A 72089-nucleotide genomic window follows, 5' to 3' on the forward strand; every position below is an offset into this window, starting at 1 on the left:
TAGTACAGATTTCAACAGCTTGTGATTTTGTATAATATGTAGGCATACTTTAACCTAGGTTATGTTTATTTTTAACCTATAGCTGATCGGAATGGTGTTCGTATGGAGCCAGGAGTTCATGAGCGATCAAACATATATATCGATAGCTTAAATTTTCAATATTACAGCCATAACGAAACTGCAAACAGAAGGTTAAATTTAATCATAAAATATAAAATAACACATTGGGATAATTTAAAGTATGTAATTATTGATATTTTATTATTACCAGACAATTGAGATGCACAAATTATTTTAATTCGCAATTTCGAGGCAGAGGCAGCATAAGACTAGATAATAGTGATTTTAAATTAACAAGACCTCATACATGTGTTCCACAGAGACTTGTAGAAAATAATAATGACAACCAAACGGCTTTTATTCGTTCATTAAGACAGAGAGCTGTGAGAGAACAAATAAATATACGTTCCGTAAAATGGCGTTACTTGGGACACTTTTGAACTTCAGATGAATGCTGATCGATAAGTATTCAAAATATGATAATAATAGTAAGGACCAAAAATGCAGGTCTTGGCTTAGGCTTTAAGACCCATATGTTGTTTTGTTTTTTATTCCCCCCTTGCCATTTTTTTAAAAAAATATGCTTGTCCCAAGTTACCCTCAATTTTGGCAAACTTGGGACAACTATTGTTTTATATGGAAAAATAATGTTACACTACACATATTTTAACTTGGGACAGATATATAGTTTTAAAAAAAAAACAGCTTTTAAAATATTACAATTTTTAATTTTTAAAATTTTTATAACACAATTTGTTAACCTATTTTTGATTAAATAATGAAACTAATTTTTTTTTTCTTTTTAAGATTAATTAGTCACTTTTTTTATTTAAAATTACATTAAAAATAAAATGAACACAACTTGGTCAGTTTAAATTACTTTATAATATCACATAGGTAGTTTAACTTTAAGGTAATTTATAAGTACATATTTTAGATAAAACAATAAAATAAATATTATTCTTTTTCTTTAACAAATTAGTCACTTTTTTCACTTATAATAATTACAATATCTAGGTAACAATTAAAACACTCCTTGGTTTTAGTTGCCTACTTAATAATATCACATGGTTTAATTTTAAGGTACCTAGGTATAACATTAATAATAAGTACATCTTTTAGATAAAATTATAAAATAAATATTTTTCTCTTTTTTTAACATTAATCATTTTTTTTCACTTAAATAAAAATTAAAATTAGAACACTCTTTGGTTTTAGGTAGATACCTGCTTTAGAAAATAACATTGTTTAGGAACATAAAATATAAACAATTTAAGTAACAATTGTCATGGGGAACTTGAACCGATTTCTTTTTAATACGACAGGATAAACAATATCTGCAATTTGATCAGCTGTAACACAACCAATATCTTCAACGTCAGGGAATATATATATTTCTTTTGACCCAACAGACTGTTTAAGATATTTAACTGTTAATTTGATAGGTTCAGTAGTATCAGTCACATTTTCATGTATATCTAGTACTTGTGCATAAAATGTTTTCATTTTATCTTTTGAAGAGTTTGATTTGTATAATAAATTAACAGTTACAAAATCATCCTTAGAAAAACCAGAAATAGTAACTTCTTCAAGTTCTACACTTACTTTTTTATGCTGTTTTTTTGGCTATGACTTGCTGTATTTATCTTAGGATTTGGAATATTACATTTAATTGTAGATGGCTGATCAATATCATCATATTCTTCATCGCTTTGGTCTGCCTTGGAAGCAATACTCTTACCAGGTTGTGCACATACTTTTTTACGTTTATTTTTTCTTAAGTTATTTGTTTCATTTGATCTTGAGTCTGATAAAAACTGCTCAAAAGTTTTACACCATTTTGACCCATTAATTTCACTAGTCGATTCGTCAAGATTTGTTTGGATGGTAGGCAATTTACTAATTACCTTATTTTTGTCAATAGGGTAAATTCCTGTAGCTTTAAATCCAGCTATTAAATTTTTTGATGCCATATTTTCAATTTGTAGTTTATCTAATGCATTTTTAAAAATTCTTGGAAATTCAGTTTTTGGAATACAACCTCGGTTTTTATTTTTGTGAGTAAATAAAGATTTTCGCCATTGGATTTTTAGCGGCCTAAAGAACGCCACGTCTAAAGGTTGGCACAGATGTGTGCTATTTGGTGGTAATAAAATAAATCTAATGTTATACTTTTTACATTCATCAATAACAGATAATGATATGTGGCTCGCTAAGTTGTCGCCTATCATAGCTTTTGGGATGTCCACTGGAAATTTTCGAAAATACGGTAGTACTATCTTATTAAACCAGTCTTCAAAAATGACTCCGTCAAACCATCCAGACTTTGAGCGATTGTATCTTGTTCCTCTCGGCCCTCCATCTATCCAACTATCATACAGGTGCTCTGCTTTGTAAACCACATACGGTGGTAGTAAGAAACCCGAAGCTGTTCCTGCAAACATGACGGACACGCTTGACTTAGATGAATCCAGTATACGTTCAGGGTGCTTACATCCTCGTCTTGTAATAACTTTACATTTTCCAGGATCATCAGTCATATTTGTTTCGTCATAATTAATTATTAATTATGGTAAAACTCCAGCCAATGAATTTTCAAGGTTGTCAAAATATTGCGTTATTATATGTGGATTTATTTCTGCCCTTGACCTTTTAATATTTTCAGCTAATCTCTCGCTCAGAACAGACTTGTGACGGTTTATAAAATTTTTAGCCCAAGTGTATCCAGGTAAATTACCATTAAATCTTGGATCTTTGACACCATTATTATTTAAAAAACTCTGCACTAATAGCCTTATGTCGAGAGAAGTGAACGGAAAACCCCACTTGCTTGATAAAATTATCCCATTGACTAAACTTTCCTCGTCAACATTTGAAAGGGCATTAGGCCTACCAACTTTCAACGTATTTTTTTCATTCACTTTTCTTTGAATGGTTGATTTTGAAACCCCGTACTTCATTGCTGCATCACGATATGTAAGTTTTTTGGATCTAACATCATTAATAGCTTTTTGTAACGACTGAGTGGAATAATTTTGATATGCTCTACCTCCAATTTTTTTTTGTAGTTTCCCATTGTATGTCTAAATAAAAAAAAATATTTATATGTCATAGATACCTAATCAAGTTTTATATCAATAGTTTTATATTTTATATCAAGAAAAATAAAATGATGTTACATCAAAATTACATAACTTGGGACACTAATTCTAACTTGGGACGTTGTCCCAAGTTACCATAAAAACTATTAATTTTCAAAATTTCACAATAACAGCAAAAATTACATATAATTGATAACAATGAAATATTGTATATTATTCACGTGTAGTTGCTGCAACTAATGATGAAACCCACATTTACATTCAACTAATAGCAAGCCGTGTATACACTAAGTTTTAACATGGTTTTATAACATATAATAATCTACATATCTATTTATATTTAAATAATAAGTACTTACAATGTGAGAACGTCTGCGCATCAAGACGATCGTTGTGAAAGTGATGATAAACAAATGTGTGATTATACAGAGGTTATAACAACATTTCTAGTGCTCAAATCTTATCATTGATAATACTATATAATTTGTATTCAAGTTACCCACATGTCCCAAGTAAGGCCATTTTACGGTTCAATTTATAACGAAGAGATTCAGAGGTATCTGCTCTAAAGAAATTTTAAATTATTACATGTATCTTATTTATTATTAGAAACTAGGTTTTATCAAGGTGAATTAGTTACTGAAGGTTTGTTTTATAGCATCATATTCTTCAATACTGAAATAGTGACAACACTGCGGCAAAATGGTATAAATGTATCAAATGTAGCAGTAGATGGTACTTTTCAATGTCTACCCAATCATCCTACTGATTTACGTCAACTACTTACTGTACATATTATATTTAATGACATGGTAATAATACATTTTGTTTCACATATTTTTGTAGACTCACTTCAAATTAACATACTTGGAAAATGTATAATTATGTTTAGAGTTTCCCAGTGGCTTATGCTTGTTTAACTCGTCACACACAAGCAGTATATGTATGTGTTATGCGGTACATTTTTAGTCTTGAACTGCCCTATTCCCATGAAGTTCAAGTTATTACCGATTTTGAAACTGGTCTTCGTAACGCCATAAGAACAGTATTCCCTGAATGGCATCAAGTGGGTTGTTCTTTTCACTTCAATCAGGTAATGGTCTGAAATATTTTCATTGTATTATTTGTGCTCGCAAACAAGATAGGATTCTATACTATTTTTGTACAGGCTGTATTAAGACATATACATCAAATTGGATTGAGAAATATTATAAGAACAAATGTTACTAGTAGAAATATAGTTCGCTTGGTAATGAAATTATTATAAGAAATGTAATATGGTTAAATTATATATTATATTATATTTTTGTTTAGTTAATAAATCTCCCACATCTACCTGCAAATGGAAACGCATATCCCAATGTCAGAGGCTTTACAATATCTGATGGGCTGATGATGATAAGGGCGATTGCAATACAGCAACAAGTCTTTGAAGAATTACGACCAGTCTTCAATTATTTTGATCGGTATTGGATGGGTGTGGTAGGTCCAGAAAGATTTTCTGTTCTCGGATCAGATCACCGGACAAATAACTTTGTTGAGTCATTCCACGCATCTTTACTTGGGTACTTGGGAGTTCATCAACCATTATGGACATTTTATGGTAAATCCTTTTAAAGTACATATACAAAATTCATAAATAATATTGGTATATACTATAAATGTTAGATCTAATCCGAGGTGTGGAGAATATAACAAGGTTGGAGCTGAGCCAAACACTAAATGGCCAACAAGTAAGTTCAAAACATGGTTATAAATATATTTTACTAAGATCAAATAAAATGTATTATAATCATAATAATAATAAACAGGGCAGAGGACTTGTAGCATTTGCATATTTATGTTTTGTTCTATCAAAAATATAGCAGAATACAAAACCAATACATTATTATTATATTTTATTTTCCATATAAATGCATATTTTAAATAAATTATCATTTTTCTACCGACATTTTAATTTCATCTAATATAGTAATTTGAGTTAAAAATTATTTTAAATTTTCATCATATAATTTGGTTGTTGACTGTCTGCAGATACATGGTTTTCGTAGAAATACGTCTCGAGGATCGCCGATTAGATTAATTTTATTTACAACCAGTTTTTACTAAAATGCTAGGAATTTAATATTTTAGGGTCAAAAGAAGATTTTTCAAGAAAAATTTTATTTTATTGCTTATAGGGTTTTTAAGTCCATAAATGCTTGCATATTTAGTGCTTTTTAGAGCTACAAGCCCTCTGCTCTAATATTAAACTAATAAAGTACTGCTAAATGTCTAGTGTACCTTATCATTAAATTTGTCAATGCAATGAATATGTAAAATTTTAATTCAATGATAAATATATACTATGAAAAAAAATTCTGAGTAGAAAGTGTCTGGAATTTGGTTTTTCCCAATGAATTTAAAAAGTATTGGAAAAATTCTACTTTTGATAAAAAAATATCCATCATTGTTAAGTCAATACATGTATTGCTTATTCAGAATTTAAAATAATAACAATCAAAATAAAATAGAACCTATAAATAAAAATTAGAACAAATCAGTATATTTATCTAAATTTTTACAGGTACGAAGAAGATTTGTTTCTTCAAGAAACAGAAACAATATTACCATACATAATGCATTGCAAGATGTTTTAAATGGAGGTGATACTATGATGTTTATAAGAAGGGTTGCATCAGTGAACGAGACATATATAAACAACACCTTGGGCCATGATGTTGATATGGATTACCCACCAATAGGTATCAATATTATATAGGTTTTTTAACATGTATTTTTAGTTATTTTGACATCTACCTATTGTGACAGTCTAAACCAAGACCGTACCTGGTGGTTAGGGGTTCACCCCCTCCCAAATTTTCTCACATTAAAAACGCAAACTTGGAAATTTAATATCAGTTTTGTTTAATATTGTTAAACTTATTAAAACCAATAACAAATAATTAAGAATGTAATTAACATCAAGTTTTAATGTAAAAATTAAAATATTTTTCATATTGTATGTATAAAACTTATAAAATAATGATGATAGTTGTACCTATAGATGCTCCAGTTCCTCCAGAGCCAACAATAGACACTCCAGTCTTTATACAACCTGCTGTTGAGGATCCTATAGGTAAAACAGTATTTTTAAAATTAAATTAAGTATGATAGGCATAAGTTTCATCTTGAAACTAACTCTTAAAGTAATTAAGCTATTGAAATCAAGTTATGATAATTGTTTTTGTTTTTCAAAATATGATACAGGAAATAAAAATATAATACAATTAATTTATTTCTAATTTTTATGTATTAAACTCTGAAAATAATTATAATACTTGACCCTATAGATGCTCCAGTTCCTCCAGAGCCAACAATAAATGCTCCAGTATTTATAGAACCACGAGTAATTCTAGAACCTGCAGTTGGGGAAAATATATAACTAAGGTCTGGATTTATACAGTGGAGAGAAAGATGGAGAGAATTTTCACCAAGATTTTGAAAATGAGGATGGTATAGCAGTGTTTAACTAGATTATACAATAAAAATGAATTTTATTTTTATCTATATTTAAATTTTAGATGTTCAAGAACCACCAGTACATCCTGTTACTACTCGTACAGCTGCACCAACACCTGCAAACGATGACAACGAAAGTAAAAAAATAATCTTGATTGGAAATATTAATCTTTAGTTGGATGTAATAGATTCAAGACACAAAATAGACTTGTCTTAGAAACTATATTATTCACTATTCAGATATAAAACTCATACCTACAAACTTAGTATTTGAAAGTATTAGGTATATAATATACGAGGAAGTTGTGTCTACATTTTTGTCTTACTAATGCATAATATAACAAATTGTATGTTCAGGAGAATCCATTTTACTTAGTTATTTTTAACATTAGAGACTAGAGTGATTGACCTATATTATACAATTTAAAGTTAAGAATTTTATTCGGCTCACATAATTTATATTATGATATTTTAATTTCAAGTGACCTATGATCATTTCATACTTAATATGCTCAACACTTTATACTAAAAAATTATAAAATGCTTATACAGTGAGCTGGATAAAATGTTTACCTTTAAATTTGGTAGCATAGGTAAATTCACTATAATATTGAGAATAAAGTAAAATAGATTCTAAACATTAAATTTGCCATGTTCTGTGTTAGTAAGAATAAAACAATAGAGCATAAGACAGAGATGGGTACAACATCATAAAAATCATCTTTTTTTTAAAAATTTTTTTATTACTATGTATAACTTTGAACAAGATGATATATTGTTGACACAGTTTTTATTACTAAAATAAATTCTGTCTAATATAAGTTCTTAGAGATGTTATTATATACTTTTGATTTATATATTTATAATGTAGGCATTAAATTAAAAGTGGGGGACGGAGTGGCCGAGCGGTCTAAGGCCTCGGTTGCGATGCAGCCAACACCGGCTGAATTCCTTGGCCATGGGTGGCATTTTTTTCATCGGGCAAGTCACGGTGTCCGGAGAACAAATGCCGCCATCCCCCACCCGGGCATGGCAGATACCTGCGGGTGCCCAATCAAAAATTCTGCCAAACCCAACACACACGTGTTCCTCCCCCCTACCGACATTAACAACGTGCAAAAACAATATAGCTAATGGCCATAGATGGCTTAAGATAAAAAAAAAAAAAAATTAAAGTATCAATGTGGTGAAGAAGGGAATTTATTATTGTTCTATATTATTAGTTATCAATAATGCCAATTTGAATATAATATACAAACAATTGAAATATAATTATTTTATTTTTCAGATATTATTGTAGAATTGTGCATAATATGTTTTAATGATGAGACATCTGTCATATTAAGACCTTGTGGGCACACGTTTTGTAATATTTGCACTCTTCGATTAATCCAAGAAAATATGAATAATTGCCCATTGTGCAGAACATTTACTATCGAATATGAAGGCATAGTAATATAGTATAAATATTAGAACATAGTAAAATATTTATTTTAAATTTTTGTATTTTACTATCATGTTTAGCAATTAAATATACTTTTTTTTTTTAAATTACGTTAGGTACCTATGTATATATTTTTTTATATCCACCATTATTTGTTGTATTTATATTTTTTTTAATATTACGCATGCCAGTTGAAAATTGTTTATAGCCTTTACATTTTTTATTGTAAATGTTTAAATGTTATTACTTATTAGGTATATATAGGTATATACATATTATTATTAAATCAGTTGCTTAGCCATAAGATTTATTGGCAGGATAATTACTTTTTTTTCTTTAAAAATTATAAATTGTTTAACAATATTATCAGCTGATATAGGTAGTTGTTTTTTGTACTATTATATAAAAATATTATATATTTATTATAATTCACATTACAATGTTATGCAATTTAATATTATAATTATATTTTTTTTTGTAAATATTTAAATACTTGGTATACACTATTATTATAATTATACCTATGTAGTTAATATTATAATATACACCTATTGTTTTAAAACTATACTAATATCATATTAGTTATATGAGTGTTATGATTTATCTGGAAATATCTTATTGAATAAATTATTTAAATGGTCAAATACCTAAAAACAACTATTTATAACTTTTGTAATTACTTAAATTATCTTTAGGAATATTACTTATAGGCTCTCTAGATACATGAATTTCTGCTGAATTTTCGTAGACCAGCAGCGTTCTGTAATACTTTGATGTTTATTGTATCACAGAATACTGAATAGTAGAATAGTTGAAGATGAACATTTACATTTCACTACCTAAACACCACGATGTATAATACCACGTCAATAGTATTATAATATTATTATAATATAATATAATCTACATCGTGTTATACACTAATTATCGTATTTGACGGTATAGAGTCGATAGTTATTTTAAAATAGTACAAGTTAGAGTAGTAAAATTACGCTATTACCTTCCTCCAGGTGTTCGGAGGGCTCTCGAGATCGTGTATTCGAGAATTAGATCAAATACACCGTACAATATAATTTTATGGAAAAAAGCACATAGAATGTATTGACTGCAATCAACATAAAATATTATATCATATGCCTTACCTGATTCGCAGTTGTTCGTAGACAATATTGTGAGAGTTTTAGGTTTTAGATAAAATAAAGTACTACTTCAAATACACAAATTGAATTAACGAACGATTGAATGCCGCTCGTTGAAATCGGTTTCTTTGGTACTTGAGAGGTTGTTACTGCGGTGGTTGGTACTCATGCACTGATTTAAGGGACAGACGCGAGGATGCTGACCAGAAAGTGGTGGGTGGCTTTGTTACTAAATTATCGTGGGCCTGGGAACTAGATTATTCTTTGGCGTCAGCATAAAATAAAGTCACACACATCCTACGTAATATTGTTATGAGTGCGTGTCAATATCTTAGTTGTCGTTATCAATGGTTTTATTTGATGCGACCGATTTCTACAAGCGACAGTCTGGCCGTTGTTTATTATTCTGTAAAATTTTAGTTTATTATAAGGGTGTGTGAGCATATCATTACATCCACCCTGCACTTTTTTGTGTTGTGCCCTCACAACACCACTCGTGGGCGAGAGTGAGAGCAATACAAATATTTATAGGACTGAAGCTGAAAGTTCGTACTCCCCGCATTCCATTGATGTGTTTCTATTCCTATATATTTTATATTTTAAGTTCCCTATCTGGTGTTGTAATGATAGCTATACAGTTTTTTTTTTTAAATTTAATATTTGTGTACAATATATTGTCATGTTGACATGTTATGAATTTTTACATATTTTGGTTTTTTTATCCTATATATTCTACATAGTTTTAACTTTTAACTAATCTAATTATACATTTTTCATATTTACTTTGCTTATAATTTATTTAGTTCAGGGGTCGGCAACCCGCGGGCCGCATGCGGCCCGCAAAGCAATTTTTGATGGCCCGCACATGGTGGTTAATTTTTGTGTTTTATTTTTGTTCAATAAAATTCTATATAGTTATATAGCCAGTTTAATCTATAAAATTATTATTATCTATTCGGACTTGAAGATAATGATGGCTGCACTACTCAGTCATATAATTACTTTGCGTTTGTAGCGACTAGCGATTAGTATTACACCGTACGTTTGACTGTTTGTGTTTGTAATAGTTTCATTTTAAAAGTAAATTCAAACATTATGGCAACTAAAAAAAGAAAAATTTGTGATGAACATCGTTTTTTTAATAATTCTTGGGTTGATTTATATTTTTTCGTCGAACACAAAGGTAAGCCATTATGTTTAATTTGTCAAAAAACAGTAGCAGTAATGAAAGAATATAACATAAAACGGCATTATGATAGTGAACATAAATCAACTTTTGAAAATATCATTGGTGATTTAAGAAAAATAAAAGTTAATCATTTAAAATCTTTGTTAAATAGTCAACAAAATATTTTTAAAAAACAAATTAGTCAAAATAAATCAATAGTGCGGGCTAGTTATGTAGTTTCACAAATGATATCGAAGAATAATCGTCCCTTCACTGATGCTGAATTCATTAAAAAATGTATGCTTGCTGTTGTTGACGAAATCTGTCCAGATAAAAAAAAAGACTTTGAAGACATTAGCCTTTCTGCTCGAACTTGCGTAAGAAGAACTGAAGAATTGGGAAATAATTTAATGCAGCAACTTAAAGAAAAAATTAAATCGTTCAATTTTTTTTCCCTCGCGATGGATGAAAGTACAGATGTATGTGACACAGCTCAACTTTTAATTTTTATTCGAGGGATTGATGATAATTTTAATGTTTACGAAGAACTTGCCGATCTTTGTAGTTTAAAAGGGACTACCACAGGAGACGATCTGTTCGAAAGTATTGATAAATCACTAAACAATTTAGGATTAGAATGGAAAAAATTAGTGAGTGTAACAACAGATGGTGGGAAAAACATGAGTGGTTCAAATAAAGGTGTGGTAGGAAGAATAAAGAAAAAAATGTTACAAAACGATTATGAAATTCCTATGAATTTTCACTGTATAATTCACCAAGAAGCATTGTGTTGTAAAGTACTTGCGTGTCAAGAAGTTATGAGTGTTGTTATTTCCTCAATCAATTTTATTCGAAAAAATGGTTTGGGTCATCGTCAATTTCAAAATTTTCTGGATGAAATTGAATCAGAATATGGCGACGTTATATATTTTACAGAAGTCAGATGGTTGAGTAGAGGTGCGGCACTTAAACGATTTTTTGATCTACGAATAGAAATAGAAATTTTTATGAATGAAAAAAATAAAATCGTTTCTGAACTATCAGATGAATCATGGATTCTCGAATTAGCATTTTTAACAGATATAACAACATTTTTGAATGAATTGAATATAAAATTACAAGGCAAAGGAAAATTACTCTCAGATATGTACACTGATATTAAATCGTTTCAAGTAAAATTAAAACTATTGTACAATAATTTCGATCAACAAATATTATATCATTTTTCGTGTTGTAAATCTGCGATTGAATCTTTTGTAATACCATTGCAGTGGGATTTAATTAAACCTAAATTTCTCAATATCATTGAACAATTGCAAAACGAATTTTCAACAAGATTTGAAGATTTTTATAAATACGATAAAGAAATTAAATTATTCCAGAATCCTTTTCAAGTGGACATAAATAATGTCAAGAATAATTTACAAATGGAAGTCATTGAACTTCAAAATGACGAGGTTCTAAAAAATTATTTTCGGGAAGCAACTAGTTTGCCTCAATTTTATAGTTGTCTTCCATTATCTACCTTCCCTGGAATCAGACAATTCGCACAAAAATTTATAGCGGCGTTTGCAAGCACATATATATGTGAGCAGACATTTTCCATTGTGAAATATAGAAAAAGTAAGCATTCTTCACGTCTTAGTGATGAAAATTTACGAGCTGTATTACGAGTCTCAACAACAAGTCTGCAAGCTGATATCGAAAATTTAACTAATAAACTGCAGGCACAGAAATCGCATTAATTTACAATTTTAAAATTTTTTATACAATTTTTTCCAGTAACATTTTCGTTTTTTTACTCTCATATTTCTATGTAAAATAATCAAATATAATAGCAATACAATTATAAGTATTATATCATAATATGTATTTTTTTTTTTAATGTGGCCCTTGATGATCAATTGAAAAAAAAATATGGCCCTCGTGGTTAAAAAGGTTGCCGACCCCTGATTTAGTTCATAGACATTTTTTTTTTTTTGTTTTTATGATAACTTAAAAGTTAAACAAAGTTAATTTTTTTTTATATATATTTTTTTTTTGGGGATTTCTTATGCTTAACATTTATTTTCTTATTAGTACTAGCTTAAAATTAAGTTAATCATTTTACATTTTTTTTTTTACATTTGTTTTCAAGCTTATGCTGACTCAAATAAGTTAGAAAAAATTTTACACATTCTTTGTACTTGACTTGCTTTAACATTTTTTTTTATATCTTATACTAACTTAAATTAGGTTAATCATTTTAGATTTTTTTTTTTTAACTTTTTTTTTACATTTGTTTTCAAGCTTATGCTGACTTAAATTAGGTTTTAGTGCTTATGTAAGTAACTTAAGGTATGTTATTTGTATTTGTTAACATTATTCTGTAATTCTTGTACAATAGTTATATAATAGTTATATAGGTAGTCTTAATAATTCATGATTTTTTTTTTTTTTAAAGTTATGTTAGTAAAACAAAACATTTATTTGGGGTTTTTATTATTAGTCCTGTAGGAGGTTGATAGTATGATTGAGTATCCCATAAGATTTGGTATTAATATTTTTTTTGTTTTCATAATATATAGTTTGGATACTTGTCAGGGTAGTATTTTTATTGTTAATTGATTTATTTTACAAGTGTTGTGTGATTTGTGAATTAAAGATTAATGTTTTTTGTATTTTTAAGAGTGTTGGTTTGTTTGACCTTTTATTATTTATTTTTTTTTGTTTGTATATCAATTGGTTTGTTAGGGTATTTTCTTAATTATTTATTTCTTTTTGTATGATTTTCGATCGAAGTTATTTGTATTTTGTTTATTTTAATCGTTGTGTTTTTACCATCGTGTATCGTATCTTTAAGTTGTATATTGTGTATCAATAAATCGAGTGTCTGTATTTATTGTATGTGAATTTGATTATATTGTTGGGAATTTTATTGGACATTTTTGTTTTAACGGTATACAATCCACGATTCCCATCGTCGAGGACGTTTTCTCCTGGTTTGAATATAGGACATATATTATTGGCTTGATTTTTAGGTTGTACCATGAGTTTTATTTTTATTATTGTCATTAAAAAATGTATGAATGTTATTTATTATGTTAATGTATTCTTTTGATTTCCAATTGTGTGTTATTTTTTGTTCATCTTTATAGTATATTTGTATTTTAATGTTAGTATTTTGAAATTCGGAGTATATTAATTGTCTTATTATAGACCAATTTAATTTGTCTATTCGTGAAACTAAGGTGCAGGGTATTGCAATTTTTGAAATATTTAGTTTTGTAGCTTCAAGTTTTAGATTGTGAATTGAAGATTTTAGATCCTTATATTTGGGCTTGTGATAGTGTACATTTTTTGTTATTAAGTGAAATATAGTTTTATAGTTATTGATTATAGGTATTGTGTCCCCCACATTTATTTCTTGTAATGCAAGTTGTGGTTTAGTATCACCGTATACTTTGGATAATAAATTTGTTATCCCCTTATTCATTTTGAGATCTGCAGATATACAGTGTGCTATAGCGAAGTTATCTGGGCAATTAAATATGCTACCTGTTAATTCTATAATATTGTTGGTATTATCTATACTATTGAGCGCGTTTATATTATTGTTGATTTTTAATTGGATATTTATATTATTATTTAAAATAATGTGACTGTCTTTGAAATTGATCAGGGCATTATTTTTGATCAAAAAGTCATTTCCAAGTAAGATTGCGCTGCTTAATTTTTTTACTACGTGAGCGTCAATATTGAAATAGTTATTGTCAATTTTGATTTTAATTTTGGTTATACCTACCACGCATAGTAGTTCATTATCTGGTCCTGATAGCTGTAGTGTACTCGGAGTTATTGTATAATTACTGGGTAGTAGTTCTTGTCTAATACAACATATGTTTGCCCCCGTGTCAATTGTTATTGGTAAGGTAATATTATTAAATTGAGCTTCAATATAAATAGCATCGGATGTACAGTTAATTTTATTTATATTTTGTTTCCGTATTTCTGTATTTAAAGATGAGCAATTATCAGAAGAATTTAACCTTGTATTTAATTTTTTTGGCTTGTTGTTAGTTGAACTTGAACGACAAGTGATCGAGGAATGTCCAAATTTATTGCATAATTGACATATTATATTAGTTTTGTTTTTAAAGTAACATTCATATTCAGTGTGGTTATTCTTCGAGCATATCGAGCATTGTTTTGTGTGTGCTGAATTATTATTATTATTGATATAATTACTGTTATTTTCGTTATATCTCAAAAGAAGAATCGTTTTTCTTATACAATGATATTATATCATTGAATTCAAATTTAACACCATCCATTACAGTGACCCACTTGTAACATACTGTACAGCAGAGTGACATCCACTTACTTTGGAACGTATCTTGTCAGTGAACAGACATATAAGATGAGGAGTTAATTTACCTTGTCTAAGTAAATCATTTTTATTAACTATATTCCAACGCCTATATGGAGCTTTGGCATTGACGGTACATAAAAGCCAAGGCGCCACGTATCAATCCGTAGCATTCCATATACCCAAAAAATACTTGAAATGCAATATGCTGTACGTTGGATGTAGTCGAGCAACTTCGGCACAAGGTTTGCGTATAGACCACTTTCCTGCAAAGCCACCAAAACCTTCATCAAAAGTTGAACATGAGATGTCCAGACTTAGGACACCAAAATGTGCACTAAATCCACGGTTTTCTAGAATTATGAAACGAATGAGGCTCAACGAATCAAAATTATAAAGAGTTTAAGGTTTTGCCTATTAGATCGGTTTACAAAAAAATTGTTATATTTTGGTTAGATACAAACAGAAATACATGGTTCAATACAGAGTTATACAATCAAAATTCGAACTTTAAATGCTTATAAAAAAAAAATTGTGCTTATGTTTTGTTAATATTTTTCAACTGCTATTGTGACGATATATCAGGAGCCTTGCATTAAAATTTCACGCTTTTCTACCCAACAAATAAAATTTTATTGATATTTATAGAAAATAAAAACTAAAAAAGTTGAAAACTGTTAATGTCCGTAAACAGCCCAAAAAGAGTCAAATTATTTTCAAAATGTTATCGTGAATTTCAGACGCTCATAAAAATTTAATTTAAGTTTCTTGTAGACATTTTATTTTTGATAAAGGTAGACTAACTTATGAGTGATCACTTATATTACATTTTCAAATCTTAGATTTAAAAATAAAAATTTTTATGAATTCTCAACTCAAATTAATTTGCTAATTTTCGTGATTTTTCCGTATTTTGTCAAAATTTGAACTTTAAATGCTTATAAATAAAAACTGTGACTAAGGATTTTTAATTTTTTTCATCTGCCTTTGAAACAATTCCGGTTTTTCCTTAATTTTTCTTTTTTTTTTCACGTCGCTTTTGAAAACTACTGGGAAATTTTTACTTTTGACCCCCCAAAGTACCAACTAGAGTCACTTTCCTATCAGAAAAGTTACTGTTGAAGAAAATCCAAGCACTTTTACTGTCCTAAAAGGTGATGACAGACACAAAAATTAAAAAAAAAACACTCGTCATTGTAAAATCAATACATTCAACGTATTAAAACAAATAACACAAGAATTATTTTAGACCTAATTCACCAAATTAATATTTAGTCATGCAACCATGATGGTACCATAATATGTCCATAATACCTAGTGACAAGAAATAACTTAAATTTAAATTTACAATTCACATATCATACTAAATTATATTCTTAAAATATCAAATAAACTTTATATCTGCCAACTAGCATATAAATATATCTACTAACTTTTTAGTTAAACATTTTTTTCTTCTTGTATGTACCTTAGGGTGGTCCCTATGTTATAGATGAAGACAATTTTTTTTCAATTTTTGATTGGGCTACCATCAAAAATTGTTCAAAACTACAAAAAAATGTATTTTGTAAAGTTTCGTAGTAATTGTTCAACCCTAAGGTGTGCCTCAAGAGGGTTAAAGTTCAATGAAGGGTGGATTTTCTGATTTTTGTAATTTTAGCCTTAAATATTTAAGATAGGCCAAAAAGTATAAGAACCAAATATTTTTTAAATTTAATATACTATAGTAGTATATATATACCAATCCTGGCGCAGCTCATAATATATCAATAAAAGATCACAAAGAAAACAATGTGCAAAAAGATCAGAAAATCTAATTGCAATAATAATTGAAATATTTTTCTAAAAATCTAAATGCAATAATAATTAAAATATTTTTTGCAAAATCCCTCCAAAATATTTTTTCTCAAAACTTATGTCATTAATAATTAAAATATTTTTCGCAAAAATTATGAAATTAATTAATTAAAATATTTTGCACAAAATACTTATGTTATAAAGACACATTCCTAGTATATGAAATCAAGTCAAAATACACACGATAACAGAGAGTCGTTTTATACCCCCGCGAATCGTGGGGGTTAGATAATCCTAAATCTTCAAGTGATATTTTTTTCATCTTGTTTTTATAGCCTAATATGGTAGCTACATCTTTACCTTTAAACCAAGGATTATCGGAATCTTAACATAATCAAGACTAAACAAAAAATCTTGTTCTAATCTTTTTGGTTTTGATTTCTAATTAATGTATTGAAATGGTTTACAAATTCATTTCTGTCTATTTTTGTTTTATAATGTCCCCAAGCTAATGTGTCAATACCATTTTCTAAAATAAATCTTTTATCATCATAAACACTTCAAGCTTTTTTGTTTTGTTTTACAGTAAAAATATCATGTTTCTTGGTTCTAAATAAATGTTGTTTAACATATTTTGATTTTTTTGTTAGTAAACAAATTTCAAAATCATTAAAACATATTTTATTTTCCACAAATTTTTTTTAACTCCTTTAGCTTTTTTAATTTATTTTTCAGTATCTAAGATTCTATGTGAATATAATTTGGATCTTAAACCTATAAATTCAGACATAATTTCTCCATTTAACTCATCTTTAAATTTACCTAAGACTTTTTTGTTTCTTAAAGGTAAACCATAAATATTCTCTTGTGGGTAATCTGACGTGTCAAAATGGTCTAACATAGTTTTCATATCCTGGTAGAAATCGTCAGTTTTTATTTCTAATATTAGTGAGTCTGTATCTGTATACATCAATCTAACTCTAGTAGTTTCTAAGTCAGCAAAAATTGTAAAAGGGACTCTTAATGAATTATTATATTTTTTAAATTCTAAAGTTTTATTATAAGGTTTTGGTAAATCTATTTTAGCAGCTTTATTTTTAGAACAATAATGTTTACGTTCATTTAATTTTTTTTCTTCATCGAAACTACTTAAACACATTTTACATAAAAATCTTTTATGACCATCTTTTGTCATTCGTCTTCCTACTAGTTTCCATAAATCTTTAATCCAACAATAATGACCTTTATTCTCTTTATTCTCTTTATCCTCACTTAAATACAACAAATCTATATGATTTGTTTTTTCGTTTGGAGTTATTTTTTAATGGTACAATTATATGCTTATCTTCACTTTTTTGTTCTAAACAGTAAATATTAACAGATAAATTGTCAATTAATTTAACAAATTTTGAAACATCTTTGGTACTTACTGGAAATTGTATTTTAGATTTTGTAATTACTTCATCATATTCATGTTCCCATTTTTTATATTTAGTTAGTCTTTGTCCATCTTTTTCAACAGGGTGTAAAGCAGAGAGTATTGCCCAAAGAAAACATTTATCATCTTCTGTATTTTTAACATTTATAACAGCATGTTTATCTTGAAGTCTTTGGGTAATGGAATATATGAAGAACCCTTAAAAGTAACATATTTATTTATATTTATTCCCAAACTTAAAATTTGATGAAGTATCCATTGTGAATTTTTCATTATAAAATTTTCTTCTTCTTTTACAATTTTAATTTTTGTATTTGTATAAAAATCAATTGAGTTAGAATTTTTTGTTAAAATTTTATTTTGTGTTTTAAAATTTTTTTCCTCATATTTCATATTTTCTTCATTAGTACATCTCTTATATATAGCATACAACCAAATATTTACTTTTATATTTGTTTTTTTTAATTCTTGTTTAAGTCGTCCTATTACTGGATTATCTAAACAATTTAAAAATGTTTGTAAATCTTTAATACCCATATTATTTTTAATAATATAAGTTTTTAATCTACTTTGAAATGCTGTTTCTTAATTTTTTAAAATAGGTCGAATCGTGTTGTTTTTTTCAAAAATTTTTTCACTAAAATTGAAAACTCTATGTGGTTTGGGTATTATCTCTCTTGATATTCTTGGTTTTATACCATTATTTTGATGACGAATAGATTGAAACTGTTTAGACCAACTGTTGTATTTAACTGTTAAATTACAAATATCACAAGTTTTATCTGCAGATCTTTGTATTCTCTCTTGTCTTGTTCTTACATTTTGTTGTTGTTGTACCTCTGTATGTTCGTCTAAATCGAGGCATAATTGTTTGATCTGGATCATTGTTTTGATGACGAATAGATTTCAAATGTCTAGACCAATTTTTGTAACTAACTGTTAAGTTACATTTATCACAAGTTTTGTTATCCATTTTATTATTGTTAACATTTCCTTTAACAAAAGGTTCAATTTTATTTATATGTTCCATTTATTATAAAGATTATTATTTTTTTTTACATTAATTTTTTTAATAAAAATAATTTTTATTAAAAATAATATTTAAATAATATTAAGATCCCATACTAAATTCACATATTTTAATATTTCCTAAATCTTGAATAAACTTAATATCATCTAGAAAATGGTGAGTATAATCACTTGTTGTAATAATTTGCTCATTAGCTATTTTACAAAGTTCTAACCAAATTGGTGAATGTAATAGTTTAGAAACATAAGGCTTTCCATTTCCAAAATCAACATCTCCTTGACTAATAATGAAAATATTTCCATCAATTGGAATTTTATTTAGATTATATTTAACATTTTCAGAATTTTCATAGTATTCAAAAGCACAAAATTTCACATAACATTTATTTTTTTTTTATACTTTTTTTTATATTATTTTGCATTAATTTCAAATAATTAAAATTTTTTAGTCTATATTGATTAATTGGTATACCCTTGTATGTTTTATTAAATCTAAAAGGTAAAAGTGTTTGATCTATATCATTTTTTTGATGATTATAAGATTTTAAATGAGCATCCCAATTTTTGGAACCAATTATTAAATTACATTTATCACAAGTTTTAGCAGGATATATTTTTGTATTTAATACATCATTTTCTTTAACTAAAGATTCAATTTTATTTAATCCATCCATTCTTTATTATTTTTTTTTTACATTCAATTTTTTAATAGAATAATTTTTATTAAAAAATATTATTTAAAATTTTGTTTTTTGTAACTCTTCGTTATAAAAACTCCCTATAATCTCATCATTGTTTAAAACTATAATTTTATAAGTAATAGGATTTGTGTTTAAAATTTCATTAACTATAAATATTTCTTTTGTCCAGTTATTACTATATTTATTACCAAACGTTTTTTTAGAAACTGTTATTCTTACTCTTATCACCTACACTAAATTTAATTTTTGGTTTAGGTTTGTTTTTTGTAGAAAATAATTTGTGAAAAACAACATCTTCGAGAATTAAATAAGGTACATGGATGTTGATATGAACTATCTTAATTTTGGAAAGTTTACTTCATCTAGGTACTTATAAATATTGTGGCTATTGCGCAGTGGTGCATCCAGTATTTTTTTAGGGGGGCACACACTATCTAAAAGTCGATTTAAAATAATGGTTTTATTCAAAAATCCCATGAAATAATTGTATTTATTTTGGGCACATCTGATTTTAAATCAAAAAAGTGATTCCTAAAGAGCATAATCTAGAAACATATAAATTCAACCATTTTTTTGAAATTACAATCTAATTTCAGGAAGTATGTTTAATTTACTACCGCTTTTAGTAGTTTTCATAGTAAACAATAATAATATATTTCATTTTTCGCGAAGTATTGTCATGTACGTGCGTGCGTGTCTGAGAATTACATCTGGCGGCGGTTGCCCGACATGGCATTACAGCGATTCTCGGAAACACCCACTAATGCTATAGACATAGCCCAAATGTTAATGTCATGTGAATTGCCTAATTATTACTCCTTAAAACATGATACGCTGGAGCCCCCTTAATGTGAATAGTTTATTTATACTTTCAGTCAGTCATGAAATTAATACATAATAATATGTACATAATAATAAATACCAAGTAATTACGGTGTAAATAACGGTGATAGTGATTAGTGGTATAAGCACAGAATATTCATTGGTATATCTGGTATAAGACATATTTTAGTATGCGTTCATATTGTATACAAATAAAGATTATAAATCTTTAAAAAAAAAAAATAGCAAAGACGGCCAATGTGGGGCATGGCTCCTCCCCAGTGGAGTGGTGAACTAAAAATTTTCCAAAGGCAAGTTACAATTATAACAAGTATTTATGCATAATAATGTATTAATATAATATAACAAATTATATTTCAGATCGTTATTGACAACTTATTGAGAATATCATATTAAATTTACTAAGGGACCCATTGGCTACCACCCACCCCTCTATTTAAGAAAAATTTCAAATTTACATTTTGTATTGATCCTTTTAACTTTGACAATAATAAGATTTAACTTATTTTATGATAATTGAGTTCAAGTATAATATACAATATAAAAAACACAGGTTTTCATATAAAATTAAAATGTGGAAAAAGTGGTAGATAACTTTGGAAATAGTGGTTTTTGGGAATAAGAAAACATAGAAAATATTGAGTCGTGGAAAAACGTTCTTTTGGCAATTGAGTACAATGGTAAAACTGGGAATAACGCTATTGGATAAAATGGTTATTGGTAATAAATTAAATGTAAACTTTTTCCAGTTTCTGTGTAAAATATGTATAATGGATAATTTAGTAAGTGGTAAAACTGGTAGCATTACCATTATACCACTTTTTCCAATGTATATTTTTTCTAAATACCACTATAACCAATGTTTATTTTTTCTAATTGGTAAAAACTGAACATTGGAAAATCTAGTTATTAGGAAAATTTGAACATTGGAAAAAGTTGATCTTGGAAAAATTAAAATGTGGAAAAAGTGGTACAGTCCCTGCAGCTTCATCTAATTTGTTGATTGGTTGTATATTTTGTTCTTCATTTTTCTCTAAATTTGTAAATGGTCCTAAATAATTATATTTAGGATAATGTATTGGAGGTAAAAATTTACAATTCAAAAAATCATTAAAAACACCTGCACCTTTTATAATTTTCTTTGGTAAACTTGAAATAAATGACCATAAATATATTGGACCTTTGTCAGGAATATCAATTATTATTTCCATTTTTTTAATACAAAACTTAAGAATTTCAAGTTTGTCATCATGGTAATAATTATTTCCTTTTCTTTCTTCACTAGAAATATAATATATTTTTTCTCTTAATTGATTTATATTATATTCTTTGTCATTTGTTATTTCATTTGGTAAATTATTAACAAATTGTAGTAAATATTCAATACCTTTATGGTCATCGATTAAATGTTCCATTTTTATTTTAAATAATTTAAGAATACCAAGTTTTTCGTTATGAAAACCATAATTTTCAGCTTTTCCTTCAGCTGCCATTAAATGGCATCTTTCATTTAATTGTTTCATATTATCTAATTAATTATTTTTTTTAACTTTGCTGGTGAATATTCTTTTTCTTGTAATTTTTTTATATTATTTTCATCTTCATCTTCATATTCATCTTTTTTCAAATGATTTAACTTTTTTTCAGAATATAATAAATCTGACTTAAATGAATTTTTTAAATTTTGTTCAAGATGAATTAATTCTTTAATATTTTCAGGTTCGTTTTCTAAATTAGTTCCTTCCTTAAAATTGTTTTGTGTTTCTGGTGGGTCCGAAGATGTGATTTTTTTTAAATTTGTTTTTATTATTTTTCTTAAATTCTTTTGATTTTATTTAACATTTATTTATTATATTACATTTTATTTTTTTATTTGTTTTTCAAGTTTATAGTAGAAACGGTTATTAATCAGATCGATTGTTATAAATCCATAGTCATTTTCCCAACAATCTGAACATAAAGTTTTAAAGTCGTTTAATGAAATAGTATTACTTAAAAAATCATCCCAAACATTTTTTATATATTGTGTTGATTTAAAAGCAATTAAAAGAGTTAAATTATTTCTTATATATTGCTTATTTGCTGAACTATAACATTGATTTAAATAAATAACCGAAATGTCTTTTGGTATTGATCTATTCATATATTCATAAATAGGTTTTTGTTCATCTAAAGGAATGTCATCAAAAACAACTAAACTACCACGTTCACATTCGTCTACAGATATTACATCTGTGTTAGAAATATAAAAATAAATCTCAGGTATACCTTCAAATATTTCTACTAGTTCAATATAAATTGGTTGATCAATACTTTTTGTAAAAATATATAAATTTTCATACTTAGTCCAATGACTTAGAATTATACTCCTCAACACAGTTGTTTTACCATAACCTGATGGACCAAACAACATAAGTCGCATAGGTAAATGAAATAAAGATTTTTTTTTTATTTTTTATTTAATATGGTTTTATTGCAATTAATTCCATTTTTATAATAACAATTTAATTTATTTTTACTAATAAAAATTTATTTTATTTTTACTAATATAAATAATGTATAATATTTTTAAAAAGTATGATCTTTTTATTGAAAGAGTTCAAACTAAAACATGGATACCTACAAATATCATTCATCTTAATACACCTAATGAAGACACAATTTTTAAAATAAATAGTATGGACAGTTTTCTGGACATTAGAAAAACCAAGTTTTTTATGTCTGGTAGGTATTTGCAAAAAGATGGAAAAGAATATCCTTAAGATTCAAAAATAGAACTAGTGGATAATTTTACTCCATTTTTAATTAGTAAATGTATATCTAAAATTTGTGGTAAAACAATAAATGAAATTGAGTATACAGGAAGAGTAAGTACAATTAAAAGTTTTATAAGCTACTCTCTGGATTTAAACGGACCAACTATAAACTCAGGTTTTGTAAGTAAATTTAAAGGTGGAGGTCATTTTAATGTTATGGGTAATTTATCTCAATTTGGCATGCCATTTTTCAAAGACCATCCATATCCTGTTTTCAATTGTGACATGGAATTATGTTTTACTAGAAATACAGACGATGATGCATTATTAAAAAGAGATGTTGCAGGAACAGAAGATGGTAAAATTATTATTGATGAATTTACAATTAAAATTCCAATTGTAGAATACAATCCTTTGCAAAAAGTTTTATTGTTAAAAGAGTTAACTGAACTTTCTCAAGAAAAAAAGTATACTTTTAATTTTAAAACGTGGCGATGTATTGAGGAAAGAAATATTTCTGGAAGAACTATAAAAATTGATTTATCAACACAATATTGAAGTGAAAATTCTCCTGAGTTTTGTGGTTTTGGATTACAAACAAACAAATTAAATACTCAAGATCATGATCCTGGTGAATTTGATCATTGTTGTGTTAGAAACTATTGGTTTGAAATAAATGGAAAACGTTATCCTGAAGAATGTCAAGATGAAGATTTTAAGAATAATAAATTTTGTCAATCTTATGAGAATTTAATGTCTTATAAATTAACTTACCATAAAAATCAACAAGAACTTCCATTGATGTATAATGATCCAAATGATTTTAAATTATTTAGGTCAATATTTCTAATTAAAACAGTTTACCAACCAATTAATATTTCTGCAACTAAAAAAAATATTATTATACATATTGAGTTACATGAAGATTTACCCAAAGACACAATTTGTTTTATTTTTTTCATAAGAGAAGATGAATTTTTGTTTGACATTGAAAAAGGTACAATTGAAGAAACTTTTAGTGGTTAAAATATACATATAAAAATGTGTTTGTATGATTGAGATTGCTGTACTTTTTGACTTTAACCCTTTATAGGGCAGAACAAAAAAAATCACCAGATTGTTCTGAAAATTGGTATACATTCAGTATGGAGTACTCTGATTTTGGGAAAAATATTGGAAAATTTTTAATTTGTTTTGCATGATTGGAAAAGTGGTGGGAAAATAGTTTCCCTTTGCACCTTTACGACCGTGGGATTTACTGAACGGGCAATGGTAATATATTTCCCACTTATGCGGTTACTTAGAAAAATATACAAGCCTCATTCAAACTAATATACCTAAATATAATAAAAAAAAAAAAAGTAAAAAAACATTAAAAACACAACATTTCTGTAATGCACATCCCTATAAAATGTATTTAAAATTCATAAATAATAATAAAAAAAAAACAATTGAACTTATACTTAGTAAAACTAAAATTGATAAAAAATAAATAATAATTATTATATATCTTTAAAATAAAAATCAACAACCTGATACATTTCTAGTAAAATAAAACAATAAACTTCTGGAATTTTCCATATAAATAATAAAAGTAATGAAATAGGGATAAACAATTTTAGGTAGGTTTGTGATATGGTACAAAACATTGTTTGCATAGTGTTATGTCGCATGTAGAACAAATCATATTGGATCTTTTTTCTTTTGCTTTAGTGCTACACATTTTGCATCTTCTATATTTATCTATGAATTTTGTCATATGATTAACTCCAGCTGTAAAATCATGAGCGATGGAAAGTTTTTGTTTTTTTTTATATCTTTGTTCGTGGGGGGAAGATGTATTCTTTTTCCTGCATGAGAAATTCCCAATAAGCTCATCCGTTAATCTCGATCGAAACTCTAAATGTGTAATGTACTTTTTTTTATTCTTGTTGCAACTTTCTTTATATAAAATATAAGAATTAACAATAGCAGTATCAACCATATAATAAAAAAGTTTAATCCACCACTTCCTCGACTTTTGAGAAATTGAGTATGGAGACATATATTGATCAAATTTGTCAACTCCTCCCATGTATTTATTATAATCTGATATTCCAGTAGGGCACTTTACTTGAATCCTTTCCCCTTTACCATTTTTTCTCAGTACTGTAGATGTATCTGAAGAGTTATGCATGTTGCTAACAAGTGTCACTGGTTTACTTCCTCTATCCTTCCATCGCATAATACCAATATCTTCACTTTGGGCATATTCAATGTCACCAGAAGTATATTTACCATCATTTTTCATAAGGTGTTTTGGATAATACTTTTTGTTTACTCTAAATGTTCCACATGCAAATATACCATCACACAAAAGTTTAAAAATTAGAGGTATACTGGTAAAAAAATTATCAAAAAAAACACAGTAAAATAAGTTTTTCAATTTTTTGGTCAAGTATAACACAACGTTTTCTCCTAGTCCATACTCAGGTATTCCATTTGATTTTTTTCCAGTGTATATATCAAGATTCAGTAAAAAACCACTATAAGAATCAGCCAATGCCCATATTTTGAAACCCCTTTTAATAGGTTTCATGGGCATATATTGTTTCATAGTGGAACGTCCTTATATGCTACCATGCTTTCATCGACTGCCAAGTATCTTGATGGGCGATATACAGATTGATAAATATCTTTCAAATGCGTTATCATAGGACGAATTTTATATAATTTATCAAAATCCAAAGAATTTCTTGATGGCATTTGGGAATTATCATTAAGATGAATTAACCGTAGAATTTTCAAAAACCTTTTTACAGGCATGATTTTGGCCACACGTTCACAAAAAAAATTAGGATCATTTGACCAATATAACCTGATGCTAGGTAAGCTATGGTAACCCATAAAAATTAAAATTCCAATAAATGCTTTTATTTCTTCAATGCTTGTGTTGATATTAACATTTTTTTGCTGAGCATATAAATTTGTTTGTTGAACAATAGTTTGAAATATAGGACCAATCATCAATTTAAATATTTCTATTGGCGGCATTTTATAAACGTTTTTGTCTACTGGACCTTGTTCTTCTCTAAATCTAACTTTTTTAAATTTTTTTGGAGGAAATCCTGACTTTACAAAATTAAATTCACCACTCATATTTGGATTAGAAACATTGTCTACGTCTAAATTTATGAGTTCGTTTTCACCACTTATATTTGGATTTGAAATATTGTCTGCTTCTACATTTAGGAGTTCGTTTTCAAGATCATCATTATTTAGAAATATATTTACATCAATAGGTAAGTCATTAACTTCATCTAAATCTACAAGTAGTTGCTGTTGCTGAGTTGGTACATAATCTTTATCTTTATCACTGTCATCCATTTCCTCATCTGAGCTGGACATAATATCTTCTAGCAACTCCAAATCATTATGTATATCTGACAAAATAAAATTATCTATCAATATATTTTACCAACAACTATAATAATTAATTAGAATACTACTTGATATAATTAGATTTAATTAATAGTAATTTTAATTATGTTAAAGATTATATATAACTATTGGTACCAACTATATTAATGTTTTCATCATAGTTTTATTTTTACAGTACAATACATTAGTTATTGCAATGTTGTTTATAAGAACATATTCCATACATTTACATAAATATAGGTAGGTACAAATTTATTTTAGTAAAATAATAAATAATGTTATATAGGTTCTAGGTACATATAATATACTAAATTGTATAATACAATATTTTTGTACCAAATTTTTTTTTATTTTTTATAATATATACAACAAATACAAACAAAAATCTAATTCAAAATATTGAACAATTATAAATTGAAATATACCTTGAGAAGTAGAAGGAATGTTACTATTTGTTTGTTCAATATTTGATACATTAGGCACCTGCACTTCAGCTTCAGCCATACTAGAACCTGTATGTAAAAAAAAACTTTTAATTAAATATAATTATAAATTAAAAAAATAATTATTTGGTTTATTTACCTGATGATCTGGTAGATAAATGCCATACTGGTTGACTTAGAGAGTTATTTGCATTGGTGGTACAGTCTTCTGCATCAGAATCTCCTCCGTCTTCCGAATCGAATGCCATATCATCGGTAATAGCATTCAACTCTTCTAGAATCTCATATTCTGATAGCATCTGGGAAAAAAATTGATAATTATACGTAAATATTTTGTAAGTGGGTCATTTTTGGCCCCAAAAGTGTATATTTATCGAAAGAGTATGAAATAATGATTCAGAATATACTTACTTCAAGATTGTTAGTGAAGTTTGAAAGTATTTTTTATAAGTTCAAAACCACAACTACATATTTGAAAATAATATTCAATTATTTTTATAAATTGATAACACAGAAAATACATTTCAAATAAACCGTAAGATAACACAGAAAAACGCGCTAAAATGTTATCTTTAAATTAATATCACCAAAGACTTTATAAGTTAAGCTGCTTATTTATTAAAATTAAAACAAATAACAATTTTGATAGGAAATTTATTGGAGGGAAAAAAAGTGTATCGCCTGTGGGCAATGGGTAGATAATTTCCCACTTTGGTCGTTATCGATTTATTTCTCTTATTTGAAATGTTATCAAATACATATAATTGACACTGTCGTATACAGAAAAAAATAACGGTTTTTTTCAAACAAGTGGGAAAAATATTACCTGTGACCACACAGTGCTAGAATTTTTTTTCTTGGGTGGGAAATATATATCCCCTTGCCCTATAAAGGGTTAAGGAAATGTTAAAAGTCCTGACATATAAAAATGTGTTTGTTTTCAATGGAATATTTCCATTGAAAAATATTTTAATGTTTATTCTTTAATTAAATCAAGATTAACAATGAAATCATCATCATCAAAATAATATTTTTTACCATTTTGGTCTATAATATGTATTACTATGGTTTGAAAATTTCCTTTAACTGGTATGTACATTATTGGATTAATTTTTATATAAGGATTAACACCATCATAATAAAAATTATACAAAAGATCTTCCTCGATGTGATTAACATTATTAATAGATGAAAAAGATTTTTCAATTATGTTGCAATGTACATCTAATAATCGTTTATTTATATTATTATTTAAGGTTTCCCCAATGTGTTTATATAAATTATTCATATTGTCAATCCCTAAACTTAATTTAAAATTTTTGTCCAATGAAAAATCATCTTTTGTTGTTATCTTAATGTAATTACTAGGGCTCGGAAGTTGTAGGAGTTGCATATTTTTCTGTATGTTCTCAATTTATAGCAGACCAAGCTATAAATCCGTTCTATACAATGACTCTATAAATACAAAAATTAAAAATGCATATTTTGCATATTTTGCCAATTTTAGCTAAAAAGTGCATATTTCATTGATTTTATACACATATTATGCATATTTCATATTTTTCAAAAAAAAATTGATTTTTTTCTTTCTTAACCTGTATATTTCAACTAATATTTAATATAAAACTCAAAATGACTAAGTTATCGTTACTGTCGATTGTACACGATTGATGTTTGACAGTTTCGTTTTAGACGTCGTATTGTTAGTAGGTGAAGTGCGTATATTTGATCAATTTTATATTTAATTATTTATTTCGATTTTATTAAAATGCCAAAAGACATTAATTTACAAAGATATTTAAGAGAATATGGAGACGTGTTTTCAACTGATGGCGATATACTATTTTGTAAAGTATGTTCAGTTAAAGTAAATGCAGAAAAAAAATATACGGTCACGCAGCATTTGAAAACAAATAAACATGAAATGTTAGCAGCTCGTCGAAAGGTCGAAAGTAAGTCCTCAGAATATACTCAGCAATTGTTTACTGCACCCAACAAAAAGTCGGTATTTTCTAAAGATTTGTGCAAAGCACTAATGACAGCAAATATTCCTGTGCACAAAATTTCTAACACCGAATTCCGAAAGTTTCTTGAAAAGTACACACTACACGCTATTAATAATATTTTTTGCATGTTTTACCTTTTTTAGCTCCTACAACTTCCGAGCCCTAGTAATTACCATTATTTTCCAACTTTATAATTGAAGAGAATAAACTATTCAATTGTTCAATTGAATAGTTTCCTTTTAATTCGGTTTTACTATTTTTAGTAGAAATAATACCTTTAATATTTTTTATAAAACCTTGTGTATAAATCAATACTTTCTTTGTACCTATTATTTTATAAAAAAATATCTGGTGCTACTTCGTATGAAGCAGGCCATTTTTTATTTATAGGGTTTGCTTGCGTTATAAAATCTCCAATATAATCAAAACCTAAACATTTTGACAAATATTCATCAAAACATAGACCGAATGAGGCTGAAATATTTATAAAACCATCAATTAATTCAAGTCTTATTTTAGGAATATCGTAACAATTCAATAAATTTTCAATTTCATTTATTGTGTATTTTCACATATTCCTTTAAAAATTGTGTCCATTGGTATTTCACCATTTCTACCTAATCTAAATCTACAATCTTGTTCTATATTTATATAATTTTCATTAGAATTAGGATAATAAATTAATATAATAATAATAATAATATATATATCAACGTTCGACTGATTATTTTTTAACATCCTGTTGTGGAATGTTATCTACTGACTATTATACAGTGTGAATATAATACTTACGAAGTATTATATATTATACTATACAGCGTGATACAATTATACTAGCTTAATACTATTTAAATAGTGTTTGCTATACTATTATACATGCCCGAGTGTCGTGGTGTAGTGGGGAACGCGTTAGGCTTTGTATGCATACATGGTAGGTTCGATACTGGCTGGGGGGAATTTATTTGTGGTATTTACAGCTCTACACGACACTTGGCTTGTTCGATTATATGTTGAGTATAGTCGGATTTAAGACACTAGTGTGACCTGTGTTATCATAGCTAAGGTTCCCCTCACTGGTCACTGGAGTCTACAAATAACGCCTCCTCATTGTGTTGTGATACGATGACGGCTATAAATCTTAGTAGTCCTGTTGTACAGATGTCAACAAAAAAATAAAAAATATAAAAAATATAAAAATAAAAAAATCGATGTCTATCACATGACAATAGGACTACTTTTGCAGATTTTTTGCATTTTTTAATAATTTGACCTCGTTTAATATTATTAGTTCTATAATTAATTTATTATTTGATATTTTCAAGTGAGAACAACACAGATATGTTTTATATGCTTATCTACACTACATATTAAAAGTTTACCCCCCGCTTCATATTTTTCATTTAAGTATAACTTTGTTGCTATTTATGTTAGAATGTTCATTTTTACATTAAACATTTTTGATTTTAATTCTTTATAAGTCCCTCTCTTAATGTCATAGTGTAAAATCGTTTTCAAAGATTTTTGGATTTTTCAAAAAATATTTTAATTATTATTGCATTTAGATTTTTAGAAAAATATTTAAATTATTATTGCAATTAGATTTTCTGATCTTTTTGCACATTGTTTTCTTTGTGATCTTTTATTGATATATTATGAGCTGCGCCATGATTGGTACATATATACTACTCACATAATATAAGATCATTAAAAATATATGAAGATCATATTAATGCGGACAACATTCTTTTGCGATCTCAACTAATGTTTTTCCAAGAAACCGGTTCAAAATCAACAGACACATATAACATTAAGAACCATATTGAATGCTGCATAATAGACAGTATACATGCAAATGCCAAGAGTGGTTCAATTTGTTTTGTTGGAGAATCCAGTGGCGTTATTTATTTTACATTTTCGGTGTTGCAATTTTTTTTAAAAGATCATGTATATGATCATGTATACAGTCGTCACCGGCTTTTGGGTGGTTATGACATTTTTATCTTTACGGACTCAATTCAAAGAAAAGATAATAAGGTGGACTCAATTCAAAATCACCAAGATTATATACGGCTCGGCGGCGGGCGATAAAAAAAAGTTACGTTTTTAAAAAATTTTAAAATATGTGAGTCTTTAATATTTAATAATCTTCACATGGTCACAGGGGAATGACACTGTGTGAATGGACATCGAAATTGGCCAAATCGGGTAACTCATTGAACACCACAGGCGGCTAGGCGAACGCCTCCGAGGCCCCGACCAGTATTTTTCAAGAAATAAATGAAATTATTTACCAACATTTAGCTACTATATATATAGCCTAGCGTTTGGATCCATTAAATAATTTCATAATAATAATATAATATACATTTTATTATTTTAATGATACTAAAATCATAATAGCTTATTCCGTGGTAATAATAATATATCTAATTATATTATAATTTTGGAATCTATGATTATATTCAAATACGTACTGTGATGTTTGATCGATATTATATTACTATATATTATATATATATATCCATCCATTTTATGTGATAAATATCTATAAGACGTTTTTAAATTATTTTTTTGAGATTTGATATTTTTGAGAGGTACTTTGAATAATTTGCCTCCTGGGCCTTTTAGATCCCAGGCCGACACTGGCAGTAACTAAACGTTTCCGTAACTCTGGTGAACAAACGTATACCACAGGTTGGTGTAGGTGAATACAGGTAGTTTCCGTGCATTTTTCGGTGGTTTAAACTTCGGATCACAATCCACAGGACGTAAACAAGTACCCACAGACTACGTGCAAGAATTCGTTCAGCAGTGTCTCCCAAACGCCTACAATTTCTGTGATATTATTAATGGTTGTATTTGAAAAAGTATATTCAAATACATATTGCATTGTATGATATTTGATATTTTTTTTCCCTCGCAATCCTCGCGTCATAATTCATAAGAGTATAATATTTTTATGGTTATCACGTCTATATTATATTATCGGCGTTCGTAGAGCATACAACCTGCCGCGCACCCAATGGTGATGGCTATCAGCTGTAGTTTCATTTACAAACCGTTTTCAAAGACGCGACCTTATCAATTGACCGCGGTTTTAGCCGTTACGTTATCATTAGCTTATGAGTCGGCGTCTCGCCATACAGCCATGGGATAAACAAAATTACCAATTATTATTGGTCGTTCAAAAAAATATATGATGCACATCATCACAATGGCGCCTCGCTGTTCGTAATTCACTACTTCACTCGCTGGTCGTCTGGTCGTCACTCGTCTGCGTACTAGTATTTTACCATAACCTGAACATTTTTTGGTGGTTAATTTCCTCTAAGATACTTTAGTTGTTTCGGTATAGTGTTATTGATATTTTCTTTAAACTATTGATTCATTGGTTTTATTTCTTATAGGTACTGATTTCAATATCATTGAAGATCATGGAGAGGCATATGAATGTTCATGAAGTCTGCCGCATCTGTCTTCGTGAGGTGCCCCTCGTTGATATTCTAAAGCTTGGAGCGAAAACTTCTATGTGGTTGAGCGATATCAATTCATACTTCAAGGTCCAAGTAAGTACATTTAACTTTTAATTGTTGGTATGTTTTGTATATACCTTCCATGGTACACCTTGATCTCTTCACATACTTTTATTATAAGAAAAATAGGTCCCGTTGTACTTATGGTTATCTCAACAATCTATACGATACATGGTAAAACTCAAATGCTTCATTGTGACTATCACAGGTTAACACTGCGTTATATTATTTTAAGATGGTTTTGTAATGTTCAAGACAAAACAATATTCAATAAAACTTCGGTAAGAATGTAATCCTAGTAACACAGACAATTTATTTAATCCCAACCACATAATTAGTGTGAACCCCATAAAGTCAATAACTCTGTCAAGACAGAAAAATTGGACGGCTCCAAGCGATCCGTCTTAGCAAAGTGTTACTGTTAATAGGTCTGCCTAACAAAATTTAATGTTTAGGTATATACTTAACCATCCGGGCAAACCAATTCCCTGCAACAAACACACATAGGTTACCTGCTTACTTTTTTTACAGGGTTTTAATTCTGAAATAGGTACTATGGCCCATATGGAAAAGTCACAGCAATTTTCTCAAATTTTTGTTGGGAAAATTTACTAATATTATTTTGTCTTGTAGAATAAAGATAAACAATTTTCTTAAATTAATATAACACTGTTAACCAGTGGTAGACTATAACTGTGGTTTAGTATTGTAGATAATATATAAGTACTGAAAAATATATATCGTTTTCGTAATCCAACCTTGATGACTTAAGATCTATATTGAATTATAATTTAATTTAAAACAATCATAATAAATAAAAGAGTAATCATATTAAATTTAAATTGGAAAAATTGTAAAGTAAGTATTAAACTTACTTATATTGAGATAAATAATATCAATAATTTCAACAAAAAAATTAAACTTTTAATTAAATTATTTTCAACTTCTTTTAATAGGTATGCACATATTTTTTTTTTTTTATTATAAGCTGTCATAGAAATTAAACATTATTAAATATATACTATTTAATTTAATCTTAATTTAAACTTCAGTTATACAATTTCATTATAGTTGTCGTGAGGTGAAGAAATTAGTAGGCATAATATTCTAGAAGTTATGCTATTTAGTGTCATAAACCTCAGACATTATTTTACGAGTATGAAAATATATTTAATAATTGGCACAAATATACCGAATTAATACTTGTCTTATTATATAAAAATAGCAAGGCTGGGCAAGTAATGATTTTTTTTTTTACTCAGTTAAATTAAATTAATATGCACTAATAACAAAAAGTTAAAAGTTAATTTAACTGTAGGTTAACTCAGTTAAGCTTAAAAGTTAATCACACTTTTTGTAAACTTTTTATTAAGTTCAAAATAAGTTAAATTTTTTACACAGCGCTAGCATACTTTTAATTTTTTTCCGACTCAAAACTAAATCATAGGTTGCAGTGTTAAAACTTTATACAGTATTTCCATATAAGTTAAATTTGAACGGTATGAATTTTTAACTTTTAACATTTCACGGTAAATATTTTTTGACATAAAAATAAAATAGTCTGAAATAGTGAAATATAATTAAATTAAAAACAAAATAAATTAAGTTTACAGTTAAGTTAATGAAAAGCCAAAGTAACTAGTTAAGTTAAAAAGTTTAAATTAAATTAACTTTTTAACTTAACTTTAACTTTTTAACTTGTTAATGCCCAGCCTTGAAAAATAGTATACTCACAAATAATTCAAATACAAATTCACCAATAGCAAAAGTTGCTAATTTTTATATATTTGTTTATTAACTATTATATGTTGATTTTACATGAGATGGCTCAAGGCTCAAGGCCTATCTAGTAGTTTTGATTAAATGTATGCCTATTCCTCTATTATACATTTGTACCAATATGCGGTCTACCACCATTTTGTGAACTACCTAACTATAAAATATATGAGTATAGGTAGTATACGGTAAACCAATGTTTTTTTTTTATATATAGCTGGGCTATCTACATCATTATGTAATTAAATTTGTAACAACTTGAAACAAATGTCTGTCTTACATGGCAATTTATTGGACTATTCAATAAAAATGTGCAAATTCAATAAGTCCAGAGTCCTAATTATGATTATTGTAGGAAGAGGTGGCTTGGAAGATAGGTGCCTATGTAGACTGGGAAAAATTTTATAGGTAGGATACATACAGACCGCTGTATACTTACATACCCAAAATAATGAACTTAACTTCAATTCATTTTTTTAAGATTCTTCAATTCAAATTATTTATTTTATTCTGTTTTTATCGGGTATTTATTTAATTACAATATATTATTTATAGTAGTTAACCTTGATATATTGTGATAAGTTATGGCAGATAATATCCAATGCATGGTAGCACATTATCGTTTCAAAAATTACAAGGCACGAGCCGCCTCTGATTGTAGGTATTATTCATTATTTTAAACCACATTATAGTCGTTGCCGTTTTTGAATGGACTCTAATCTGAAACCTATTAATTTATGGTTACTTAGTCTAAAATCTAATGTGACACCATTGACTCAAATGTCAATGTTTTTTACTTTGGCTTTTAGAATGTGTTTAATTACTAATTTGATAAATAATATTGTACATTATGTAATAATATTAATTTTATATATTTAGTTAACAGTTGACGATGATAAATCTATATGCTTATGCAGGAGATGTATGGGCAAAATCAAGACCTGGCGCAAACACGTGGAACGTGCCGGACGCTGCCAATATATTGTAGATTATCTCGATACAGTGGTATGTAGACCAATTTTTATAAGTCTGTTTATATTAATGTTAACCCTTTCACTACTCCAGATGTACCATTATGTTCCTGTATTTTTTAATTTTGCCATTTTCAGTAACCATACAATTTTAAGAAACCCTTTCTCAAATTATTTTAAACTTAAATAATTAAATCATATACCTAGATCTAGAAATTGAAATTAAAAAAATGAAAAAGGTTAATTATAATAAGATGGTATTTCTTACATATTTCATTAGATCAACATTGATATATTTTGGATAAGGCAATGAGTGACTGTTCTTTGACATAAAAATATGTTATACCATTTTAACTTTTTTGAGTATAATAATTAATAAATAAATAAAATTAACAGTTTGATATATTATGTCACAACATCCTTAGGCCTATTCACCCATTGGTGCAAACACTAATGACTTATCTGAAATATAAACACTAAATCTAATATACAGGTCGATTCATTTATCATTCAACGATCATTATTTCAAGAAATATAAATGTTTTTTAAAATATTATTTTACATAGTGTCAAGTCATTTACTAACCAACGTTTTTAATAAAAAATTATATTTTCAAATGTTTTTTATCCTTATAATTTTTTAAGTTTTTTCTTTTTTGAGTGGTAACATAGAGTTTTGATTTCATATTACAAAGCAGAATATTTGTCTAAGTATTTCGAAACATAAAAATTTAATTTAGGATGAGTAGTTTATGAGTTATAAGTATTTAAAGTTTTGATGAGCGGAGTAGTTGACAAACATTTTGTGGGGTAACTCCGCTCATCAAAACTTTAAATACTTATAACTCATAAACTACTTGCCCTAAATTCGATTTTTATGTTTTGAAATACTTAGACATATATTCTGCTTTGGAATATGAAATTAAAAACTATGTTATCATTCAAAAAAGAAAAAAATTTGAAAAAAATTTTTTTAATAAAAACGTTTTGTAAACGACTTGAAACTATGGAAAATAATATTTTCAAAAATATTTACACTTCTTGAAATAATGAATTTTTAATGATAAAAGAATCATCCTGTATATAACTTGTATAAATCTAAATTAGTATAACTTATAAGTTACAGTTAATGTGTTTTTTTAGCTATTTTACTGACTCATTATAATATGTATTGTTATTTTTTTATTTAGTACCAGAATCAGATAGTGGGAGGAAGAATAAAAAAAGAAGACGATGAAAAATAAATTGAAAATGAAGACAATATCGTAATAAAAATGTTTCTTCAATAAAATATATTTTACTTAATTGAAAACTTTGTGGTTCATTTAGTTATAATATGATTAAAGTACTTTGGAGTTTTTGCATACCAAACATTAAACTATAGAATAGTTATTTATTTAGCATAAACAATATCGAAGACTTTAAGAATATTTTATTAAATTAGTTATTTATTATTTTAAAATGAAACATGAGTTATTTTAGAATTAATTCATAATTTATTTTATAACATCAACTAAGTTAGATCTTACAATTTAGATTGTTACAAAATAGTATTTATTTATTTATTTAAATCAATAGTTAAGCATACTAGTTAATTTAATGAAAGTATATTATATAACAGCTTAGATTGAATTTCGGTTTACTTAATAGTTTATTAGTTCATGAAGAAAATTGAAACATATATCTTAGTTATTATTATACAGTTAGACCTGTAGTCTCAGGGCTATTAAAAATGTCCGTTATAGTCAGGCTTTAGTATTTTTTTCGTCAAGCTTGTATACATATTTGTTTAATGAAAAATTGTTGATAGTAAATATTAGTACATATTTCATATGTATAAGTACACACATACAATCGTTGCCAGATAAATTGAGGCGGGGTGCGATAACGGAAAACCAGTGGCTCTCCGTATTTGATTATTATTACCGAAAATACATCAACAAACCAACAATTGTCACAAAAATTATTTTACGATATTAATTTAAAATCAAATATTCTGATAATAATCTTTTATTTAAGAACAAAAATTAGAAATTGTAAAATAATATAAATAATATAATAATAATAATAATAATAATAATAAATAAAAATGTTTGCACTGAGCCGGGTTCGAACTGGTTAGGTTTTCTACACTTACTGAAAAGCGCCGCCGCCGCTGTCTCAATTTATCTGGCATCGACTGTACATCAATGATCAATTAAACATTAAAACATAATAATAAATATATCGGAGTATGTAATTAGTCGTAACCCACCATGCCTTGACTGTCAAGGCTTGAATATATGCAATCGCAAGCAGCATTGTCATGTTTAGTATTTGTACATATGCATGCAATTATATTTAAGTTAAACTAACATTATATTCTGTTATCAAAGTATCGGAAGCAGTAGCGTATCTAGGATTTTTTCATGGAGGGAGGGGATATAAATTTTTAATAGACATTCAGTGTACACATATTATATTCATATTATTATATACATGTATTGTGTCTCAGGGGGACCATATCCCCCCTAGATACACCAATGTCAGAGAGAAATATTACTGTCTGTGTCTGTACTAGAAAGGGGTTGTTATAGACAGGTAGAAATACATTTAAATACCTATAATTTTGTCCCCAAGTCAGGTATTACTGTAGTACTTATAATAATAACTAGCATTGCTGAGTGCTGAATTGCATTGTATATTAAAATATATAACAACTATATTTATCATAGTTATATAATTGTATGTAAAATATTAAACCTTTGAATAGGTACTTCACTTTTAAATTCTGAGCTGAGTGATGAATGCATTGTTTATACAATGTTTTTTGTCTATAAATCTTTTTCTTAATAGAGAAGAATCATTGTAGTCAATTTTTAACATCAGTCATCAAGCATCGAGAAAAACAAAAATTTTCATTCAAAACCAAGTTTTTGTACAAATAATATAACAGTAGGCATTTTTTTTTTCATGATACAATTTTCAAAACATTTTGACTGTTTGAGCTATTTATGGAAGTACCATGTAAGACATTTTTATTTTTATTATATTTATTTTTTCAATTATTGTCGCTAAGAAATCATTCACTCAGTTATAAAACTTAAAATTAATTTAATATTGAGTTCAAGTTGTTGTCACTGTATATCAAAAAAAAGCTGAGCGTAAATCCACAATAATATTTAAGTAGAGATTTATGTTAGAATTTTAATGGGGTTTGTCAAAATCATGAAAATTTGTTAATTATTTTTCTTTTTATATCTAAGATTTGAAGAAAAAATCAAGAAGCCTCAATAGTTTCTCTTTCTTTAACAAAAAAAAAATATGTTTACCGGAAATTCAAATATGAGCTAATCTTTAAAATGAAATCATTTTTGTTAAGGTAGTAATGATAGTGCCACACTTTTTATTTCAGATAACTGGAAATAAAAGCACTTATATTTTAATTGATTCAGTTCAATTTTAAAGCAAATAGTTATATTATAGATTGTTTTAACTTTTAAATATTTTTTAAGCAATTTTCATACTTAAAACGCACTGAATTGATCTAAAGGTCCATGTATTAGTACAAAGTTGGGCTAGTATAATAGTACTATGTAAAAGTATAAAATGTTCAAATAAGTGTTTCTTTAATCTGTCCTTTAAAGCTATAATTCCTGTACAGAGAAATAAAGTACGACATTTGGTTACTTTCTAATAATCCAATTCATCAAGAGATCTGTGAAGTATATTAAATCATGAAGGCAAGTATGTTTATAAACTAATTAATGCAAAAGATACCTTTTGATTATTATTATTAAAAACTGTACAGATTTTTCCCTTTAACCCAACATTTTAAAAACCTCTTGACTACCCCTAAACAAACAATATGTATACATGTAAATATTTAATCTATAACTTATGATGAGGTGATGTCAATAGATGATAGCCTACCTATATGATATTCATCAGCTTGTTCTAAGCGTATTGATTGATTTATAATAGTGCATTAATTTCATCCAAACACGTTCTAATGTTTGTAAATAAACCTACAGTTAAACAAAAGTTACAACTATCATATCTGTTGTAGTCTTTCACATTTAAAATAAAAGCTTTTGCCGGGGGATCAAAAACAACTTGTGAAATATAACAAAAAATGTTTTATCATGTACCTACTTAAATAGGCACCATTTGATAAAATTGTATTTATTTAAAATATAAAAAATTCTAGAAAATGTTTAATACAATTTGGTTTTTTTTCATTTAGCATGACAAACACCAACTGATAAGACCCAGAGCAAAACTATTTTGTACAATTTTGCCTTTTGGAATATTTTAAAATAAATTTAAATTAGCCAGGAACTTTTTCTGATAGACAAACCATCAATGTTTAAACCTAACTGAACTATACGAAAAAAATTTAAATAGGTAAAATACTCGAGTAGTATATGTGATAACACAAACTATGTAGGTACCCATACATATATATGTACTGCGATCCATAATTATTATATTATGATTTTTTGCAGTTTTTAATAATGTTTGAACATCTTTAGGCCGTTCAAATCTTATATGTCTTAATAATATTTATAATAGTTTATAGACAAAGGTATATAAAACATAATATTTAATAATTACTTTTTGTGGTTTTTCTTCTAATCTTAAATTATTTGTTATACCTCGGTTATTAGTACATAGTTAGGATTATTTGGTACCAACATTTACCAATATAATAACAAGTTATCTGTGTTATTTGAGATTTCATTAAAATTTGAGATACCATGCCGGAACTTCCATTTGTGCTGAAAAGTTGAAAGTCCATTGATATTGTTAAAAATAATAGTATTTTATAGTTTTTCTTTTATATGCTAGAGCTAGGATTATATTTATAACGTTTGAGTAAATTGAACACTTTTTAGATTCTATAATTCTTTTAGGTTCATTTAAACATAGGTATTGTATATTGATTTCCCCCTTTTCATCAGAAATAAAATCAAAATACACATATAAATTGTTGATCTTCTCTTGTAAATATTATTGTATATAAACAGTGTATTATTTTTGTATAATTTAGTAGGAAAAAACTAACAATTATTAATTTAGTCAGTTAATATTTCAATTTTCAATTTCATTAGAACATAAAACCGGTTTATTTCACATAAAATTAGTTAATCTAAGTCACGAAAGTATTTCTTAATAATTAAGAAAGTTTGTTTATTATAGTGATGCGGTCCTGTGAGGAGTCGTGAGGATGAGGTGGTGCGGGGTCTACTGACCACGTGAACAAAAAAAAACAAAAAAATAAATAACGAAACAACGAGTGTTGTTTATTTTGTAGCGTAAATACGAAAGAGAACTAAAAAAAAAAACAATAGGCAACGGAGAACAAAACTCTACGCAAACTCAGTAAAAAAAAAAAACAACGGTGATGGGTGGTGCCACGATCTCAGGCAACAGGTTGAACGTGTCGTATCGGTCGTCGGAAAACTAGTGACATTACAATCCGGTTCACCCAACGGCCGGCCGACGGTTCACAGCGCGGGTGTCGCGCGCCGGCGTCGTCCGTCGTCGATTGGCGGTTTGTTTGAGAAGCGTTGCGCGGCTTTCCGCGTAAAAGGCTATTTGAATTCAAACAGCTATTACGCGGGACCGCGTCAATAGATACCTACCACATACTTAATTACTTTATTTAACCTACCATGCATAAACAATTGTACCTAACTAAAGATAAAACATATTTCATGAAAAATTCTTCAAATAATTTTGTATTTAAAAACTACCATAAAATAAATTATTTTTATTAATTGTCAAACAAAAATCTATTTTTAATGTTATGTATAAACGAATTATGATTTTTATTCTCGTGTGGAACCCATTGAGTACATAGGCATTTGTGTGGAAAGGACAGAGTGGGCAGCTCCTATTCCTGTGAGCTCAATATTTTTCTCCAAATTAAGTATATAAATTGCTGCAAATATAAGGCTGAATTAAGGTATACAATTTTCGGTACTTGTTTGTTATCGCCCCGCCAGTACACCGTATAAAATTTATCGCCCCGCCACTCTTGTTTGTTATCGCCCCTCCAGTACATCGCATAAAATTTATCGCTATTGCCGATCGTTTGTGATCTATTTTAGAAAATGAGTAAACTACATTTTATCATTTTTATGATATAGGATATTAGTTCTTTGCTGGCTTTCGTTTACTATTTAATTTACTTATTACCTACTATAATGAAAAATTCGATTTATACGTTAAAATGAATTTTACTAAATTACTTACAATTGTTTCAAACAGTGATACTGGAATTAGCTTTTTACAACAACATAATATAATCAAAGTTAGTGAAGTGTGTGAAAATGACCATATAATGTCCATCAAGGGATCGCGATGGCGATGTCAGAAAAGAAGTTGCCGAAAGGAAAAAGGTTTGAGAATTAATAATTGGCTAACTGGTTCTAGACTACCAATACACACAATTGTCCATTTCATATACTACTGGGCCCGAGAAATGTCTTCAGTAACATTTTGTAAACGTGAACTAAATATGGGACAAAATGCTGTGGTTGATTGGAGTAATTATCTACGTGAGGTATGTGTATGGAAGCTTGAAAATAATCAAAATAAAGAAATTGGTGGTCCCGGTCTTTTTGTTGAAATAGATGAAAGTTTATTTGTGCGTAGAAAAAATAATGCTGGGCGTATTCTGCCACAGCAATGGATTTTTGGTGGAATATGTCGGGACACTAAAGCGTGTTTTATAATCAGTGTACCAGATCGATCGGAGAAAACATTGTTACCTATAATACAAAAATATATAAGACCAGGCTCAATAATTTTGTCAGATTGTTGGAAAGCTTACAATAATTTGCAGCAAGTGGGATTCAAACATAATACTGTAAACCACACCTACAATTTTGTCGATCCGGACACAGGGGCTCACACCCAACATATTGAGAGGTTGTGGGGTTCTGCTAAATGGGGCAATAAAAAGCGTCGTGGAACTAACAGAAATTTTCTAGAATCATATTTGGCAGAGTTTATGTGGAGAACACGTCTCGGAGAACAAGACGCATTTGAAACTATCCTCAAAGATATTTCCGAATTCTGGCCTCCATTATAACTATACATTTTTTAATTTAAACTTTATACTATACATTTATATATTTAAAACTATTAAAATAAAATAAAATAATATTATACATTGAAATATTTTTTTTTATTTATGGAGGGGCTATAACAAACAAGTACCCAATTTTCATATTAATAAATTATCCATAAAAATACCTACAAAATAATTGATTAGAATTATGTTATCAAAAATGCTGCCCCCCGGCCCCTCCATTTCAGCTGTGCAGGCCTATGGTTGGCCTATGGCCTATGGTTGGGAACGATGACTAAAATATTCTTTGATGTTGGTTTCAAAAAACAATGTGTATTTAAGTATAGTTATGTTTCGATATTTCTTAAAAAAGTTATGAATAATCAATTGAGTGATTACCTATTTATTAAGTAAAAATTAATCATATTTATGAATTATGGAGATTGAAAAATATTTAATGCCATTTATACTATTAATAATACCCAATTATATATTATACTATACGAAATAATATAAACGGGCAAATGCGTGGAATGCTTACACCAAAAAAAAAGGAAGACAACAATTTGATATTTAATGCCTGTCTGGTATTCGTGTTGTTCACGGTACAGCGGCTGATGGGCGCATCAGGTAGTGACAGTAAAATGAGAACCACTGACTACTAGCTAGTACTACCCAGCTGGTTGAGGTCCGAGGGTAAAACGGTAGCTCTCCGTCACTTTTCTAGTGAACAAAAAAAAGGTTGAACTGGTTTAAGTGGCATGATTATTCTAGGGTGTAATGCAGAGGGGCGCCCGGGTTTTTGGGCCACTACAGTTTTACATTTATAACAGGTTGACCCGGTGATTGGGCCACTATTTTCAACGATTTTTATATTGTTGCATCCGGTAATTGGGCCACTAAATTAATATGTCAAATATAAATTTCTTAGTACAAATTTAAATTTCCTATGGTCGTTAGAATCTATTCATTTTTACGGCACTTTCGAATACTGAGCAAAGCATTTTTATCAATTATTTCATAATCGTGGTTATTAAGATAATTCATATCGACGGTATTTTGTTAAAAGGACGTTTACCACACAAAATCGAAAAATACGTTTTTGTTATCTAAATGTTCAGAAAATCACGAGCATACTCTGGTAAAACGGCGTATACATCTACTGAAAAATAAGATTGCAATACCGAATACAAGATATGCAGACGCCCTTTTAAAAATTAAAATAATCTACTCAGAACTGTTGAAATGGCTTATACTACACACATCGAAAAATAAAAGTGTTTCTGCTCAAGTATCCCACTCTTGGAAAGCGAGGTTATCAAAATGCAGCCAAATTACGAATTTTTGAAAATAAATAAATAAATAGGTAAATTACAATTTTGTAATTTATGTTTTGTTATGTATGCAGTGTACAAAATAAGTAATTTATTATATATTACATATACAGATTTAAAATAATAGGTAAATAAAGTTGAAGATAAACTCAAATGTTTTGTTAATTTACAATTCTTCTTGAATTTTAATTATGAAAAAAATATAATATTTTTGCTTGAATTTTAGTAGAAGTTAAATTATAAAATACGTTTAGTCACTGGTTTAAAAGTGGTCACTGGTCACAGGCGTAAGCACAGTGCCACAGTGGTAATATAAGTCAATAACATTAAAAAAATGTATTTATTTTGCAGTGTAATGAATAATGATGTATTTACTATTTCCAGTGTACAAATTGCATTAGTCGTAAAATCATAAAAAACATTTGAATGAGTAATTTATTTTTTTTATTTTTTAAACACTTAATTTTTGAATATGTTGATGAAAATATTTTAGTCATGGCTTAAGAAATCCTTCTAGTTTATTCATTTTGTTATGACTTTTGTGTTATTAGTTTCGACGTATTTCAAAAGTATATTAAATTTTCACAAATGAGTAGATAATCGAATTTCAGAATAGGTTTCTTATGTGAGCAAATTTCGGGCGAAATGAGCTGGTCTGAACTCGTCGCTGAACGGTTTGTATTCTGATTCCTGGCCGCCATTCCAGCGGCGGCGACGTCTGTAAATGCAATCGCTGAACTACTGCGACGACGTTTGACGACGACGCACGACAACGGCTGTCTGCGGCGACGATTACGACAATTAGAAATAATTATTTTATTTTATTATAGGCCGAATTCCTAGCGCTCTCTATTGGGAGAAATTACGGCGCAGCGTATTATGTACTGCAGTGAGCTATCTATAGTATTTATAATCAATGATAATATGTATCCAAATTTTTAAACTGTTAAAAAACAGAATAAGAATTTAAATTTGAATATTAGTTTGGTTCATCCTGAAAAGTTGCAAAAAACGTGATACGACCTTTTTTGTTATATTTTCGTTGAAAATTCAAAACATAGGTATTTTCAAAATCACCTAAAACACATATGACTATAATATTAACAAAACTGGGCAGTAACTAGTTAAAAAGTTAAAAGTTACTTTTTTGATAACTTTTAACTTAACTAGTTAAAAAAAATAGAATGTAGAAAATAACTTAGTTAGTAACTACCCTTTTGTGCAATTCCAAGATTTTAACTTCATTATTGTAACTTCTCAATGTGACATCTATATGTTATCGATGAGATGAAAATTCCTTCTGTGGATATCCACAAGACTGTGAAAAATGTCTGACTAATTGTTGTTTTTTTGTTGATCGTTTATAGTAGGTAATGCTGGCTATATACGATACGGTCTACCGGAGAGGTATACCTGCGCAGGCATACCGGACGTCGGTCCTGTCTCCGGTGTACCGGAGAGGTCTTCAGTTTTTTCACGATGGCATCGAACGAGGACGCACTAGCTTTGTTAGCCCTCGCGTTATTTATGAAAAAAAGAAACAAAACCAGTGAAAAGGAAACGAAAATAGTGGTGTAAGGATTGGTTATTGAAAACAGCAACTTATAGTCATGTAAACTTATTAAACGAATTAAAATTTGAACCTGAAGATTTTAAAAACTATCTCAGAATGGACGAAAAAACATACCTTGAATTACTTTCAATGGTGACTCCTATGATAAAAAAAGAAGACACTGTTATGAGAAAAAGTATTTCTGCGCACGAAAGACTATCGGTTACTGTGAGGTTCCTCGCTAACAGCAGAAGTTATGAGGACCTTACATTTTCATCAGTTATTTCACCTCAAGCGCTCGGGAAAATTATTCCTGAAACATGTCAGGCCTTGTATCAAGTTCTAAGAAGAGATTATCTGAAGGTGAGTAACTGACACAATCTTATTTATTTATTATAGTACTTTCTATATTATATGTATATATATGATATTATAATAAAATTATATTAAGAGAATTAACAGAAAAAAATTAAAATAAAAACAAAAACTTAACCTTTGCGTACAAATTTTACCAGCTGAGTAATTAAAACAATCTTATTGATCTATTATAGTACTTTCTATAATATATATATGATATTATAATACAATTATATTAAGAGAATTATCAAAAAATTAAAATAAGAACAAAAGCTTAACTACAAATTATACCGTATCAGGGCTGAAATGATTGATAAATGTCGCTGTAGAACCTGGAATCGATGGAACTACCACTGTTTCATCGTGATAGACTTGAATTGTAGGTCTTTTATTTCAGTTCCCTATATCTAAAGAAGAATGAAAAGACGTAGCAAAGATGGAACTTCCCTCATTGTATTGGTGCAATAGATGGGAAGCACATAGCGATTGTTCCACCAGCTAATAGTGAATCGTTCTATTTTAATTATAAAGGACATTGTGCACGCCAAGAGAGCTGACGAGCACAGTGCCGAAGGACCACTCGATAATATTAATCGAGACGAAAAGTGAGACTATGATTGTCTCAGACCTGCACACTTTCCAACAAATTTCATGTCACCTTGTAATACGTTGGGTAGGCAACCTAATGTACACGACGCCAATGAATAAGAGCGGGAGGTGAGGTGTTGATGGGAAGCAGGATGATAGAGTTTAGTTATTGGGGGGGAGGGGGTCTCTGTGGTCGATTCGGTGTGGTGCAATGACCACAGAGCTCACATGAGTTGGCTAACCCTTAATATTAACTTAAAAAACTACTGAAGGGCTGCAGACGGCGATCCGGACAGCCAGCTCAAAGGAGAGACATCCGTTGGAATTGGATCCTGAAGACCTGGGCGGCCTCCCACACACTGCGGCGAGTGCTGGCGGACTTACGCGGGAGTGGGTGGCAATTGATAAGTTGAGGTGCACAGTGAACGTACACGCCGCCGGATCAGATCAGGGGCGTGCTCACGGGGGGGGGGGGGGGGTGATGAGGGTGTCATATCCCCCCCATGAACTTTTTTTATGCATTTTCTTAAGTTTCTTGCTAGTTTAGCTTTTCTCGAAAAAAGAGGTAATGCATAATTGGTTTTAATTTTTAAGTTGTGTTAATAATTATTATCAAAGATATAAAATATATATTATAGTAGTCAGTAGATACACATCTGTGAGTAATATTACGTTATCAGATACCAATGGACTATTATAACATTAAAACATTTCAGTCCATTATGTTTCGATATCTATGTTATATTGTTATGAACGCGGCGGAACTTCACCACGGACCAAAATAGTTCGTTCCGGGATTCCGTCACAATCTATTGTTATCAATAACCGAGCCATAATAAACTAATAACTGCGGGTCGTAGACTGTTGTAAAGTAGCAGTCGTGCGTTTTGAAATAAAAATTTTCATATTTTTATAATAATTATTATTTATTAATTATTACCATACTATTACAATTATGTCAAAACGTAAAATTATTGATTATTTTTCTAAAAATACAAATCAAGATGATTGTGAACCAACTTCTAGTAAAAATTCAACGAAAACACCAAGTACACTAAATAAAGTAAGTACCCAATACTTAAAATTGATTTACATTTTAAAGTTTAAAAAACTTGGATAAAATGTACCTACTGCATCTGTGTTCCCTTGTGTGGTGGCTGCATTAGAAATAATTACAGAATGGAACGACAGTTCTGCCACTGATGCTGCCATATTATTAAAAGCTATTGATAGTGAATTTTTGATCTCACTTCAAATTACTAAAGTAATTTATTTATTTTAATTTTCTAAAAAATAAAGTTTTAAAGTTATTCTTATAATCTTTTTAACTAAACTTCATTTGTTACAGTTTTTATTTTCCTATGGATTGCCACTATGTAAGCAATTACAATCCAAAAAAATTGACTTAGTAGAAGCAGTTTGCCTTGCCGAGGATATAATTTCAGCACTTAAGAATATTAGGATTAATATTGAACAAGAATTTAATAATATATTCTTAATGGCAGAGGTAATCAAAGTCAATTAATAAATTTTATATTTAATTTTTATCAAACAATTTCTAAACACAATATAATGTAATTTAAGAAATGGCTAAAATTATCAGCTTAAATCTATCGGTGAAAAGAATTACAAAAAGACAAACCAATCGTGCAAATCCTTTTACAGATTCTGATAATAATAAAATATCAGACATAAATGTTGAACATTATTATCGAACTACAATATTTATTCCATATTTGGATTTTTTTATTGCACAATTAGAAGAAAGATTTACTGCACACAAAACAATTTTTAAAGGTTTTTCTTTTTAACTAATATTTAGTACTAATTATAATTTTTACTAATTTATAAATTTAAATAGGATTTGAGACTATTTTTTCAAAAAATCAGTTCTTAAATGCAAGTGAAATTGAATCCTTTAAAAATCTGGCAGAGTTTTATTCACCGCATGTAAATAAAGACAACAGTTTGGCTGAACTGAAAATATGGCGAACAAAGATATTGGACAATTCTGAAGTCATTAAAACTGGCCTAGATGCTCTTCAACTCTGCAGTTCCTCTATTTATACAAATTTGAATAATTTACTAAAAATTTTATGTGTCCTACCCGTTTCAACATCCACCCCAGAAAGAACGTTTTCAACATTAAAGAGGGTGAAGACATACGCTAGAAACTCAATGCTTGAAGTACAATACTCTTTAACTTATTACTTTAACCGACATTCAATATTTACTTGCATTTTATTTTAGGACCGTTTGAATGGATTAACGTTGTTGGCAGTACATAAAGATATTAGCATTACTCCAGATGAAGTCTTGGATGAAATGTCTATGAAGCCAAGAAAACTTGAACTTATACTTTAGGTCTTTAGATCTATACTTTTTTATGTCCGATTATATAAAATAAAATATTTTATAAAATGTTAATTTTGAGTATGTTTAGCTCTATATCTAGTATTATATCATAATATAATATATATCAACCTACTTCTAAAATATCAATACATAAGAACATTTTGTGTATATGACAATAAACAAAACAAGATACAGTTTATCCCCCCCCCATTAGAAAAACCTGAGCACGCCCCTGGATCAGATCACCCACAGATGACAGTATAATAAAATTATATAAGAACTCACGGTGTAAAGTATGGTACGTGGACGTTTATTTTTAATAATAATGGTTCTGCCGTTGCACTAACGGCGTCCGGGCTCGTCGCAAGTATCGCAGTAATAATGTGTTTTTTGGTCACAGCGACCACACAGTACGGTTGTACAAATTTATCACAAAAAAAAAAATAAGAATACTAATAATTATTGGTGTGTATCAAAAGAGTACTAACACCTGACAATAATAATGTAAAGAACGAAAAACACGCTACAATAGCGGAACAAAAAAATATAATAAAAACATTTTCGAACGACGAGACCGAGAGAATATAAAAGTTATGACAACAAGGGCGTTGGCCGCAACAGTTAATAAGAAAAAAACACAAGAAATATTTAGATAATATACATAACAAAGACAATAAATATGATTCTAATAATCAATAATAATAATACACAAAGAATAATAAGTTAGGAGGAAGAGATGAGTGGAAGGTGGACTGACCGATAAGAACTGCAGTCGTGCCGTCGTGCTCATTACCATATCTGACCACTGCTGATAATTTTCAGCGCCAACAGACATCATAGTTTAGTTCTCATGGCAATTGTTAATGCAAAATATCAATTCATGTACATCGATATTGGCATGAATGGTAGAATGTCTGATGGAGGAGTACTACAAAATACTGTTTTTTGAAAAATTAGAAAATTGTGAATTACATATACCAAGCAGTGAAACGTTAACAGGAACCAACCGAAATTTGCCATATGTATTTGTGGCAGACGATGCTTTTCCATTACGCCCCGACATGATAAAACCGTTTCGGCAGGCCAATTTAACATCGCACGAAAGAAAAATTATAAATTACAGATTATCTCACGCCAGACGCGTAGTAGAAAACGCTTTTGGAATAATGGCATCACGATTTCGGATATTTTATACTCATATAAATGTAGAACCCGAAAATATCGATAAAAGTTAAAGCTTCTTGTGCATTACATAACTTTTTTATTGAACACTCAAAAAGGTCTTATGCACCTCAAGAATGTTCCTATCAAGAAGATTCTGAGAACGGGAATTTCTGAAGAATATAATACACAGAATAGTTCAATGAACTTAGAAAAAGAAACCCAGGAAATACTTTGACCATTGCGAAGATTGTCCGGAAAATTTTATGAATTTTTTTAATCAAGAGGGAACAGTACCATGGCAAGATAATTATGTTACTTAAATTCCTATTTACAATACCACATTATATAAAATTAAAATATTATATATTTAATAATTAAATATTTAGTTTTTATTTTGGTTTTATACTTTGTAGATTTGCTTTTGGTTTATTACATCATAGCAATACTATGTACGTTGCATTTTGAATTCATTTATTATGTATTTATAATATTTATTAATGAAATAATGTATATAGAACAGGTATAAATACATTTTTGCAAATTGATAAATATAAACAATGAGCAAATTATTACAACAGGTGATTATACTCACCATTTTCTAGATGATATTAAGTTTATTCAAGATTTAGGAAATATTAAAATATGTGAATTTAGTATGGGATCTTAATATTATTTAAATATTATTTTTAATAAAAATTATTTTTATTAAAAAAATTAATGTAAAAAAAAATAATAATCTTTATAATAAATGGAACATATAAATAAAATTGAACCTTTTGTTAAAGGAAATGTTAACAATAATAAAATGGATAACAAAACTTGTGATAAATGTAACTTAACAGTTAGTTACAAAAATTGGTCTAGACATTTGAAATCTATTCGTCATCAAAACAATGATCCAGATCAAACAATTATGCCTCGATTTAGACGAACATACAGAGGTACAACAACAACAAAATGTAAGAACAAGACAAGAGAGAATACAAAGATCTGCAGATAAAACTTGTGATATTTGTAATTTAACAGTTAAATACAACAGTTGGTCTAAACAGTTTCAATCTATTCGTCATCAAAATAATGGTATAAAACCAAGAATATCAAGAGAGATAATACCCAAACCACATAGAGTTTTCAATTTTAGTGAAAAAATTTTTGAAAAAAACAACACGATTCGACCTATTTTAAAAAATGAAGAAACAGCATTTCAAAGTAGATTAAAAACTTATATTATTAAAAATAATATGGGTATTAAAGATTTACAAACATTTTTAAATTGTTTAGATAATCCAGTAATAGGACGACTTAAAAAAGAATTAAAAAAAACAAATATAAAAGTAAATATTTGGTTGTATGCTATATATAAGAGATGTACTAATGAAGAAAATATGAAATATGAGGAAAAAAATTTTAAAACACAAAATAAAATTTTAACGAAAAATTCTAACTCAATTGATTTTTATACAAATACAAAAATTAAAATTGTAAAAGAAGAAGTAAATTTTATAATGAAAAATTCACAATGGATACTTCATCAAATTTTAAGTTTGGGAATAAATATAAATAAATATGTTACTTTTAAGGGTTCTTCATATATTCCATTACCCAAAGACTTCAAGATAAACATGCTGTTATAAATGTTAAAAATACAGAAGATGATAAATGTTTTCTTTGGGCAATACTCTCTGCTTTACACCCTGTTGAAAAAGATGGACAAAGACTAACTAAATATAAAAAATGGGAACATGAATATGATGAAGTAATTACAAAATCTAAAATACAATTTCCAGTAAGTACCAAAGATGTTTCAAAATTTGTTAAATTAATTGACAATTTATCTGTTAATATTTACTGTTTAGAACAAAAAAGTGAAGATAAGCATATAATTGTACCATTAAAAAATAACTCCAAACGAAAAAACAAATCATATAGATTTGTTGTATTTAAGTGAGGATAAAGAGAATAAAGAGAATAAAGGTCATTATTGTTGGATTAAAGATTTATGGAAACTAGTAGGAAGACGAATGACAAAAGATGGTCATAAAAGATTTTTATGTAAAATGTGTTTAAGTAGTTTCGATGAAGAAAAAAAATTAAATGAACGTAAACATTATTGTTCTAAAAATAAAGCTGCTAAAATAGATTTACCAAAACCTTATAATAAAACTTTAGAATTTAAAAAATATAATAATTCATTAAGAGTCCCTTTTACAATTTTTGCTGACTTAGAAACTACTAGAGTTAGATTGATGTATACAGAAGACTCACTAATATTAGAAATAAAAACTGACGATTTCTACCAGGATATGAAAACTATGTTAGACCATTTTGACACGTCAGATTACCCACAAGAGAATATTTATGGTTTACCTTTAAGAAACAAAAAAGTCTTAGGTAAATTTAAAGATGAGTTAAATGGAGAAATTATGTCTGAATTTATAGGTTTAAGATCCAAATTATATTCACATAGAATCTTAGATACTGAAAAATAAATTAAAAAAGCTAAAGGAGTTAAAAAAAATTTGTGGAAAATAAAATATGTTTTAATGATTTTGAAATTTGTTTACTAACAAAAAAATCAAAATATGTTAAACAAAATTTATTTAGAACCAAGAAACATGATATTTTTACTGTAAAACAAAACAAAAAAGCTTGAAGTGTTTATGATGATAAAAGATTTATTTTAGAAAATGGTATTGACACATTAGCTTGGGGACATTATAAAACAAAAATAGACAGAAATTAATTTGTAAACCATTTCAATACATTAATTAGAAATCAAAACCAAAAAGATTAGAACAAGATTTTTTGTTTAGTCTTGATTATGTTAAGATTCCGATAATCCTTGGTTTAAAGGTAAAGATGTAGCTACCATATTAGGCTATAAAAACAAGATGAAAAAAATATCACTTGAAGATTTAGGATTATCTAACCCCCGCGATTCGCGGGGGTATAAAACGACTCTCTGTTATCGTGTGTATTTTGACTTGATTTCATATACTAGGAATGTGTCTTTATAACATAAGTATTTTGTGCAAAATATTTTAATTAATTAATTTCATAATTTTTGCGAAAAATATTTTAATTATTAATGACATAAGTTTTGAGAAAAAATATTTTGGGGGGATTTTGCAAAAAATATTTTAATTATTATTGCATTTAGATTTTTAGAAAAATATTTCAATTATTATTGCAATTAGATTTTCTGATCTTTTTGCACATTGTTTTCTTTGTGATCTTTTATTGATATATTATGAGCTGCGCCAGGATTGGTATATATATACTACTATAGTATATTAAATTTAAAAAATATTTGGTTCTTATACTTTTTGGCCTATCTTAAATATTTAAGGCTAAAATTACAAAAATCAGAAAATCCACCCTTCATTGAACTTTAACCCTCTTGAGGCACACCTTAGGGTTGAACAATTACTACGAAACTTTACAAAATACATTTTTTTGTAGTTTTGAACAATTTTTGATGGTAGCCCAATCAAAAATTGAAAAAAAATTGTCTTCATCTATAACATAGGGACCACCCTAAGGTACATACAAGAAGAAAAAAATGTTTAACTAAAAAGTTAGTAGATATATTTATATGCTAGTTGGCAGATATAAAGTTTATTTGATATTTTAAGAATATAATTTAGTATGATATGTGAATTGTAAATTTAAATTTAAGTTATTTCTTGTCACTAGGTATTATGGACATATTATGGTACCATCATGGTTGCATGACTAAATATTAATTTGGTGAATTAGGTCTAAAATAATTCTTGTGTTATTTGTTTTAATACGTTGAATGTATTGATTTTACAATGACGAGTGTTTTTTTTTTAATTTTTGTGTCTGTCATCACCTTTTAGGACAGTAAAAGTGCTTGGATTTTCTTCAACAGTAACTTTTCTGATAGGAAAGTGACTCTAGTTGGTACTTTGGGGGGTCAAAAGTAAAAATTTCCCAGTAGTTTTCAAAAGCGACGTGAAAAAAAAAAGAAAAATTAAGGAAAAACCGGAATTGTTTCAAAGGCAGATGAAAAAAATTAAAAATCCTTAGTCACAGTTTTTATTTATAAGCATTTAAAGTTCAAATTTTGACAAAATACGGAAAAATCACGAAAATTAGCAAATTAATTTGAGTTGAGAATTCATAAAAATTTTTATTTTTAAATCTAAGATTTGAAAATGTAATATAAGTGATCACTCATAAGTTAGTCTACCTTTATCAAAAATAAAATGTCTACAAGAAACTTAAATTAAATTTTTATGAGCGTCTGAAATTCACGATAACATTTTGAAAATATTTTCGACTCTTTTTGGGCTGTTTACGGACATTAACAGTTTTCAACTTTTTTAGTTTTTATTTTCTATAAATATCAATAAAATTTTATTTGTTGGGTAGAAAAGCGTGAAATTTTAATGCAAGGCTCCTGATATATCGTTACAATAGCAGTTGAAAAATATTAACAAAACATAAGCACAATTTTTTTTTTATAAGCATTTAAAGTTCGAATTTTGATTGTATAACTCTGTATTGAACCATGTATTTCTGTTTGTATCTAACCAAAATATAACAATTTTTTTGTAAACCGATCTAATAGGCAAAACCTTAAACTCTTTATAATTTTGATTCGTTGAGCCTCATTCGTTTCATAATTCTAAAAAACCGTGGATTTAGTGCACATTTTGGTGTCCTAAGTCTGGACATCTCATGTTCAACTTTTGATGAAGGTTTTGGTGGCTTTGCAGGAAAGTGGTCTATACGCAAACCTTGTGCCGAAGTTGCTCGACTACATCCAACGTACAGCATATTGCATTTCAAGTATTTTTTGGGTATATGGAATGCTACGGATTGATACGTGGCGCCTTGGCTTTTATGTACCGTCAATGCCAAAGCTCCATATAGGCGTTGGAATATAATTAATAAAAATTATTTACTTAGACAAGGTAAATTAACTCCTCATCTTATATGTCTGTTCACTGACAAGATACGTTCCAAAGTATTCAGTAGATCATTTAATTCAAATGTGTATAGTAAACATTCATGGTTGTGTGGTAGTCATTATCTACAAAAGTTATTTTGTTGGCCATGTTTGTTGTTCAGTCAAACAAAGTCTGTTTGGGTTACATAAGGTTACAATGACTTAAAAAATTTATCTAGAAGTATTCAAAGACATGTATCTTCTAAAGATCATGTCCATAATCATTACAGCTTTAAACATTTAGAAAATAATGCAGTCACTGTTGTAGATACACTTAAGGAACATGGTAAATTATTTAAGAAAAATTACAATGAAAATGTAAGACTAAATCAACTATTTATGGAGCATTTGATTGATTTAGTATTATATTTGTCCAAACAAGAATTACCTTTACGTGGGCATGATGAAAGTAGTAGTTCATTAAATAAAGGTATTTACAAAGAGTTATTTGAAATGTTTTTTAGTAGATTCTCATTAGAAATTCAAAATCATTACAAAACTATTCAAAATAAGTTTTCTGGTACATCAAAAATCATTCAAAATGATTTAATTTTTTGTATTTCTGAATATTTGTCAAACCATACTAAGCAAGAAGTTAGAGATAGTATATTTTATTCTATTCAAATTGATGATACAACTGATATTACCCAAAAAACATAGTGTTCTGTTATTTTAAGATATGTCACTAAAAAATCTGAATTAGTTGAGCGGTTTTTTGGATTTCATAATGTTAGTGAAGATCGGACTGCAGAAGGATTGTTTAATTTAATTAATACTATTCTACAAGATTTTAATATTGAACAAAAGTTAGTTGGTCAATGTTATGACATTGGACATTCTAAAAATTTAAAATCTTTGGACCTTTTCCGTTTATTCACTACCACTACTTTTTTGGTTTATCCGATAATTCGCTATCGTTAATCCACACATATATTATTTAGATTCTGGGGGTATGAAGTGCGCTATATGTTGTAGCATTGTTTCATATAATTTCACAGGACCCCAAGAACTCTCAATGGTATTAGTGTGAGCCAAAGTGTTAGTACGTATACCACGTCAGCGATTCCCTCGTTACCACTCGCTCGCTACGCTGCGCTCGGATAAAATAATTGAAAATATTCCTAGACTTGCCAGCAACACCGCCTCAAGTTGGTCACAGCCCACAGGGTAACCGGCGTATATCCACTCTTAATACGTATTATACGTGTATTATACGTATTTATACTTGTTATACGTATACCACTATTTAAATTGAATAGTCGTTATAAAATTAAGGTCGTTATTAAGAGTGGATAAACGGCAGTTATTACCCTGTGACAAACTTATGGGTACTTGAGGTGGTGTTGCATAGCAAGTCGATGGATATTTTCGATTTTTGTCCAAGCGCAGCAGCAAACGCGGGCATCACTGACGTAGTATACGTATAACGAAAAACCAAAAAAAGTAGTGGTAGTGAATAAACGGAAAAGGTCCAAATCTTTTGAATTTGTCTTCCTTGCACTTATATTTAGCGACATATTTTTAATTACTGATAATTTATTTTATTACATTACAGAATAAATCTTTTGATATTGAAAATTGTCTGAGAAAAATTAATATAACATGTGATCTTATACAAAAAAAGAGGAATGAAACAGAGTTTTCAAATTTTTTAGTAAATCTGTTACCCTTACAAAGTTTCCAACAACTAAAAGAAATAGTTCAAACACTGAAATAAATTTTAAAATTCTATTTTATGAAATAATAGATAGTATTCTTATGCAATTGCGTACAAGATTTAATGATACTGATTGATTGTTATTCTTACAATTGGCTGATATATCAAAATTCAAAGAATATTCTAACCAATTTCCCATCACTGATTTTAATAATCTATAAAGGACATATTCTGATATTTTCCATGATGAAAAAAAATTAAAAGTAGAATTAGAAGTTTTATACAATGATGACAAGTATAAAAATCCACAACATATTTATGACTTGGTTAAAATATTTGAAAAAAGTGGTATAAAGGATGTTATGCCTGAAGCATATAAACTATTTGTGTTAATTTTGACAATTCCTTCAACAAGTGTTTCTGTTGAAAGAAGCTTTTCTTGTTTAAAAAGAATTAAAACCTATTTAAGAAATAGTACCTTACAACAACGCTTGAGCTGCCTTTCTACAATATCTATTGAAAAATGATTAATTCAGCAACTTAAGCAAAATGAACCATTTTATGATGATATTATAAATATTTATGCTAGTCAAAAAGACAGAACTATTAATTTAATATATAAAACATAATAAAAACAATATTAACTGTTTATATTCATCATTACAATTTTTTTTTTATTTTTTATTAATCCTAATGTATTTGTTATTACCTATATATTATAAAGTATTTACTTCTTGATTATGACATAATATAGAATATTATATGTTATTTATATTTTATGTATCTAAGGTTATATTAAGTATATATTGTCTATAATTTGTTTTTATTTGTATGGTACTAGAAAGAATACAAATATCCTAGTCAGTTAAAAAATTGTATCGTTATTATTAAAAATGTATTTGTTAATAATAAAATTAATATTTCTACATTTTTGTTGATTGATGGTGTGTTGTGGTGGGGTGGTGTGGGGGTCGAAGCCCCCCACGGGTTAGCTTGAGTTACAACATGTTGCCTCCTCCAAAATTGAATGCCAGAACCGCCACTGATTATAAGGGTACATTTAGTGTGGTGTTGATGGCCTTAGTGGACGCCGATTATTGCTTCACTTTCGCTGACGTGGGATGTTAGGGGAGGATAAGCGACGGCGGAGTTCTTCGTAACACTACATTTAAAAAAATGGAAAATCATCAACTGGAACTTCCCTCTGATCACCCACTACCTGGAAAGGAATTGCCAACACCATACGTATTTTTAGCTGATGATGCTTTTGCTCTAAGTTGTCATATTTTGAAACCATATAAAGGTGTTTATGATAAAGGTAGTCCGGAACGATTTTTTAATTATCGTCTTTCTCGTGTGCGCAGAATTGTGGAAAACGTATTTGGAATAATGGCTTCTGTGTTTCGTATACTGAAAAAACCAATGTTGCTACAGCCAGAAAAAGTTTCGGTAATAGTATTGACTTGTGTATTACTTCACAATTTTTTACGAAAAATTAAAACGTCACCATCAAAATATGCTTCTCGAGAGTCATTCGATAATGAAGATGAGGGTAGACTAATACACGGATCATGGCGTCACGACAATAATATGACATCACTGTTACCTATCAGAAAAATACCAAGACGTTCAGCAATTGAGGCCCAAGATATGAGAAAGACTTTTACGGAGTATTTTATGACTAATGGAAAAGTTCCGTGGCAAGAAAATGAATGTTAATTTCTTTATTTAAATATTATAAATAGGGCTGGGATTTGTATGTAAATACATATTTTTAGTGAAACACGATAAATTAATTATTGCAAATGATTAATTCGTTTCACGTGATTTGCAATAAAATAAGACATATTTTATTTTACATATTTTTACATATTTCGTCATAAATACATATTTTTACATACTTTGTTGTAAATTTTTTTCACATTTTCTGACCACGATTTAGTTTTATTTATTTTTTTCCATTTTAAAATTTTTTCATAAGCCAATATATATTTTTAGTGAAACGGCGTTTTCTGTTTCAACCATGTGTTGTGGAGTTAATGGTTCAATACAACTGCTGTGTTGACTGTCATCATTCGTATTTATGCTCATTATTTAATTTGAATTATTATACAATTGCGTGAAATAAACTTACTAACGCATCGTTCGAAGCACTTATCTAGGAACAGTGCAAATTAAATATGTTTAAATGTTTATGCGTCATGCAAGGAGGTTATACTATATATTTAAGATGTAATCAAAAGTTTATGTTTTGTAAGAACCGTGGTAGGTATACATTTTAGTTTCTGGTTGTGCAGGGGATACGCGCCCGGCGGCCGGCACTTTTGGGGATTTCTTCTTTTCCGCCCGGCACTTTAGGGATTTCCACTTTACCGCCCGCTGGACGGAAAAAGGACGCTTTCGAACGCTTCAACCGTGGTCGAAAACCAAACTTTCGGTGCAGGCGTGACAAAGAATTATTATTATTGTCAAGGCGCATATCGCCAGTGTTTATATTAATATATTATACGTTACGACGCAAGTCACCAGCGCGATATCATAATAATTACGATTGAATTATGCAGCTGTGATTTTACTTGAGTGTTACATTACTATTTTATAGCATAGGTGCAGCTGGCCAGTAGAACACCGAAAATATTTGTGAGTATTTGTACATATAGTATTAAACTGCTCTGTCTAACATCAAAGCCCATGTTCTGATTAATATTATTATTTTATTATTGTATTGCTGTGCATATTATTATCTATTTGTCGTTTTATCATTAATACAGCAATACCACAAATGATAAACCGTGTTATTATTTTTTATTATTAATTTAAGCACACACGCACCACCTATACACACATACACACACCACCACACACTAGCATTCGATAATCTTGCTCGGCGAACCCGTCCACCTCTATAGAATGCTAGCTAATAACTACTTACACATATTATTATAACACAGATCGGTTGGTGTGTATAGTGCGCTGTATTTTGGTGATCGGGCATCACGGCCGATATCATCGATCGTACCCGGCCAGCCGGGCCATATCAATTTTTAGTAATTTTTAGCTATAAATGCTTTTTTTACATCTTTACGTAATTATGGTAATTGTATGTAGTTTTTAGAACAATGTGGGAGCATTTTTCTCAAATTTTAGTTTTTGAAGAAAATATTTTGTAGAATATTTAAAAAACTAATTTTATTATTATTGCTGTGGGGATTTTGTTGTGATAAAATGTATCGCATACGTTTGTGTGTCATACATCTTTTAAAAAACAAGTTGTTTTTCGCAAATACGCCGATCATACACGTTTTAATAATTTATATGATTCCTGAAATTTAAATTTGTACTATTGTCTATTAATTTTACAATTCATGTTTTAATTTACTCTGACATTCATTATCACGCCCATATCCCTGATAAAAACCGACATGAATAATGCAAAAAACAGCAAACAGCACCTAGGTCTGGTCGCTCTTATAGACATTGAAAAAGCCTACGACCCACTGTGCAATTAATCATCGCTTCGATGTTGTAGCGATGTTTTATTGAAATACGTAACATCGCTATGCGAGTCGCATTGGAGTTGCAACAATATTCCTACAACTGCTAATCGGCCGTCTTTGCTGACATGCCACATGCATGTAATATTGTATCCATATTTTCTCGCGACATTTTTACAATATTATAAATTAACATCTATGCGACGGCGACGTTTCAATAAAACGTTGGAGTAACAGGCCAACCGCGTAAGAATCGCAAAACAACATTACCTAGATGTTGCATACCAATTATTATGTAACAGGAAAACTATTTTCTTAAAAAAAAAATGCAAAAAAGAATACGATCTGAAATTCGAGTGCACAGCCACATTAAATCGTCCTACCTACGTACGCACTAGCTGACCTACCTACCTATCAGATGGAGTTCGATGATGAATAGAAGATTATTAAATATCAATATTAAGAGTTAATATCAACTGCCGATTATAGTAAATTAAAATATTTTGATGGATCCTGATTAAAGTTGTATCGTACTGAGATTGATTGCAAATTTGCAAATATTGTTTATTATTTTGTTATAATATTCACATGTATAACTAGGCCTAAGAATTTGTAACATTTGCATTTTGTTTCTCCAAAACATAGCTTATCAAAAACTAAATTCAATTCATAGACCACAGACATATTTTTTTTAACAAGAATTTTTGATGACTTGGAATATTTGGATGTAGGTGAGTGGTAGTACTATCACTTACAATTAAATAAATGAAGGACAGAACAATGGTACTTATCAAACTATGTATTATAATTACAATACAGTTTTCAAGAGTAAAGATTATTTATTTTTATATACATATTATTAACATACATGATACATAAATATAATATACTAGCTGATCCCGAGCACTTTGTTGCCCGTTAAATGTATCAACTCTATACCTATGACTCAAACTTTATTCAATTCGTTATTTAATATTCGGTGTATGGTGTTAAAATTTATCTTAACTTTTCCGTTGCTCGGAATAAAAATTCTGATTCACAGCAATGCATTATCAGGTAGGCAATCTACCCGCGGTAGATCGTGGACCCCGTGCTGTTTGTGCGTACACTGAAAAAACTCTGTGTAGGTTTACAACAGAATAAGTTTGTTAAACCTTAAATAGTTTATATTACTTTAAAACGTTAATACTAACTAAATTATGTGATACATTCAACCAACGTTTTGTTAAGAGTATTATTTGATTTATGTTAAATGGTTTCTTGTAGTGTGTACCAAGTTTTATGTTATACTAAATATGTTCCTTGTACTATAACCCAAATAATCTAACCATATATTTTGTTTCCCCAATCATAAAAATTGAAACGCAACTACAGTAAATTAGTAAACGGTACTGGATAATTGTAATAGTTAGATTGATACTATTACAAAAAGGGTTTTATATCTCTAACGTAACTGTTTAATTGAGTCTACAGAATTCTAGTAATTCCAGTAACAAAATGCAGTATTAAGTTTTGTAGATTGTAATGCCAACAGTTATTTGGTAATGAGTACAATATACATAATAAGTTATACACAAATAGAATACCGATAACAAAATATTAAGGGAAACCCATGCCTGCGATACTGTAGCGGCCGCCGGCCGACGCGCGACGGGCGGCGACGGATATATCGTACGTCCATCCTGCATTCCCGCCGACAGTGTTGAGAGGTTGTTTTGTTTCATTTCAATATTTATTGTTTTATGTTATAAATTATTTTTACTTTCGTCGTTACTCGACTTGGATATTTTTATTTGATCTAGTTACTATTAGCTATATCTGTTCATATATAATATATCAATATGGCAGACAACGATGTAGTAGACTTTTTAAACGCATGGGATCTTGCCAAATACATCGACACCTTCCGTGATAAGTACCTATACAATACTACCTACTTTACTAATAACTCTTAAATCATAATATAATTTTTACATTAAAAGTACCAACACAATAAAAAATTGTATTAAAAATATATCATTGGAATATTGCACTATTTTTTGTCTATATCTCGTCGCGTAGGTAAAACACGTGTACGGTGTACGCATACTTATACTCATAGGTAACTGTTTTGGTTTCTTCAGTCTCGAGCTAATGTCTAGGTATTTTACAAAAAAAATAATAAATCAAGATCAAGCCCTTGAGATGATGTCAGCGCACTATTTGTTTTCTCTCTCTGACCCACGTGCAACATAGACAAAACGCATTTGCGCAGAATTGTTTTTTCTATGTTTTTAAGTAATTTCAGAGTAAAATCGCCCATCACAAAAAAGATAGAGAATAATATTTTAGAGGGAATGACCTATCGGTTTTATTTTTTATTGTTATTTGACATTGTATTCGACTTTCAAAATAAACAAAAAAATTTTGTAAATTTAAATTTAAATTATGTTTAAATCGTTTTGAAATAATATTTAGAGAAATCGATAGGTCATTCCCTCAAAAATATTATTCTCTAACTTTTTTGTAATGAGTAATTTTACATTTTTACTCTAAGATTACTTAAAAACAGAAAAAACGATTCCGCGCAAATGCATTTTGTCTATGTTGCGCTTGGGCTAGAGAGAGAAAACAAATAGTGCGCTGAAATCCTCTTAATAATATTAGCATTAATTATTGTTGTAAATTGTGATTATAAGTATTTATTCAAAATCATTTAATATTGGTAGTCCGTTGAAGTCCAAGCTGCATGCCGTATGTGGCTTTGGGTTTGAATTAGTTATTATTTTTGTAGGTTAATCATGTATTTATTTATTCAATACACTATTCTGTTGAATAAAACGGCCATTGTTATTATTTACAATTATTTCGATACAAATATACAATATATTCGTTTTGTATTAGAAAATTGGAAAAAATATTTTCGGTTTTCAACCCTGAATTTACCGATAATTATAATTGATTTTTAAACCGATTTCATGCCCCGGTTTTTAAAAAAATACATATACTTTTAAATAAAATATTTGTGACTGACTATGCATTAGCCATTATTTACCTATTTTCTATGTATAATTTTAGACAGTACATTAGTAATTTTAAAAACTAAATAAATATTTCTAGCGGAAACACTGAAAGCAAAATGGAAAAATATGAGGGACTATTATCGCGCTGAATTGAAAAAACATCCTTCAGGAAAATCGGGAGCTGGAGCTGACGATGTTAGTAATTCTACGTGGCCGTTATTTAAATGTTTGTCATATTTACGAATTACAATGCAAACAAGAACTCGTTCCACAAACATCATATCGAATTTCAACTCGTCAGAAGAAGCAGACATTGAGTAAAATTCATCGCATGCATATGATGTGTACCAGACTCAAGATAATGATAATTTTACACAAGATAGTTTGAATATTATTGATGCCGATCTAGGTAATACAGAGTCCGATGTAAGTCCTGTAGGTGGATTAAAAAAAAAAACTACGATGTACCGCATAGACAGACGGCAGTAAATAATTTTAGACGGGAATTATTAAATATGGAAGCTAAAAAACTTAAACTTTTAGAAAATACACTTATCGCTTTGCTCAGAATCTAAAATAAATTAATAATCAATATAAAAATTAATACAATACAATTATATATATACAATAGTACAATACAGTTGAATAAATAAAATGTTATAATAATAATAATAATAATATATCTACAAAATAATACAATAATTCATTTAAATATAAAAAATTAATTAATAATCAATGTAATATACATATATATAAAATAATTTGTAAACAGGTATTTCATATTATATTTATAATATATAGCTATGTAATTAAAATAAAACTAAAAATTTTGTTCGGGAAGATAAGTTTTTCCTAGGCGAAATCGATAGGTTGTTTTTAGACTATGTGCACTGGCGGAATCGATGAAACCCCGGAAAAACAACATAAAAATGTCGGTTTTTGGTGTAACTCTAAAACAAATGAACATGAAATTTTCAACAGTCGAATATATTTGCATTTTCTATGCACGATAGAATTTTCGAAATATTTTGAACTGTATAGGAACATTTTCAATATTTCCAATTTTATTAGTCTTTTTTTCTATGATTGTCAATAAAACTTTATTTGTTGGGTAAAAAAGATTGAAAATTGAATACAAGGCTACTAATATATTGTTTCAAAAGTAGATAAAAAAAATTAAAAATCCAGTCAATATACATAAAAAATTTATACGTAAACTATAAATTATATATTAAAAAAAAAAATGTTAAAATATTAATTAGATCAAAAGTTATTTCATATGTCAGGTATTTCTGTTATGCCTAGTGTAACTAACATGAGTCATGTTGAATAATTGCATGATAAATGTATCTATTTAATATTAATTAAATATGTTATGTTTATATAACAGGGCTTATTAAATTGATTATAATATTATTAACTGTTGAGTATAAATAGTAATAGCATTGGTTTAGTATATTATAAAATCAATGGTAATAGTATAGTTATATTTGTATTTTGTACAATTTAATAGTTATATAGAATGTAGACTGATATCATGAGTGTTGTAACAATGACAAATAAACTAATTGATGATTTTGATAACAGTGAAAAACCCCAATTTATACATGTGTTAACTCTGTTACTAATTCTAAAAATGTATTGTTTTAACAATTTAAAAATTAAAATATATTGTAAGCAATTTTTTCAAATTTCAAATTTAACTTTTTGCGCCAAATGTATAGACTAATGAGAAAGCCGTATGGGTTTATTTGATGTGTGGAATAATAATTGATATTATGATGGAATGATAATTAATATTACTTATGCTAATATCACAGAACAATAATACTATTGAAAATTGAAACGACGCTCGATCAGCTGATCTAGTTATTGTTTATCCGTGATAGTATGATCTGAATTCTGAACCAAAGAAAATAACTGAAACTTAATGCATAGCGTGGTGGGGATGAATCCGATAGCCATGGGGAGGCGTATAGCTATAAGCTATAGGTATAATATGACATTTAATTAACCAGGTACAAAGTACAACAATTATCAATATGTTTAATGTTAGGTAGTTAGGTCTAATGGTATCGAATTTATCAGTTATAGCTTCTGGGCTTTACAAATGAAAATTTTTCAGCGGTACTGACTATACACCTCCTTCAACCACCAATACTTTGAAGAGCTGTATCTCGCAAACCAATCAACAAAAAATAAAAATGTTAACACGTAAATTCATAAAAAATATGGTTTTATTGATTCATGATCTTTTTATTATATGTCACCATTTGATAATCAAAAGTTGATAGTGGTTTCACCAATATATATAAGGGTGAAAAAAAAAATTCAAAATAGTTAACTATTTTCGAAATAATTAGTGTACCCACTTAAACGGATCACCCTGTATATAATATATATGGATTTTTATATGAAATCATTAAGTATATTGCGGTATTGCCATAAATAATAAATTATTATATATTTGTATAAGAAAAACGATTCTGAGCGAAAACGATCTGTCAACTTATAATATTACTAAGTATATTTGATGATATTATTGTGAATAAAGTAATTTATATATTTATAAAATACTTATGTGAAACCCTGTTTTAAATTTTCAATCCTTGGCTATAAAAGTAATATTTTATACATTTTTAATAACAAAATTATCATTAAAATTAAATTTGATACATTTTGTCAAAAATCGAACTTAAAATACTTATAAAAAAATATTTGTGCATGTGTATTTTGAATGTTTTTAACTGCTATTGTAACAGGATAAATCAGGATCCTTGAATTAATTGTTCACGCTTTTTTGCCCAACAAATAAAATTGTATTGATATTTATAGAAAGAAAAAAATAAAAAAAGTGCATCGAAATCCCGGTTTTAATTATTAACATATCGTAGGAGTACCTGCAAAATATTTAACATTTAACAATACCAATAAATGAACACGTCATGCGTTCAATCTCCAAACAGATTTTTCTATTTCTAAAAAGGGAAATGAGAAGGTAGATAACTTAAACTACACACATTTGATTGACAGTTAAAAATTAAAAATTAATTCATGTTATAAATAAAATCGTCGTAAATTTAATTAAATAGGTACCTATAATATGTCTATATAAATATGGAATTTTATAATTTTAATATTAATTAAAAATAATTTAAAGTATAGGTAATAAGTAATAACTAAAAAGATAAAATAAAGTATGTTTATAATAGAGTAGATATAACTATGGAGTATATTATATCATATATAATAATATATAATATAAATTATATTATATAATAATATATACTCAATGATATTGGGTACTTAGAATGGAATAAATTTACATTCTATATAGTGTTTTCAATATTAAATTAAACTTATTTCGTTGTTAATCAAACGATACATTTAAAATAGTATAAATGTAATTATATTTTACGTTTAACGCATATTATAGAAATAATTCTTTTAAATCTGTATTAATTCCTTTGTTTTCGCGGTTCTGTTAATTTAGTCATTCCACGTGATTTCGATTAAATATGATTAACTACGGTGTGTGGTTCTAAACGGTAGGTAATGCGAATAATATGTGATTATAGATAAATGCTTACGTTATAGATACATTTAGTGTGTGTGGTATTGAACGATTTGATTTTAGGAAAACTGTGCGGAATTAATGTATAAAAGTGTGCGGATTTGAACTGTGATCTTTTTTTGAAAGTGTGAGTTATGACGACCACCAACAACACTTTATTGGTTACAACCTGATGTTTCCTAAAAATTAATAATATAATAAATTTATCGAAAATATTCAACTTACCCGGCATGGCATTTGTATTAGAGAATATAATTTATGAAGCACTCACCGTGTTTGTGTTAGTGTTACCACTTGCCGTGTTAGGTAGGTATTATTTAAGACAATAAATGACCATGTATATACTATTTTCCAATAAACATAATAAACGCATGTTTATACGACCGGCATTCGCACATTTTAACACTAAATATCTGGATTCTTTGTTACCTATCATAGTAGGTATCATGTCTAGAAGTTTTGATACGTATCGAAAAAATATTCGATAAATACCTACAATTTTGTCGAAACAACCAAATGCCTCCTCGGTGAAATCTTACGGCCGTTGGTCCCATTCCAAAACCTAAAGTGTGCGGTTTTTGGATTTAACACACTACGGGGACGGAGGTACGACAATTCTGAGTTCCGCCTACCCCACACGTACTTGCGGCGGCATATTGGCAAGCGTACAAGTGTACTGAACGGCCGACGCGGACACAGCGGGGGTTACGACAGACCGCCTCGCCACCACGGAGCTAATAATAATACTTGCAAATCGTTACGCGTGTTTGCGAAACGGCCGCCACTGCCCGCTAAGTAGGAAAAGCGCCGGTGCCAGTGATTTTCTATTACTGTACCTTACTCGTACTTTGCAATTTTTTTTTTTCACAATTGGCATTGACATTAGTATTATTTGGGTCAGCGATTTCGACACACGCGGCTCTACAAGATCGACGATCCGATCGTCGTCACCGCCAGTGTGTGTGTGTGTGTCGTGCAGTCCGCACAATAACCGCCGCCGTCCCGTCCGCGAGTAAAATTTGTATACATTTTTTTTTCTAATAAACCGTCGAATCAAACCGTCATGCGGTCTTCACAGGAAATTGTCCAAGCGGGACGGCAAGCGTTCCCGGCACCTGACTTCAGTTCCAACGGCGCCATGGCTGCGGCCGTCGTCGAAGGTATAATACATAAACATGATAATATTTTGTCCGCACAAGTAGAATCCGTCGAGTTATTCTCAATGGAAACGTTCAACATATTATGGGCTGCAATCGTATTTTGCGCCTCTACATGAGCGAAAATTTTATTTAATTATTTCTAGTAAGGTGAACTTGGACACACAGTCTTGATCTTTTTTATAAAAATATTAGGTACGTACTTTCATAGTGTCCATATAAATCCAACCCAAAAATTATACATCGAAACACGTGAACGCCAAACAAAGAACATTCCCGTGGTTTGTCACAGAGTCTATTTTCTTCATCAAGGCTGAAGGAAGGAGTATTTTTAATAAAATGTACCACCAAAAAAAACACAATTTCTTTAAACGAGTTTAAAATACTATACTTCATTACGTCATATTATAATATAAGTATATACATAAAATAATAAATATAATACTATTACAATAGAACAAACCTCATAATGTTTTGTTATTCACTATTCGTAAGTTATAAATTATAATTCTAACATAATCTTTAAAATATCCCGGGGGAGGGGGGGCATGGCGCTATGAAAAAGTAAAAACTTTCTTTTAAGCGAACTGTGGGCTCAAATAACCACTAATCTATTTTAATAGACAATTTGCTGCGTGGTCACTCTTGGATTATGCCCAGTTAGGCACCTATCGATATTTTGGTAGAAATAACTGTGGTCGTTCTAAACGTGTGCGCAAGCCCGGATTTCGTATCGCTGATAATTTTGCCCGGCTTTGCATCAACGCACTCAATAAAAATTACAAAAATAATATACATGTGCCCCTTTCAATATTAACGTACAGTGTACACGTTACATGTTACACGTTACACGTTCGATGTACGTAGGTATATTGTATTATACAATTTGTACCTATACATAATTTTAGCAGCAATATTTATTATTTTGTGAAAAATTTGTTTTGACCCTTTACCTACATACGTTTTATAAGACTACAATTGCATTACATTTTTTTTAAAACAATAATTTTTCAAATCTCAAACATAAATATTAACGAAATTGGAAGAATTGCTGAATAACATATTAATTGTAATTACCGGTTAATAGCATGGTTTTAAAATTTTTGATAAAGATAATAATATATCTGATGTCATTAATCAATAAACTAAAGTAATATCCGTGTTACACATTTTAAAAGTTAAATTTTTTTGTATGATTTTATGTGTAGTAAATTGTAACCAAGCGTTGGCGTAAATTTACAAGACTTGATCGATTAACTTCTAAATATATGCATTTTAAAACGATTTTGTATTTAGTTGGGTATATTAAATCTTAATAGCTCTGTTTAATTATTTTTAGTCATATTTTAGTAGGTATTTACTTGAATTGCAGTATTTGTCAACTTGAATAATATTTGTGTAACTTTTTTTAATTGAACAAAAAAAAATTGTTTTTCATTTTCATTCAATAAATATCAAAATCTTCAATAATAGCACCTAAGTAACTTTGTGCCTACCAACCAATGTGATTTGTATAACTTTGATTATTAATGCGTATCAACAAATTTACTTTTCCGAAATAAGAAAAAACACACACAGTAGGTAGGTACTAGGTATATAATAATATTATCATAAGCCATCTGGAAAATTTGTCTTTTATAAAATCAAATATTGAATATCATATCATAATCGTGTATATCTAATTTAATTAGTTAAATAATAAGTTTATTAGTAGGTCGTTGTAGTTATTTGGTTTTGCGGTTTTTATAACAAATTATAAAGACAAACACGTTGATCACGTGCACTGTTATTCAAGTATAAATTATATTATATTGATTACAATGTAGGTACATTTTATTAACTGTGAATTATATTAAATAGATACTTAACGAAAAAAATGTAATGAATTGACTTTGTTGGGTTTTTGAAAATGTAATGAATTAATTGAGTAGGTACTAATATTAATTTAATATATGGGGTTTTTAAACTAGGTACCTAACCAAACATAATCAAAATCGAATTATTATAGTAATTATTGATATTATAGGTACAACTGATTGATAAAGATAGTACTGTCAGAAAGAAATTGATCTTTTTTCGTAAGTTTGAAAATAAAACTTTTTGTTAGTCATTAACTTACATGGAATGCTACAAAGTTCCTACCAATTCTTACCCAAAGTAGAGTAAGTAGGTTACCTAGGTATATGATTATTAAATAAATTAATAAATAATTCGTATAATAATTATTTTATACAAGTAGGTATTATATACCTTAGTGATTCAAATATTATACCCGTTTATGAATTAGAGCATCTTAGATATTCAACAGAGCACAGCTAAATATTATTTTTGTTATGACATTTTGATATACATATACCTACCTTAACGTAACTCAAAAACAAAATTCAAATGTTAGGTAGTAGGTACTTTGTATTATATTATACAATAAGTAATTATTGATAAAATGTGGTTCCAAGATTAAGTATGGTCTCTGGATGTGGGTTTGTTTTTAAAGTTTAAAACTATTCTCAAAACAAAGTTTTAATTACATTATTCGGTTCAATGCATTAAAAGTAGGTTTATATTTATAATTAACCTAGTATAGTGATAAACAATTTATAGTTATATGTAAGAATATAGAAGTAACATATTTATGAATATTGAATAAGTTATCATTTATATATAGTTTGGAAAATTGATCGAAAAAATAAAATAATTAATATAAATAAAAATATAATATGAAAAATTAAACTAAACAGAAAACGTGATCTTAGAGTATAAATTTATTGAGTATTAGTTATTACTTATCTATTATTTTGAATTCAAAATCACTGATAAGCCCACAAAAAAGTTTGTCAAAGGACCGGAATTAACAATTGTAAGTAGGTTAATTGTTGTTCTTTAATTGTCATAGTTAAAAAAATACGACACTGATTTAAAATTTGAAATACTATAATATACTGAATACATTTTGAATTAAATTGTTACCCATTGATATTATGTTTAAATTTAAATTTAAAATTATATTTGGTTTATCTAAGATGTGATTAGTGATTACTGACGGTTAAATTTAATTCAAAACCTAATTAGAGTAGGTATTGCCAAATTATTTTTCAAAATGTATTTTTAAAAAAACCTTGTGAAAACTCTGTAAAAACATTGCATATAAATAACCAAGGTAAAATCATATTAAAAAATATTTAAGTTTATAATAATATTGATTTACCTTTGTGTGTAGATGATGAAAGGATTATGTGTTCAATGGTAATAGGTATATTTTGGCAGTCAATTGGTAAACTTTTTTTTAGAAGTATAAAATACAATTTACGTATTATTTGTTTTTCTTACGTTCATAAATCGTAATATATATTATATATAATCATTTTTGCAAGACTGAGGAAGAAAACTAATTTTTTTTTTAACTCTTTGAGCTCATAAAATAGAAAAGGTAACGCTCTACTGTACAGTAGTTGTCGAGTATAGGTACCAACCTTGTCATTGAGTAGGTCACTGTAATGTGCTAAATTTCAATTCAATGATGAATCATTGCATTCAAAAAACTTTATGATCGGAGACGGTCTGTTAGCCTATAAGTACCTATTGTAAAGTATATTTTATTATATATTTATATTGCTATTTAAAGAATTTGTTTTACTATTAGTAATACGAAAGGTCGAACATAATTTAGTCGAAATCATCTATGTTTTTTATATTATTAATAAAATTTTTGGGTTTTAGTTTCGTGGTATAAATTTGTTTTATAGCTTTAAATTAATCTAAATACATAGAAAATGTTATTGCGTACATGATTAGTAAAATATAATAATATACGTAGAATATTCAGTCTGGCAGTCTAAAATTAATTAAAATACATATAATATTATAAATAATAATTACGATTTTGTATCTATCAATTTTTTTTATTAAACTAATAGTTTGTACAAAACAAAATATATTTTAAATCTATGTTGGTTCATCGATCATATTAGGAAAATAAATTAACTAACTGTTACTATGGTCTATAAGTTGGCAATTGACGGCCTGCGGGCCAAATCCAGCCCGTGGAGTGGAAATAACTGCACCGCCAAGAATATTTTTTTTAATGCTGGTTTTCCGCACATAATAGATATATTTTGATCTATTTTTATGTTGTATATGGATGTATTTTGGTTCCATACATACATACATACATATGTGAAATTTTGTCTTCCAAAATTACGTTTTAAAAAATAAATATCATTCAAGATTTATAGCTAATTGAAACACTTAGCATTACCTAGTTGTTCTCCAAAAGTACCAAATTTAAAAAAACGGCCTAATATTAATTATTAAATTATATTAAATAATTTTTTTTAACGCAAAAAT

The 72089-nt window shown here is 28.3% G+C and overlaps 4 protein-coding genes across 4 annotated transcripts in view; 3 read left to right on the top strand and 1 right to left on the bottom strand.

Moving 5' to 3' along the window:
* Positions 1 to 24943: 24943 nt before the first annotated feature.
* LOC132947730 (piggyBac transposable element-derived protein 4-like) lies at positions 24944 to 25615 on the bottom strand. The gene has a single exon (XM_061017984.1). The coding sequence runs from the start codon at positions 25613 to 25615 to the stop codon at positions 24944 to 24946; it is 672 nt and encodes a 223-aa protein (XP_060873967.1).
* A 6806-nt stretch (positions 25616 to 32421) lies between these two features.
* LOC132934189 (uncharacterized) lies at positions 32422 to 36739 on the top strand. The gene is made up of 4 exons (XM_061000469.1): positions 32422 to 32543; positions 32602 to 32760; positions 35383 to 35508; positions 36664 to 36739. The coding sequence occupies exons 2-4, from the start codon at positions 32629 to 32631 to the stop codon at positions 36715 to 36717; spliced, it is 312 nt and encodes a 103-aa protein (XP_060856452.1). The 5' UTR covers positions 32422 to 32543; positions 32602 to 32628; the 3' UTR covers positions 36718 to 36739.
* Positions 36740 to 41690: 4951 nt separating this feature from the next.
* On the top strand, positions 41691 to 42554 carry LOC132947740 (uncharacterized). Its single transcript, XM_061017989.1, has one exon. It carries the CDS (start codon positions 41691 to 41693, stop codon positions 42552 to 42554), a length of 864 nt encoding a protein of 287 aa, XP_060873972.1.
* Positions 42555 to 67419: 24865 nt separating this feature from the next.
* Positions 67420 to 72089, top strand: part of LOC132936208 (solute carrier family 25 member 3-like) — a 15854-nt gene continuing 11184 nt past the window's right edge. Inside the window, exon 1 of the mRNA XM_061002901.1 lies at positions 67420 to 67748. Coding sequence (XP_060858884.1) covers positions 67652 to 67748 — 97 coding nt within the window. The 5' untranslated portion in view covers positions 67420 to 67651. The remainder of the gene's footprint in view (positions 67749 to 72089) is intronic.

The sequence above is a fragment of the Metopolophium dirhodum genome, chromosome 1, assembly GCF_019925205.1.
Source record: "Metopolophium dirhodum isolate CAU chromosome 1, ASM1992520v1, whole genome shotgun sequence".
NCBI lineage: Eukaryota > Metazoa > Arthropoda > Insecta > Hemiptera > Aphididae > Metopolophium > Metopolophium dirhodum.

What these genes read in the sequence shown, in the direction of transcription:
- LOC132934189 (XM_061000469.1), top strand. Translation starts at nt 32,629, where the DNA reads ATGGAGAGGCATATGAATGTTCATGAAGTCTGCCGCATCTGTCTTCGT. An exon ending in ATTCATACTTCAAGGTCCAA is followed by an intron (nt 32,761 to 35,382) that starts GTAAGTACATTT and finishes TTATATATTTAG; the next exon opens with TTAACAGTTGACGATGATAA. An exon ending in TAGATTATCTCGATACAGTG is followed by an intron (nt 35,509 to 36,663) that starts GTATGTAGACCA and finishes TTTTTTATTTAG; the next exon opens with TACCAGAATCAGATAGTGGG.
- LOC132947730 (XM_061017984.1), bottom strand. Translation starts at nt 25,615, where the DNA reads ATGAAAAATGATGGTAAATATACTTCTGGTGACATTGAATATGCCCAA.
- LOC132947740 (XM_061017989.1), top strand. Translation starts at nt 41,691, where the DNA reads ATGAATTTTACTAAATTACTTACAATTGTTTCAAACAGTGATACTGGA.